Here is a 72,089-nt window from a genome sequence, read left to right as displayed (position 1 = left end):
CATGGACATGTAGGCTTGTCTCCATAAAGTTTGTATACAAAATTATTGACAAGTTATAAGATGCTTTACAGCTTCTTTTTCTTTCACAGTCAAACTTTTGAATTTCAAGAAGCATTTCTAAGGAATACAGGGTAGGTTTTCTTTACAGTTTACAGAATTTGTCAGGCTCTATTTCCAAAAACATACAACAAGCAGAAAGATTGACACCAGATAAATTAAGTTTTTTTGGAAATTCAGATGTATAATTCAAGATTCAGTCCAACAGACAGTAAATGTTGCATGTAAGCCAATAAATCATCTCAAAGCACAACATCCACTTGTGTTTCTAAACTCACAGGTCCACATGGACACTCAAATTTTGTGTAACACAAAACACATCCTGACACGTTAGAATTACAAGAATTCTACAATTTGTTGTTTGTCTTTTTTTTTCCCTCCAGGTTGTAAAAAGTTTGTCCTGTGTTTGTTTGTCTGTTTGTTGTTGTTGTTGTTGTTTTAGTACAGCTACACTGTATTTCTCATGACACATGAAAGGGACAGTAGCTATAAAGGAAAAGGTTTATTCACTCATCTCTACAAGACATACAGTACAGTGACACATAATCTTTTTCACTGGGATATTTTGGGAGTCATTAAAATTAAATGCACTGGCTTTTTCTTGACAAAAGCAAACGTACCCAGGAGAATGGTTTCTTTGATCTTTTTAAAAGATAGAATACCCAGGCTGTGCCGTCCAGCTTTTACCATTCAAGGTTAGAATAAACGGACCCACGCATACAAAATGAGAAAAGACGGGAGGAAGGAGGAAAGGATTGAAAAACAACAACAATAAGCAGTTCCCTGTTTACCGCAAGGGCTAAGGGAACACTGAAGTACATTAATATGTACAAATGCCATATATATTTTAGGTCTATTCCCTCGATTAAAGAGCCGTTTTTGGTGAGGGGGGGGGGGGGTATTACACAGATGCAAATTGGCAACAAGATGTCACGGATGCCATGAAACAAACACTTCACCAAATTCAGCAAGGGACACATAAATCCCAACTAGTCTTAATCAGATATTCCAGACTGGTTACTTGACCATTCTCAGCCCTTTTGCTGTTCTTGTCATTGGGCGTACTTATTTGTTCCTTTTCACTTTTTTTGTTTTGTTTTGTGTTTTTGTTTTGTTTCTGTTTTTGTTTTTGTTTTTGGAGAAATGCATAATCTCTCCTGGCTATTCTGGAGGAGAAGACTTAAAAGGAATTGAATTCACGGCTGACATTTTGCCCCTGTTGACATGACGTCTGGCGGTGATTTAGCGGAAATGGATTTCTAATGGTTCAAAGGGGTCGTGCAAATATGGGGATAACTTGCCATCAGGGGTGCGCTGATAGTCTGCTCCAAAGGTTTACCAGGAGGAGAACAAAATCAGTTCTCCCAGTATAAAAAGAGAATAAAAATGAAAACAAAAATAAAAATAACATGACAACAACAAAATAATGAATTTAAAAAAAATCCCCCCAAACCTGCACTCACTTGATAGCAGCCATACATTGGGATAATGGATGTGATTGATCATCAAATTTTCATTTTATTATTTTTGTTTGATTGGGGGTTTTCATTTTTAAAGGGAGTTGAGTTCACATAGTACATTTTTGCTACACACTGGCAAAAGGAAGTAAGTGGGTATATCATGCAAATGTGAGATATCAATGTTTTCCTTGGGACACAGCATATTCTTCAGGGATTCTAAGTTCAAGGAGGAAACACATTTCTTTTTTATATAAACGAGAGCAAGATATCACAAGAATGAACTGGCCAAGTGTAGGTGGCAACTTGTCAATTACAACCTAGCTCTTACAGGAAAGATAGAGGGTCAAAGATCACGTGGACGGCAGTTTGTAACACACTGTAAAAGCTCTTATTTTTACGAGTATTTAATATTCATGAATTTTGCAAATTATCGTTGGACCACAAATTTATTGACACACAAGAATATTGCCACTTGATCTTGATTAATTTTTAAAGTATTCTTCTGTCTGTAAGTCACAAATATAGAGAAACCAATTCAGAATGTGCATCAGTTTGAAATATGAAGACATTAATTGATTGCAAGGATCATGTTGATCAAAATTGGATGAATTAGCTGATCACTGAGAAATTCCTTCAAAAGTTTTTACTTTGTGACTGATCAGTGTAAAGAAAAATACACAAAATGTTTCTATACGTTCTTTGCACTATGGGAGCATAAACATAAGTATGGTACGGGTATATGGGACTAATGCCTTGGTTGGTTTTATGCGAATGTCTCCTATGCTATATTATAATATTTGTATGACATGTTTTCTCTCAAACAGCTGAGACAGAAAAGCATATTTTTGTGATTCTTTATTTGACTGACTCTACAAGTCATGCTCAGAAAAAAAATATACACAATATACCTACACATTTGTATTTTTGATTTTGTTGTTGTTGGTGGGGGGGGGGGGGGAGGCAACAAGTGTATGAATACAGGGACAATGAAGTTTTGAGTCAGAGACCAGCTCTAATGACAAAAGACAAAGTCTTCACCCCTACCCCATCTCTCTCAACCAAGACCATTTATGGCACCAACAAATCGGAATTAGATTTTCTTCGTTACCCTCCTATTTCCTCCACTTACTCGTGCATTACTCCCACTCAGGCGGGGTGGAGAGGAGGGGATGCACCCATATTCCGGCTCCTCTATACCCGAGATGACCCTCTATACACTCGTCAGCTCGCTCTCAATGCATCCCCCTTTCATCGTCCACTATCGTGCCAACGAAGAAACACGGGGTTGGGGAGGGAGGGAGGGTAGGGTGGAAAAAAAGAAAAGACGCCCGGGGAATGCGAGTGGGGGCTAATTGCCGACGCCTAACCAGAACAGAGCGGGTGGAGAATCACCCGTGGCAAGACAAATGAGACACTTTTGTAGTGTTTACGCTGGGAATTTATGGTGGATGGAGCGGTATCGCTTCATTACATGGCAGACCCTTTGACATCTCCAACGGTTACCTTCCTCATCTACCTCCATCTACCTCCAACTCACTCTCTCGTCTCTGTCCCTCTCTCATCGTCTCTCAAGTTTTGAATGATGTGAATGAATAGACGAACACTCATGGATGTCACAAATCTTTGTTTCAAGAAGGGTCTTTGAGTACACACATGCACATGGTTACACATATACACTATTTTCTAAACCAGGAAAATTGCAGACTATACTGCTTGAAGACTATTCAAACGATCCCATCAAACTCAAACTCCACATCATACATCTAATTACTAAAGCTTAATGTCCTAAACAGTGCTGAAGTAATAAGAATTTACCATACGAAAAATGCTAGCAAATTGGATATTTATATGGAGTGTCCTCCAAAACAAATACAGTTAGAACAGTATCACCAAAAACTATCATATCCAAGTTAAAATGCTACAGGCATATCATAAACAATGCATGTCTCCACATAGTAGTAGGCTGTTAAGTTCCATTTCTCTCTTATTCTTGCTTACTCTCTCCCTTTATCTCTCTCTCTGTTTGTCTTTTTGTCTCTTTCTTTATTCTTATATGTATGTATTTTGTTATGTATTTCTGTCTGTCTGTCTCTACCTCTCTCCCTCTCACTTCTTCCTGAACCCATAACTCCTTGAGGAGGAGGAAGAAGAGGAGGAAAAAGAGGAGGAAGATGGAGGAGGAAGAAGAAGAGGAGGAAGATGAAGATGGAGGATAAGGAACAGGAGGAGGAAGAAGAAGAAGAAAAGAAGAGGAAAAGGAGAAAGAGAAGGAGGAGGATGATGATGAAAAGGAACAGGGCAGGAGGAGGTGGAAGGAGGGGAAGGACGATGAGGAGGAGGAAGATGAGGAAGAAGAAGAATATGGAGAAGCAGGAAGAGGAATAGGAAGAGATGGAGGAGGATGTGGAGGAGGAGGATGTGTAGAAAGAAGAATATGGAAGAGAACCAAGAGGAATAGGAAGAGAAGGAAGAGGAGGAGGTGGAGGAAGAGGAGGAGGAAGAATATTAAGGAGCAGGAAGAGGAATAGGAAGGGAAGGAAGAGGAGGAAGTGGTGGAGGGGTGGAAGAGGAGGAGGTGGAGGGGTGGAGGAGGAGGTGGAGGGGTGGAGGAGGAGGTGGAGGGGTGGAGGAGGAGATGGAGGAGGAGGAGGAGGAGATGGAGGAGGAAGAGATGGAGGAGGAGGAGGAGATAGAGGAGGAGGAGGAGGGGGTGGAGGAGGAAGAGATGGAGGAGGAGGAGGAGATGGAGGAGGAGGGGGGGAGATGGAGGAGGAAGAGATGGAGGAGGAGGAGGAGGAAGAGGAGGGGGTGCAGGAAACCGCACAGGACGGCGATGGCTCTCATTCATAAATGACACATCCATGCACGTGATTGCATCATTACTTCCTGCCGCTGCAGCAAACTTGTCTTCAAGTGAAAAGAAATCAATGGTGGAGGGATGTTAGCTTTCTTTGTGGTGTCTTGATGGCCAGAATGATGATTATGAGGTCACTGTACTGCAAGGCAAGTTGGCCACGGAAAGTGCAGTTGAAACATTTCTCTCTTTGTTTTGTCAACAATGGTTACAATCTCAGTGATTCATTTGTTAGTGATGTTAGGATTTCTTCTTTAAAGAGAGCCTTTTTCAGTCACAACATTCAGAGAATTATTCTTTTGTTTTCAAATTTATATCCTCATATGGCCAGATCCATTTCAGTAGTTTGTGCTTTAGGACTGTTTTTATTTTCCTTGTCTTCTCTCTCATTTTTCTCCAGACTTGAGTATCCAAAATTGTGATAACCATTGATGGAATTTCATTGAACCAGCCAGCCAAAACAACTTTCAAGCAATTTTTGCAAATTAAGACACAAATTTTGAGTTTCAATATCCATAATGCTACGTAAAAAGTCAGACTTCCTCAAGATATGACACATTCACACATGCAAACATACATTTAGCAGTTTCCTCGAAGATTGAGAAATGATAACAGCAAAAACTGAGGTATTACAGTGTATTATTTCATATAAAAAGAAGAAAGGGTTTATATGCTGAATTACAGTAATGCATGTCATTTGAATGGGTCTTTTTTAAATTACCCCAAGAAAAACAAATAAAAGAAACAAACAAATAAGTTTCCAAGAATTCAGAAATGTTGCTCGGGGGAAGTCAGAATTCTTTCTGCAAATCTGGCTTGAAATTCTTTCCGACAGCTCTTCACTACCGACAGCACTCTGAAGACAGCATGCATCCTCATTCCTCTAGCATTTCCATGCCAGACTCTTATAGTGAGCACATTTACACTTGGTAAACTGTCGCCGTCACTGTCGTGTGAAATGTTCCGTTTTGCATCCAATCAGCCCACTGGAGCAAATAACCGCTCAAAATGCCAACATATGCCTCGCAGTGACGTCACTACAATGTCTGGAAGCAGAATTAAAGGCACCGTGCATAATACCCGAAGGAAATGCAAAATATGGACTATCGGTTGAAGACAACAGGGAGAAGTGATATATAATTTCTTGCTTAGAGCTTCCAGCTCCTCTGCATGGATCTCATTCACTATGCTGAAAAAAGACAGTGAAAACATAGTTCTGGTAAGGGTTTGAGAACCCGCCTTGCACTATTTCATATTTGCTTGCAATAAATCGAAAGATTCTACCAAGAAATTTACCTGGCTGATGCAATTTGCCGGGATGATGAGTCGTTTCCGAGTATTTTGAGATCAAAAATAAAAGTAAGTATACCGACTTTTATTCCAGAAGGATCCAGGTTAACTCGGTCTCAGGGACATCTCAGCCCTATCTCAGACAATTTATACGCAGTTCGTGATCGCCATATTCTACACATAGGCGCACGTTCATTTTGTTGGTGCGCCAAAGAGGTTCTTTGATGCACGCATTGTATCAACTCGGCCCGTAACTGCGACCAGCGAGAACGCAAAGCGCTCCCATAGTACAACACTGTACAATCCAGAGGGACAACTCGGCCCCGCCATCAAGTGAGGCCGAGATGTCCCCGAGTCCGAGTTAGCCTGACCCCAATCGCGTAAGTTCTGAGTTGCGAACATTTTTGGTTAATATTTTGTATTTTCGTCGTTACCCAACGAATATCTTGTTATTACAGTGTTTTTTCACACATTTCTTAGGCATACATATACATTTTGGAGCGAAATTTGACAATTTTGCAGGCGTACCAGAAATATGTTTTGTCTTTAACTATGTTCATCAGATCCATAGTTTTCCTGTTCTTTGCATGGTACTCTGCAACAATACCAACATTTACACTACCAATACTTCTCTTTCCATAACCTTACTGCAGCTGGTTTCCACCAATCTGAGAGGCCCCAGTGTGAAATATACTGACTGGGGAATTATCTTTAACAATACAAATTTTTATTCCATCATCATCATTCATTGCTTTGTTATCCTTTTATCATTAACAATTGATCATGAAGTCCTCCCCCATCACTCTGTTTGATGTATTTCATTCCAGAATATTCTGAAATATCACAATGGTACATTGATTACAGTCTAGTGAAATTAGAATTGTTACATAAATGATGTGCTTCCTTGACCCCTGATGACCTTGTGCTTGCAACAATTTACCATTTAACCCAATGAGGACAGGCTGATTTTGCTACAACATGCATTTCCCATAGACACTTGGCCGAGTATGCTCGGGATTCATCCTCAACAAGTTAAAAAGTCAGTCTTTCATTCTTCTTCTGGGCTGTTCCGAATCCTACCAGCACACTTTAAAGACACGGTTGTACGGGGGGAAAATGGGTGGTCCGATTGAATCTATCGTAATTCGCTGCCCATCATGATACATTTGAAAACCATGAATGCGGCCTGTCAGCCACGTGTCTGCGACTACGTGCATCCAAGCATACGCTCATCAGTACCTGTCTACTCCAGCTGAGGTTCTTGGGTAACGTGTGTACTCACACACAGATTAGTGATAAAGCTGTACACAATTTTGTTGCAAGGATTATCAAACATATCCGAGCTGGGCCAGCCTTCCCATTCCATGGTATCTTCACACTACCAGGTCTTTAATATAGTCTATAAATGCATAATGTTGTCATGAGTTGAGGGCATATACCACACAAAGGATTGTCATCGGGAGTTTGCTCCCATGAATGCCTTGAGATCAACTTTAAAGAGAGACTGCAGACATCCATCCACAGCCTCATCTACTGTCAAAATTTCTTCTCTAATAGCACATTATGTCTCCTATCTTTTTTCTGTCAATTGCTGAATAATGAATGCATTCCTTGAATAGACCGGAGTGAACAGATTTGCGATATTCCATGACACACTCCTTTCCTGTAAAAAAAATGAAGCCTGCCTTTAGACCGACGAGACGGCACCCCCATCACAGGAATGCTCTCCTTCTCTATTTCCTCCCACTTTAAGGCTGCATCTCTGCCAGGGTAGCAGACAAGACATTGACGCGACACGTTCCACCAAGCCATCATTGGCTTACAGTGAAATAAATATTGGGAAGGGGGGGGGGAGAGGGGGTCATGTGTGACTCACTGCATGAGACATGCCGACGAAAAATTGGCTTTTGATTGCGATGGACTGCCCTACGCATCCAGCCAGATCTTGTGGAAACTGGGGAATCCACCGCCCATTAACTCGCTCGCCGGAGTTGTGCAATCCGCATACAAACATTCGGAGAATGCAATCATTCAGCGGCTGGAGAAACTTCCTCTCATAGGACCCTTGTAAGCTATTATCTGCCTGTATGACTACACTTCATCCAAACCTAAGCCCCTCCCCTCTTCCTATCTATCTACATGTATCTCTCTCTCTCTCCATCTACACTGTACCTCAATCTGACATCACGTTTCTGACCCCCTCCTGGACCGCATCCTTTCTCTCTCCCCTTATTCCATCTCCACCTCCTTCTCTCTCCCTCTCTCTCTCTCTTCCCTTCTCATCTTTTTTCCTCTTTCAAATCTTTTACTGTTCTTCATCATCATCATCATCATCATCATCAAACTTTTCAACTCAATCCAATAGAAATTACATTTTAAGATATAGTTCGAAACACAGTCCTTAATTTGTGGTGAGTATGGGAGATAGCTTCCCTGTCCCTTGTCTGCCAAAGTGTGTTTATCATGATGGAAGAAGTTCATGAAGAAGTATTATGATCCCAGGACCATGAATACTTGAATATCATACTATGTTCTTGCTATTGTTTCAAATACAGTTGTTTCCTGCTAGTACTACAACCATCGTCTCTGAGGCTGCTGTTAGTTAGGATGGTAGTAAGTCGCAAAAACAGGAGCAATTAGTTGTAGAAGTTGTAGCAGCAGTTGTGGTGTTAGTAGTAGCCACAGAAGTAATATTAGAAGTGGTCATTGTAAAAATAGTAGTAATTGTAGTAATACTTGCAGCATTAGTAGTTGTAGCAGTTGTTCTTACTGTATCCACAGTAAAAGTGATAGTGGTAGTAACAGCTGTAAGTAACAGTTGTCACAGTAACAATAGTAACTGCAGTAGTAGAAGAAGCAAAAGTAGAAGTAGTAGCAGTCATGGCAGGTGCATCAAATATTGTATACAGATGCTAAAAGCATATCGCTCACCCTGCAGAAAATGTCACACCAACCCGAAGGAAATTTGACTGCGTGGGCAAGTCATACCATCTCAGATTTCCCTGCCACACTCTCTGTAAAATCTTTCCCCCGTTATTTGCCCCGAAAATGTCACCCCCGGAATAAAAAAAAAGAGAGAAAGAAATAAAGAAATGTGCAAATACATGGCTGTAGGGTGACATACTGCACTCCAGTGCCCCCAAACATGTCGGTGCCATGTTCTTCGGGAATAGCCCGACGCTATGGTCAATATTGGCGAGTGGTCACTAGAGGCATTTTTCCTATGCTCTCCTTAGACACTGCCTTGCATGTAGGGGAACTGCTTGGTAAAAAGGCAGTGGAGAACTCAAACAATGTTGCATACCTAGTACATCTTCCGAACATAATATTTTGTGAGTTGGGATTTGTAAAGATAATTTCACAAGTCTTTAGCTTCATTGCTGAGATTCAGAGTGATGGCATATGAGATTTGTATTATCTCTTTACCTATATCCCACTGTGGAAACGATATACATTGCATTTGTGTCACCAGAGGCAATATTTTGGTGTGTTTTTCATTTTGTGAATGTCTGGCGATGCACAAATTTCACATAAATAAAACCACCACAAAACATGCAACACAAATCAACTTAATTAACTTGTAAAAAATTTAATGAAAATAACTTGCATTGAATAGATTAACACCCTTGCAAAGCAGTGCATCTGTTTCGAAAACTTACGTTGGTCAATGTCAAACATTGTACCAAGCCAAAGTAACAACTATCTAATCTCTCACACACAGTGACTTGTTGGAGAACATTAAAAGTATGTTTTTTCCAAAAGCACAGGGATGAAGATGTCAAGGAGTGAGTCAAGTAAGAGTGAGTGGTCAGGAGAGAAGAAGATATATTGGGAGACAGGACTCAACTTTGACAGAATCACACGAACGGAAACAGAAAGACAGTCAGGAAAAAAAATGGTGGGGTAGGAAGATCGAGTGGCCGGGCTTCAACAGGTTTCCTTCCAGACGCCTGGCAGAAAGACGCAAAAATCGATGAAACATTCAACAATTTGCATCATGGCCCAGAGGACGGAGAGACAGCAGGAAGAGGCGGAGAGGGGGGGGGGCATGAAATTAGTCCCCCTTGAAGGCCCAGAAGGGAGCTTCTCACCCTGACAAAGTCCTTCTGCAGCTGGCCAACCACTCATGTGCAATCTTTGGGCAACTTTGTAGCTCTTAAATCCAAAAGACCTGTGTTTGTGAGGGAGTAGGGCCTACATCTCATGTCAACCTCCCTTAGCCCGTTGAGGACGGACTGATTTTGCTACAACACGCAGTTTCCATAGACACCTGCCCGAGTAAACTCGGGACTCATTCTCAACGGGTTAAACACATGGGGCAGACATCCTGAAGCTAACTGCCAATGAAAAAGGAGAACACAAAATTTTCCTAATTTCTACTGATTCCAACCCAGTTCATCCTTGATATTAGTATTAACTCCTCTGAGTTGGACAATGTTAAGTCATGCATGGTCAAGTTAGTGCAAATTTATCTGACTGCTAAAACATAAAGGGTTACTTCATCTGCAATGGACTTTGTAGGTTGCCTCCCAACTGGCTTCCAGAACCCACATCCTTACTTTGAAAATGTTCAAAGTCAAAACATAATTTATGGATGCTCTGAATGGTACACATTGGTGTACATCACCATCACTCTTAAAGCTAGGTAATGATGCTTGCAATACTTCCTCCCGGTCCCTAGAAAGAGGAGTGAAATGATTGAATGTAAGCATGTGTGACTCAGGTTAGAACAGATGCCATCAAATAGTATTGCCTCATGTTTGAACAGTCCCCCCCCCCCCCCTTGACAAAAAAAAAGAATTAAAGCACATTAATTCACATGCACACAAACACATTAATTCATATGCACACACACACACACCTGCTCTACTGAGATCGGAGGTAATATATTCCACAAAGTAGCCAACTGGTTCTCATTCATGCAAAGTGTTACTTTTATATCACAGGGCAGCCGTTCCAATCATGCTTACAATCATTGATTGGCAGAACAGAATTCAATATTTCTCTCACTTTCTCCTCGTTCTTGCCCATATACCTCTCTCCCTTCTCTTTCTCCCTCTCTTCCTCTCTCTCAGTGTCTATCTCCCTCCTGACCCTCCTGAAATTGGTCGCCTAGCGATGGCTGGCTGGCTGGCTGGCTGGCTGGCTGGCACTGGGGCTTTTCATCAGGGGAATGATGTCATTGACCTTAGCCACTCACCAGATGACAGTTACAAGAGCCTCCAGCCCCGGGGAGCCTGTCTTATCGACATTGGGAGTTGGGGGCGAGTTCGCCAACGACACATTTTTTCTCCCGCGACACACAAAACTTGGAAGCCAGGAAGAAGCTGCTGCCACCAGAGAGTGCGAGCAATGGACAGATGCTATACTCACTCACTCACTCCCTGCAGCCTATTGTGGCGATTTCTGGTGGCGTTTCTCACGTCCATGGGAAGTTAGTCTACCTTGGCAAACACAGAGTGGGTAATTCATTTTAAATGTTTGTCAACAATAGTGATTGCCAGGGCTGGACAGCAGTCTACTGACTCACATGTGGACTGATGTAATGATGAGGACAGTGGTATCCAACTTCATTTTTAATCTTCCATTACATAAAAGGAACACAATGTCCATACTGATGAATCTGCTACTACCACACATGTGCTGAGCTAAAACATCAATAACAGACTTCACACAGAGACAACACACTTATTTCTACACATGAGCTTCGTGTGATGGCACAATTTGGGTAGCAACTGTCCAGTCAATTCAATAAGGGTACAAACACCATGTATCTGACAGGCCCAAAATTTTCTGAAGCTAATATTGACAATATGCTCATACTTTTAAGGGCTTTTTACACTTGTAAATTTTTGCTTAGCCCCGGACTATCGGTGGGGCTAAGGGGGGGCCTTAGCCCCACCGTTGGTACGGGACTATCCTTAGCCCACTTTCTGTTTACACTCGTTTTTGCCAAAGTGGGCTAGCCCCACCGATAGTACGGTACTATCTGGCCCTGCAAAATAGCAGGGGTTAGCACCGCAATTGCGGTGCCAAGCAAGTGAGTGTAAACAGAACGAAAAAATAATCCTGGGCTAAGCGACGGAGACGAAGTGCGACCCTCACTGACCAATCAGAAACGAGGTAATCAAGTGCTGCCGGTGCGTCCGTGTACGTGTACAGTACACAGCGTAATTATGAATATTCATGTGGTTTGGAAAGTCCGGGGCTAAGAAATACGAGTGTAAAAAGGTCAGTTTTCTCCTTAGCCCCGGACAAGAGATAGTACGGGACTAATTGGCGAGTGTAAAAAGCTGAAAAAATTGGTACGGGACTAACGATAGTCCTGGGTCAGAGAAAGTCCGGGGTTAAGAAACACAAGTGTAAAAAGCCCTTTACAGTGTGTCTTCACACTTAAAATATATAGTCCTACATCATTCTAATCATGTGTCTGTGCCACCTCATGGTACCTACAGCCTCAGTTAGAAATCTTCGAATAAGCATGAGATCAATCGATCAAATATTAGAATTGTGGCATTAGCTGAGGCTACTAAGTTGCATGTTTATCCTTTTTCCAAAGATTAGATCTTCTTAAAGGTGCACTGTAGTCACCACAGTAGGCCTATACTGTAAAGCAAGACATTTTTGCTTCATGAAATTTTGGCGAATTGGAGCAGACAGCCTTTTTCACAGCATGATATTTTCGCAAACTGCCACTGGTATTCAATCCACATAAACTGTAAAACATGATATATTCACGGCATAAATTTTCGCAAACTACAACTGGTATTCAATGCATATAGTGTAAACAAGAACTTTTGCATGCACCTTGATTTGGTGAATCTTGGCGATCGCAAAATTCGTGAAATTAAAATGCACGCCAACATTCCTCTTTTTACAGTAGCGTAGATGAGAACTTTTGTGTGCATTTTGATTTTGCGAATTTTGGCTCTTGCAAGATTTGCAGCAATAAAATGCCTGCAAAAATTTTGGGTTTTACAATTAGAAATAAATATTGGCCACAAGGTCTTGTTGAAAGGCTACTCCAGGGCTATCATGTCCATGGTTAGCCATTTTATCTGCTTATCTCTGGTGTGAACAGGGCCCTGCTCATTAGCTCCCAGGGTCAATCCAGGGATCTGCAGCCTGACCTTGTAATGAAATTAGTTTTGGTCTGGCGATCACAACCATAACACTGACCCCCTAGGGCCGCTGAGGACACTGAAACTGACCAGTACACTAAATGTCACCTCTGGCCTCAAAGTGGGTAGTCTCTGCATACATGTAGGCCTAGTATACTTAAATCAAGCACATGAGATAGTGATACTAGTAGCCAGATTGAGTTCAATATCCAAGCTAAATGAGATATTTTGATGATTTCTGAGGCAGAAAATCAGCTAGGTTTTAAAGCCAATGGTATAGCAAACTTTTGGACTCATTACCCAATGATACTAGATATCTTTTCAAAGAATCTAGAATAAACCACTAAAGGGCTTTTTACACTTGTAAATTTTTGCTTAGCCCCGGACTATCGGTGGGGCTAAGGGGGGGGCCTTAGCCCCACCGTTGGTACGGGACTATCCTTAGCCCACTTTCTGTTTACACTCGTTTTTGCCAAAGTGGGCTAGCCCCACCGATAGTACGGTACTATCTGGCCCTGCAAAATAGCAGGGGTTAGCACCGCAATTGCGGTGCTAGCACCGCAATTGCGGTGCCAAGCAAGTGAGTGTAAACAGAACGAAAAAATAATCCTGGGCTAAGCGACGGAGACGAAGTCCGACCTTCACTGACCAATCAGAAACGAGGCAATCAAGTGCTGCCGGTGCGTGCGTGTACGTGTACAGTACACAGCGTAATTATGAATATTCATGTGGTTTGGAAAGTCCGGGGCTAAGAAATACGAGTGTAAAAAGGTCAGTTTTCTCCTTAGCCCCGGACAAGAGATAGTACGGGACTAATTGGCGAGTGTAAAAAGCTGAAAAAATTGGTACGGGACTAACGATAGTCCTGGGTCAGAGAAAGTCCGGGGTTAAGAAACACAAGTGTAAAAAGCCCTTAAGTGTAAAAGAGAATGTTAAGTATGACATAGGTACAATAAACATGCATTTGCATTACATAGTTCTTCAAGAAGAAATTTCCAGCTGAGATAAAACTGCATTGATTCCAACTCTATGAGGCCTATTTAGGGTCTGGACATCCAGAGACTAGGAGAAAGATTGTCATCCAGGAGATGGGACACACAATCAATGTTCTCAAGCCAAGATGACCATTGCAAGAGGCTGACCACTCAGCCATTGGCCCATTCCTTCTGTCTACCTTCCATCTAGCCATCTCCCTGAAGCTAAGCCCACTCACCATTTAAACACCAACAGCCTAGAATCAGTACATTGGATTGTAAGTTCTGGCCTATTGTGTTATCAACATTTGATTATGACATGTTTTGAATGTATGTACTTGAAGCACTTTTAAAGGGAAATACATTGTTGCTTTTCTTCTTAACGAAACTTAACTGCTCAAAACAAACCAAAATGAAAGACAAAAAAAACCCCAAATACTCAAAATGGATACAAATGTACATCCAGACAGGGGGTTTTCCATGAACTCTCTCGCAACTAATAGCAAGTTAACTCGCTGGGCTCCATGCCACATTCCAGCCCAACGGCGGTGTTAACTCCCTGATATACACGCCTGTCTGTGATCGTGAGTAAAAACTCTGTATGCCCTGTATCTCTCTGTATCTCTCTGCCCTTACGCGGTCAACTAAATAATAATGATCACGACAATCATCATTGTCGTTGATGTCATCATCATCATCATCATCACAATCGTCATCCTCATCATCATCACGATCGTGATCGTCATCACTTGCATCACTTATCGTCAACACCGAATTCTGCAGCCTGTAATTTGGCAGATGAGATGACAACATGTAATCCACCGAGTTTACCCTAATGCCCTTGGCACAACAAAGTAGGTCAGAAAATATTTGCTAATATATCTCTCGTTTGCTGAAGAAATTCCTTGCGGCACTAGTCTCTCCTTCACATTTAACCAACATACAGTGCCATTACCTGAAATATAAAATTGACCTTCCCTCCTTCCATCTCTCTCTCTCTCTTTCTGCTTCTTTCTCTGCGACAAGAAAGAAACAAGGATGCACTCCATCAGGAAAATATCCATATTTGGCACCCCGGAGCAGTGCTGATTGGGAGCCGTAGATTGGAAAGGTGTGAGGAAAATATCCCCTGCCCTCAAAGCTATCACCAACTACTTGAACTTCAAATTGGCAACAGTTCAAGGAGGAAGAGATCGACTTCAGAGGGGAAAAAAAAATTCCCTCCTTTACATGTATGCAAAATTTGCAATATAGATGTACATTGGGCCCTTAACAGGAGAGGCCATATGCGGACATGACAAGTTCCAAGTGCAGAAGAGTGCTAGGAGAGGTTTCAGACTTGTATAAATTTTTTGTTTGTAAACCCATTTCTGAAACATGTTTTAGTTGTATACAGTGTTCAGACTGAAGGAGTCTCCATGGCAGCCCTAAATTATTGAAGATATTCCTGTTACAACAGCTCTTTCACTAACCCCATGACTCATCAAGCAAACACAAAAATCTTCATAATATTGTTAAAAACAAGAAAGAATGTATTTAATCACCACTGTGGAAGAGAATACAAGATCAAGCTAGGCTCTATTTTCTCAATCACCTTTCAATGGTCAAACTATTCAGACTTCAAAACACATCCAGAAATCATAAAACCTGATTAGGAAACACAGCCAGACCAGTTGACCAAACATGATTGCATGAAACCTGGTGAAAGCTTGCTTTCAGATTTTTGAAAAAAAAAATAACTTCATTAGCATGAAACTTGTTTCTGAACATGTTTCCAAACGAGTTCTTTAATCAGTGTGAAACCCCCTGTAAATTTTCAAGTGCAAGGCCATGTAGTCTGACTCTTTTGTAAAGCACACCCAAGGAGCTCTCAAACACATTCAGATACACTGTAATATAGCAGGGTAATCATTCAGTTGAAAGTATCATTACACTTCAGTCATGCTATTGGATGATATCTTTTTTCAGAGATATTAACTACTTTCATCCAAGTACACCTGACATGTGCATGAAACACTTGAAGGTACAAGTATGCTGAAAATCGGGGGTCATTTTTCATTCTGTGAACTGTGTACTGTAGCTGTGAAATATATACTATCCAGCATTTCACAGTGGAGCAAAATATCTCACACTCGCAAATTCTAGTGGTGGAAATTGCACACAGAATAGCCCACACATGGAAAATCCGTCTCTTGCCCGAACTTCACACAAGGACATTATGGCTTCAATTGAGCATACACTACAAATATGTCACATTGCAAAACAATGGCTAAAAGGACACTGGTATTGAGTGGCACGGAAGTGACGTGTTAGACTGTGTAGTATTAAAGTTAGGGTGGAAGTTGTCAACTTCCCACAATGACCGATTCACCATACAGAATCCTCACACAAACTCTGGCAAAGTATCATTTTTTTTTTCCATCTTTGATATTACTAAAGTCTCACAGGCTATAATGTGGATGAATCCCAGCTATGGAATGCGAAAGCAATGTCAACTTCAAGTGCGAGCCATCCAAGGTTTTGACTCTTTTGAGTTGAAGGCTAAGGTCGAAGATAACATAAACTCAAGGAGATCACAGGTGTATCTTTTTTTTAAAAAGCTCTCTTCTATCTCTTCTGGTGTTTCTCTCAATGCCGTCTCACTCTTTCTCCTCCCACCCATCCCCCATCACTCTCTCTCCACTCCTTTTCCTTACTTGTTTCTCTTTATCTCATTCTTCTCCACTCTGTCTCTGTCTTTCTTCATATATCTCTCTTTCTTCATATATCTCTCTTTCTTCATATATTCCTCTTTCTTTATATATCTCTCTTTCTTTATATATCTCTCTTTCTTCATATATCTCTCTTTCTACAAGTCTTTCTCTATCTGTTTCTCTCCCTCTCCTCATCTCCCACTTTATTTCATATGTTTCTCTCCCTTTCTCTTCCCCTTTTCTTTTAATCTATCTCAAGCCATCTACCTCTCTCTCTCTCTTTTTCTTTCAGGTGGATGACATTTGATATATACACAGTCCCACATTCCAGAAATAATATCTGACTGAAGAGACACCATTTTACAAGAGGCACAACTAATACCTCCTGACAGATGTCACGCAGAGGAAGAAACGAGTCTACCCTCCACTTGGATGCCATGGTTAAGTCCACTGCATGCTGACTCTAACGGGATGCATGTTCTACCAACCATGATTGTTTACAAACAAGCCAAGAGAGATTTTCCAATAAAATAATCGCAGACAATCATAACTGCTGCTGCATCAATTTCAGACCTCAGACACTACGACTGCTGTATCGCAACCTGACATCGGAAAAGAATGATGATTTTGCCGGGCAGTCACAGCAGACCAAAGCTACGAAACGTTTCTTCCGGATAAAGAAAGACAATCTCTTCCATCAAACCCCTGTATGAATAAAGACAGGAAGTCTTGTATGTGTTTGTTACAATCATAGTACACAAAAGATAAGACCCCAAGGATTTTGATTGTGCTATAACAATATAATTCTAAATCTGTACTGCTTCCTATTTCCCTATAATATGAACCACTGCTGTCCCAGGAAGTCTGATCCTGTGCCACCACCGTCAAGATTTGCCGTGAAAATGTGGTTGAATCGGAGCCTGGGAACGTCCACCGCGTGGAATGTCAAAGCTCTCCATCTTCCACGAACCGTCGTCGTCAACAAACAAACTGCACCCTTCGGTCAAACCGCATCGGCTTGATTTATCCCATACAAACCCATGATGACATATTAGCTGCCACATTTATCCACTATTACCACCCCACCCACCCCCCCCCCCAAAAAAAAAAAAGATGGTAACAACAACAACAAAACATTGCACTCAAAATGAGAAGTAGGCTGACTGGACTGCTAAGAAATTGCAAAGGATATTCTTTTTCAGTTTATTTTGATATTTCTCAGGAAAATTGTATACAGAAAATACAATCATACAATCATACTAGATACAAAAATTGCAAAATACAAATAATGTAAAACCTTCACATGAATATAATATTGTTTTGATATAAGAATAAAGAGAATGGTCTGTTTAAAGTAGTATTTGACCATAATTTTACAAAGTAGATGAAATATGATGGGTCCAACATAAAAGCAAGCTTTTTTTGGTCACAGGTCCCAAAATAAAGTCAGGTTTAGGGAAATATGGAGCATGGATATCTACTTAAGACCATATAATCGAGGAAAAGAAATGACCCCCCCCCCCCCCCCAAAAAAAAAAAAAAAGAATGATGTTACTAGATAAGACCCAGAGAAGCCACATTACGCGACAATATCAGTAAGGCATTACTGGCTAGCAAAGACATTGAAAGAAAAGACGATATGCGAGACTTTCTTCGAAGACGATTCCTACCCCTCTGCGTCAGCAGGTCTTTTCATCCTCACTCTTCCCTTTGTTTGTCCATTTATGCAGGCACACTCTGTAGATATAAAAAGCTGTTGTGGTCTAGTGGTTGAAACTATAAACTCACAATCGTGAAGTCCTAGGTTCAAGTCTACTGGCAGCAGTGTTTGTGCCCTCAGGCACGGCACTTTATCTATCTACTCTGTCTAGTTTTTCATATGGGACTTACTGTACGAGCTGAAATTTTCGCGTACAGATATTTTCGCGAATTGCTACATGGAGGACATTTTCGCGTGTTGTTAATTTCGCGTTTGCGAGGGTCTAACTGAACTTAGCTATTCGCGCGTTGTCATTTTCACATGTTGTTATTTTCGCGGTTCAAAGGCAATTCGCGAAATTAGCGAAAATAAAACTACCACGAAAATTTCAGCTCGTACAGTATTGACATCGGCCATTCATTAGCCTATAAATGCACCCTTGGTTGCCCCAATCATAAATCAAAAGATCATCAGCTTTATATGAGTATTGTATAATTCAATTCAATTCATACTTTTCTTTCATATTTCATTCATCAGAATATACAAAGTAATGGAAGGTCTTTGCTTTAATTGACTGACCTTGTTTTTCTCACAGTGTACTCATATTCACTGTAATACTGTATTGTATTTCTCATGGATCTGGGCTTTGACATAACCACTTTCTGGAAAGTTTTACTTTTGGGTAAGAAAGCATGGGGAGACATCAACATATTGGGGAATGAGCAACAGCATATGATCCACAGTGATTTGATAGAATGCTGCCTTTAAAACTCATCTTTGAACACCAAAGAATGGATTCCTGAGCCTATGGGCATTCAATGAGCCATTGAAGGAGTGACAGGTAAAAACTTCACTAAAGGTTTAAAGGCCCGGAAGCATGGGAAAACATGGGTGGTCAGATTCGAATCTATTTTAATTCACTGCCCACCAGGGTTCATTTGAAAACATTATCAACGAATGTTTGAATTGAAGCATATACTCATCAGCAACGGTCAACTGGTGTCAAGATTCTTAGGCTGTGTGTGGATTTACATAGAGATTAAAGCTGTACACAATTCGTTAAATGCGGATTCTCGAATATATCCGAGGCGGGTAAGCCTTTCCATTGCATGGCATCTCCACTCTACCAGGACTTTATATCCTGTTTCTCAGAAGAACTTTGCGGATCGGCCACAATGAAAGTGATCCTCCAGCCTAGGCTGGACGAACTGGACATAGGGAGGAGAAAGGGGATCGTGATGGATGGGGCACGGGTCTGCGCCTGTCAGGCAAAGCAAATGTCATGTCGCATCTATTTACACAGGTAAGAGGTCGTCATCTCGATCCAACAAGGTGACAAATCTTCTTTCCTGGGAAGCGGGTAGGGAGAAGCAGAGAGCAGGAGGAGAAGGGACAAGCTGCGGGGATGTTATCAACCTCCATTGCCATGGAGACTAAAGGGAGCCAGGGGAGCCCCCGAAGATGAAACCGAAAAAAGAAGATGCTGGCTGGAGGGGAAAAGAAGAAAGGGTTGATAAGGGTGTGTGATGAATCCAGGGCACATGGGAATGAGCAAGTGAAGCTCAACACATGAAGAAACAACCTGCTACCCTCTCTAGTTGTTTCATTTGGTTGTGGTGGCAGTGGTGGTGGTGGTAGCAGTGATTGTGTCATTGTTATTGTTGTTGAGGTTTGATGGCAAGAGTCTTCCTCTTGCTTCATTTATGACCACAAGTGACAGCACTCTCATCCTGGAGACGGGGACTCCAGATGGAGGATTCCTAAGTTTCACAGAATACTCAAAGCAGGGACTCAAGACATCCACTCTTCTTGGAGCTGAGAATAATCGCCGCCTTGCTTTTTAAACTGTCATCATAAACGTTCAGACAAATCATCGTAAATGAGCATCATCTCTCATTAAGGAGTAAACAGCCCTTAAAAACATCTTTGCACAAAGACAAAGTGTACAAGAAACCAGTAAAAAAAATAGCAGTAGCTTTCATAGAAGACAGTTTTCTAGCACTCACCTTCCAGTGTAGTTTTTAAGGAGTAGGCTGTTACAGGTTGGATAAGTTTCATAAGCCATGGTAAATGCAATGTAGTGGGTTTTGTGAAAAAAAAAGTCTACAAGACATGACAGAATCCGGTAAGGAAGGGATCATAGTGCAACGGTATGAAGATGATTGTTTTTTTCTTCCCCCCCCCCCTCCCGCTTCTGTCTTTCTCTTTCCCTAATTCTTACAGCCAATGAGTTAACTTCGTGTTGAGAATTACACCCTTTATACAACTGAACATCTAACAATAACCCGCTTCCTATGAAATACGGTATTTCCAAGAAAGATCACACTCTACATACCTGTCATTAATGTGCCAAGTGTAAAATTGATGGAGCTTCAACCGGCATCATCCACTCATTCTGCGCAAAAACAGAATGCTACTAGAAAATCTGCATAGGCATATTTCCTTGGAAGAAAGTCTTAACAAAATCCAATGAGTTGTCAACATTTCAACTCTCTTGGACTCAAAAGCTAAACACAAAGTCCATGAGAGGATTTTAAACTTAATCCCTGCGAATATGGTCAATGCAGTTTTGCACATTCAATGAAGGGGATTAATTGACGCAAATCTTGTTCCATGAACTTGGGCATTGAGTCAAAGTGCTTCAGATGTTAGATGAATTAGTAGATTGTCAAATGAATTGTAGATGTCAACTTGCAGAGTCACCTTTGGAGACTTTCAAATGTCTGTCCTGGAAATTTTGAGACTTTCAAATGTCCATTATCAACTTCCCAAGAGGACATGGACACATCTTTTGCGTAAATAGAATATTACATGGGGTGTAGAAACTGAAGGAACACAAATAATGTGTTGATTCAAGTTCATACATGTAGTCTGTATTCATCCTAATAAAAGTATGTATGTCTGAGTGAGAGTGCATGTCTGTGTGTTTGTGGAGGTAAGTAAATGTGTGCATCTAGATATATGGATACATTATTGGTCAGTTTTGGACCAGTTCTATCAATCTTGCAATTCTGCGCAAAAGCGGGTAGGGGCTTCATTTTTTGTGTGTGTTTCTTTCACTACACACAAGTTTTGCCTAGGGCAGAATTGATCTAAAGTGCTATTATATGGTGATGGAGCATGTATGGTGAAAATATTGTGATTTGAGGAAAAGTGCAACAGCACCAGCTCATAATCGATGACATCTGTAATTGTTGTCCCCCATGATGAATGGAAATGTCTGCTCCGAAGCAGAATGATGAAATGTTTTGTATGGTTGCACGGAGGATGTTCGCAAAGGTAGAAAGCCGGAAATGCTCCTAGCCTTATGAGGGTGATCAATAATGAATACAAGGTAATAGACGAGATATTGTGTGTGTGTCAGCGAGCCAAACTGCTGTTAAAGTACCACTTTACTCACATCATGCTCTTAATGGGTGTCATATGAAAATTCATTATTTGGAAAAAACATGCACACCTACACATACACAAGGACAAGCTAACATACAACCCCAGAGCTTTGCACCTGCTAAATAGGTAAGGCATAATACAGTTTTTCTTGCCACACCCTCATGTTTCAATCATTTTCTTTCCGAACTGCCTTCAAGACACAAAGTAAACTTCTAGTCCCTTCCACACCTTCTCTCTCTTTCCGTTTCAGAATTTTCCCTCCCTGCTGCTGACATTTATTCCCTCTTGCTGTCTATCACTCTTACAAATGTTTCTCTCAGCACTTTACAATTCTCTGCCGTCAACCTCCGAGATCACCAAGCTCCCTTATCCCAATATTGACCCCTGAATTTCTGATCGCAGTCGATTACGCGACGGCAGAGATTTTTTTTTTGTTTCAAGCAAAGTGAGTTGTCAAAGTCAGCCATGCAAAAGTTTGTTTAGAAACCAGCATGGAAATGATGAAAGTTCTGTCTCACTTCTCAAAAATGTGGGAAATATGCCACAATGTGTGGATAAGCATATAAGATATAATGAACAAAAAATGAAAGGTCTAAAAAATAAGTAGAAAAACTACTCATATCAAGGCCTACATTGCCCCATGTATTCATATCGAAGGGTGCTAGATGCAGGGGTAAGTGATCCTAGTCATTAGTAAGTTTTGTTTTTGTTTGTTTTTGGTGTTTTTGTTTGCATATTAGTTAATGTTATTACTGGTTCATATAAACTGACATGCACTAAGATATGGCACTCTAATCATTGCAAAGACAATTCAGATTTTTTAAATTTAATCCTTGAATTGACTTTCCACAGCTCAAGAAATGCAGCCATCTCTTGTTATAAAGTTGTCATTTCCTAAGTTCAGCTTTGCTATATATGAGGAACAGATTGTAAATATAAGCATAAGGCAAAAAGCTTACAAATATACACACACAATAAATACAGCGTTGCAACCAATTGAGAATTATGTAAGGCAGCACATGCTGCCACTTTGTCAACATTGACATTTACACATCTGTTTTCGCACTTTGTGTTACATGATTATGTATTTTGCTGGTGTGTTATTTTTTCATTTTCCCCCTTATAGAGAGAAACTCAGTGTCCCCCTGATGCATATATGAAATTCATGTCGTGAAATGAAACCCTAAAAATTCCAAATTTTCACGTCCACACACAAAGACATACAAAACGTAACGGTAACGGAGATATTCGAAAGTGCCACGATGCACTGTGAGCATTATTTCAAGGTCATAGTTCACAAAGACAGCTAAAGCAGAGAGACATCCCGCCCTTCAGAGCATAGGGTCAGTCAAGGCACTGCGAGGCTGCGCATAATCTCCGGAAAGCTGCAGCTGTTCCAAAATTGCCGATCACTTCCTTAAGCATCATCAAAGTACATTTCCTCGCTGTCCATCACACGGAGAGATAACGGAGGAGAGGGGTAGGGTGGGGTGCGTACTGCACCCATCCACAAGGCCTGCGCAGGTGCATGCGCCCACATTCGCTTCATCACGCGGACTCGTAAACCTGTTGATGGAAGACGAGATTGCCGGCGACACAGCGTTACACTGACGCTATATGCGCAGGGAAAATTTCCTTGCTTGCGTTTCAAATCTATTCCCCTCCACGCCCACCATTGTGCTCTCGCTCACTTTCCAATATGTTCGCCGAAATGAAGCGTTATTGAGTTTTGATTATACATCTGTAGCCGATGAAAACACAACAGAGTGAGAGACTGCATATATGTTTGTGAATATATGTCTCGATAGAAATACAGAGCTTTGACACTGGCAGGAAGAGATCCCCTATCCACCTTTTTGATCTATCTCTCTCTCCCTCTATTTCTCTCTTCAACTCTACCATTCACTTCCTCTCTTTTTTTCTTTCTCTCTACTCAATCTCCTCCTTCTCAATAAATGTTTGTCCTGTCATAGCGCCGACGACGTGGGGGGGGGGGGTGGAGTGACAAGACCTGTCCTCGAACTTTCATCAATCTCACATCACTTCTCTCCGTCTGCCTCTGAGGGGTAACACTGTCTACACTTCCATTGCTGTACATTTTTGACAGAAGAGCTTATATACACACTGCAAACAGCAAGCAGTTTAGTTAAAAAAAACACCAACAAACAACAAAAAGAAATCAAAACAAGCTGACACACGTTAAATCGAGTGTGAAAAATGCCTGTATAAACGTATATGTGGGGGGGGGGGGAATCATCATGGAATAACACAACACTCATCACTCATGCAAACTTGGCATTAAAGACAGAATATTTCATTGAGCCCATCCACACTATCCACATGAAAGAGTCCCACAAATTTCTCAAGGCATGTTTACCCAATCTCGGCTTTTCAGAACTTCCGCCTGCAAAACCGAACCCGTCTAGCATGCTATCTATACCTTCCCTTCCTGACAAGTTTACCTCACAAGCTCCACCAACACAGATCGGAACATGTTCATAACAGCAACAAGTTCTATAGTTTTTCTTTTCCAAAAAAAAAAATAAATAAATAAATCAGTATTTGCAGAAAAAAAAAATCATAGCCAGAGACTTTGACAACTGATGGAAGAAAATTTGAAATCAGGCACAAACCTATGATCATTCCAGCATTTCATATCAAAATGGTGTTTGATAATGCATACACCTGCATACTTAATTCTCTAGCCACCATAGTACAATGACTGTGCAGCAGTTGTGACAGTACTTGGAATATTGTTTTTGTTGTTGTGTCACTGTTGTTTTTGTTTTGGTTTTGATGTTGCGTCAATACTGTTTTCTTTTTCTTTTCCAAAGGCTACATTAGCCAGATTAGAGCTATACATTGTGATTAGCAGACACAAAGATTTCACTCCTTCCCATACATCACTGCTACTTCTAAAGTTTGCTGTGAAGTTTTCTAATAGCTTGTTTGATTTAATTTTCGTCAAAAATTTTTTAACTTGATTTCTGGATTCTGATCTTAAACACATACAAGCTCGGGACAATTTCAGCTCTGTTTAGTTGTTTTTGTTTTAACATTGAATTGTTTCATCACAAAGGAAATAGCCAATGGTTGTTTAAGTTCAACATGGGTGAATTCACAGTTACCTCAGCGACTAATATTCAAACTTATACAGTATGCTATACTAAGACACTGATTATATGATACCAATGTTTAAATGTAATCAAATTTCCTAATGTGGTTGTCAAGTAACAATGACTTATAATGTCAGAATTTGGCTTTTAGTCTTGACCTCAGACTCATATGATATCAATCTACAAGGAATATAAAGTGTCTGGAGGTATGCTTCTAATTTAGCGAGTCCAAGGACTGCTTCCCATAATGCATCTGCCCTTTGCATGATTTGTAGATGTGAGGTAATCGTCGATGATCACCAGCCTTCGGTTTTCAAATTGTGTCGAAGTCCATGAATCCATAAACAAACGTTCCCCCGACCGTTTCTCCTGCAGACGCTGAGAGCGATTGGGTGCCCTCGGTTTCTCCGAGCCGCTCTCACTGGCACGAATGCCGCTCGACCTCGTCGGCGATATCATCTCGCCCTCATCCCAGCCGTGGCCGGAAAGCCGCCTCCCCAGATGATAATCATCTAAAGAGGGCTTAGGAAAAATGGCCACTTAGTACGTGTTTGTGGAAAATAAGAGCTTAAGGTGTATACAAAAGTGCAGAGAGTGAGCCCCAGCCTGGGACAGGAAGCCAAGTGATAGAGCAAGAAAGAAAATGAAAACAAAATCATATAAGGAAGTCATGGAATAAAAGAGACAAAAGAAAAAGAAAAGAAAAAGAGGAGGAAGAAGATAAAGCCAAGGAAGAAGAGGTGGAGGAATAATAGTGTCTTTTAGAGAAGAAAGTTGGTCCAAATCCTCAGAAGTGAATTTCAAGATTTTTTTGAAAGTCTGAAAAAATTTAAAATTCCGTAAATTATTTGTTTTTTTCATTTCAAATTCCAATGTTCCATTCTGTTCATTTGATTTTAGTACTCAAGTTTGTAAAGTCAACCAGAATGTAGAATTGCAATTAACTCATTTTGGACATGCCACTTTTGCTTTAACACACACTTTCTAATAGGCACCTGAATGAGTGTACTCGGGACTAGTCTTCAACAGGTTAAAGAGAGTACTGTAAAATGAGGAATGTTCGCGTGCATTTTAATTTCGCGAATTTCGCGAGCAGCAATATTCGCCAAATTAAAAGGCACGCAAAAGTTCTTGCTTACACAATATGCATTGGATGCCAGTGGCAAGTCGCGAAAATTTCATGCTGCGAGAAAGGCTGTCGGTTCCAATTCGCGAAATTTTCATGCCGCGAATATATCGTGTTTTTACAGTACTGCATAAAAAGTAAAGTCTCTGAATAGTCTACCCCTGCTGGTTTACCATGAACTTCCTTCAGGAAGCAAAACCAGCACTTCTCACTCTTCTTTGTAACCACCAAATCCATCTTTATGTGTGTTTTTTAATGCCCAACCATAAGATTTATGAATTTCTTTGCATGTCTCGCAGACAGCTGGGCAATAAGTCATGGCCAGTATATTCCTCGACCTTGGCAGAAATTTAGTGGTAGTCAACTGACTGATACTGGCATTACTGCATGATGAGTTTATCCGTAGAGGACGAGTCCCGAGTATACTCGGGCAAGTGTCTACGGGGAAATGTGTGTTGTAGCCAAAGCAAACCGTCCTCAACAGGTTAAGGATGAAAATTTGCATGTTTTTTTTTCAGTGCTTTTACACGTACTGAGCATGCTTAATTTGAATTGTGAATTACAAACATGATTGCCATTACAATTCAAATCATCGTTCGTTCACACGACTGAGGAAGGCCTCACAGATTCTGCTGTTTGAATTTCAGAGCAAGGAGGGGAGGTGTGGCTTCTTTCCAAGTTCCCATCAGTCAATCTTTAGCCATCTTTCTGTGGGAGCCATTGCAAGGTCACCATAATCTCCACCCCAAAAACACAATTGAAGTTCAATTACATTCATACTATGATTTTGTTGCTTAATTCTGGTGAAATATGACTGGAAAACACCTCTCGACCATCATTAGAAACACGACTAAAATTACAATTAAAAATCACCCTCTGCGATTCTAGTTTGCATTCACACGGCAAGAATGCTTAATTTGAAACAAAATTCTAGTGATGCGTCATTACAAATATGTTTCAAATTAAAGCACTCTTGGTACGTGTGAAAGCTAGGTTTATGACACCATCAGTGAACTGAAAGCACCATTTGAGCCTCTGACAGATGCTTCGTCCCCAAGAAAACAAAGCATTCATGAACACAAACATTCTACCATTTACATTCGTGGTTATTTACTACCGACCAGGTGTAACATGCACACTGTACATGAATGTCACTTTATGATCTACAAGGGAAGTACCTTGGAAAGTCTTGTAACTTGATTGTACCCCAATTTCCAAATGACCTCATCATATCAATCTTGCTCACAAATTCTATTTGCACCACGATGTTTCCTGTTTGGTTTCTGTTCTATAATTCCCGTCTCACTTTCAGTTGATGAAATTCTCCATGCAGAACAAATGCCAGATATCCAGCCTGTTCATCAGGCAATGCAGTTTGAAATTCCACAGTTCTGATAAATCTGAACTAAAGTGCTAACATTGCTAATGACATAAGTAAGAAACATAGGGAAGAAACATAGATCTCTAGGAAGTCAACGGATATAGTGCACATACTGCTAACAGGTACGCTCTAAGAATGTGACAGAATTTCATAGCAAACATATCAAATTCTAGTTGTTTAAAGGGTCATCCCAGCTATTTTTCCCCTCATGAATATCAGGTACATCCACTGAAGGAAAAAAGTCTTAAATATTAATTTACCATATTCCAAATTCCATTAACAAAATCCATTAACCTTCATATATAATGTCTTCTATTACCAAAGAGAAAAAAATACATATATATAGGCACTGTAGATATAATCATAAAGACACACATTCACTTTGTGAGATATACAAACACAGGCACTTTTCATCTTTTCTAGCCCATACAGTATGTGATATATGAAATTTGCCTAATCAAACATTCAGTCCTAACACATCGATACAAATTGTGGTTTCCAACACTATACCACAACTTTGAATAATTACTGTTGGTTTTCTTTGCCATTTTTGACCCGTAAAACTTTTAGAGCCTCACATCACTGAAAACAAAACAAAAAATAAAAAATAAAATATATTAAAAGCAGGAATCCATTCTCAACTGCAACAAAATGAGATGAGGCGAGAAAAGTACAGAAAAACATCATCGCGTATGAGCGAGCAGGTTGCGGCATGATTATGATCAATATTTCAGAGCTCACTTTACGGCGGGTTGTGGAATATTCTCGTAATCCGAACTGCCCGTGCCGAGGCTAGGCAGGGCACCCACCGTGCCACTCAACTGAAGGTATTGACAATAATACTCCTCTAGAGCAGACAGCTCACTGGCTATGATATAAAAATGATGAATATCAAAGTATTCATCTACTTACTTTGTGTGCTTCAGTTCCCAAGAAAGCTTTCAAAGTCATACACAACTTATCATTCTCCTTTTTCATCTTTATTTTCTTCCATGAAATTTCTGTTTTTGTAAGATCACCTAAAATATAGTTTGAATTATCAAGAATAACAGTGTTATACATATAAGTCAATCATTTACACGTTCCAATTTATTTCCTCTATTCAAATATTACTTTTTTAAAAAAAAACTTTGTTTAATTGTCTTTGTGCTATATTCTTGTATGAAACAGGAATAGGGAAAAAAATTGAATAAAAAAAAGAAAAAATATATCAATATGAGATGAATATTGCCATATAACCATTATAATTGAGTAACACACACATTCATTAGAACACTTCCCAAACAACGCCAACCGACAAGGCCTGTCTACCTGAGAACAGACAATTAATAGCTTCCATCCATTCAAATCATCATTATCATGACATCTCATATCCCACTGCATAGCAAGCCTCACTCAGAAATTTATTCGCAATAACGTAACATGCAGACCATCGGTGAAAGCATGGGGAAGAAGAACAGAACAGAGGTCCATTACATTGCCTTTCCCTCATTACATCTCACATTACATGTACCACCACTGACTGGCTTACTAGACTACTTGGGAATAAACCACACTGGATACAGCATTAAAAAAAATGAGTGTTAATATGGGGAGAAAAGCTACACAAGCACACACACTCACACACAATGTACGTATAATCTTACTGAATACAATTTCGATATGTGAGTACCAGTATGTGTAGAACAGGTAAACACACAAAACTAAAGACCACCTGGATACAATATCAACAGATGTGTATGGTTATAGAAATGACACTTGCACACACAAAAAAAAAAAGAAAGATCACTTATAATCTATTGGGATACAGTTTCAAGGAATGAGTATCACTGTGTGGAGAAAAGACAAATACACACACACAAGCACAAACACAAGCACGCAAGCACACACGAAACTATGGCAAGAATATTTGATTTGGGTAACAGATTAAATGTGAAATATGAAACCAATCTTTACACAGCACACAAAATAAATATTCATAGCAGAGGCATGTTCACACGAAAGCATTTAGGGTGGGATTTCACGGAGCACGCGAACGATTTGCGAAAGACGCGAATGACAAAATCCAGCATTCGGAAAAGTTTTTCTCCGAATGTTTTCCGACAATGAAGCCAAAAACTATTCTTGCGCAATTTGTGCGAAGTTTCCACGACGTATGTGCGAATGTCGTGTGTATCATTGCTTAAGTACAGCATGTTACGTACACGAAGAACACGCGACGGAAATGCGAACAACGAAAAATTTTCAGTAATCATGGGAGAAAATGTACCCAAGGAGAGGTGGAAGCTGTCTTGAGTTGAATTTTTTTCTTTCCTCTATTTCTCCTTTCTTTTTCTCTCATTTTTCTATTGTGTGCCTGCCTACATTTTTTCCTAGGACGTATCTCCACTAGTAAAGCATATGATCTTTTTTTTTTTGCAGTTCCTCCAACACATTTGGAATCTCTGTACTTCAAATGAAATTTTACATACTTTAGATTAATTTTAACTGTATTCCGCGATTTTTTTTTGTATATCAAACATTTCTTTCTCTTTGATAGTCTTTAATTTCTTTTGTTACTATAGTTGTTAATAATTGTTTGATGTTTAGGTGTATGCTACGATTGTTATTTGTAGAAAACGTATAGGTCATACATCCCCAAACGTGCGCTAAACGTTCGCGAGAATGTCTCAAAAGGTACGCAAACAGTTTGCGATTACGTCGTAAAATGATCGGAAAAACTTCGCAGATTTCGCGTAACATACGCGAAACATACGTGAGACATTCTCCAAAGTTTCGGAGTCTGTTTGGGGTTTCACGAACATTTTGCGAACATCGCGCGTGTCTTGCGAAGGTCTTGCGCATTTGACGAGGCTTTAAAGACACTTTCGAGAACAATTCACGAGCAAATCACGACCAAGTGTGCGGAAAAGGTTCGCAGAAAATTTCAAACTTTTTTGAAATCATCGCCGAAGTAAAAACGACATTCGCGAACAATTGACAACGCTTCCGAACCCTCACGTTCGTTTGGCGATCTTTTGCAGACCAAAATGCGAATGCTAGATTTTGCCATTCGCGACCTTCGCAAATCGTTCGCGTGCTCCGTGAAATCCCACCCTAAGCAAACTCCTACTCTACACATCTACCACTTCTATAGATTATAGGTTTCTCCATATCATGTTTACACTTGTACCACTGTTGTTGCTACAATTACAAAAACAATATGTTTGGGTGTTGAAACAGATTGTATCTATCTGTCCCCTTAATACAGAATATCCAGGGGAACAAAAAAAATAAATAAATAAACAAATAAATTAAGAAAACAGACTTTCAGCTCACTTACCAAGCTTGTTGATAGTGCAGCACCATACTGTAAACATACAAAAATAGAATGAAGAATACATTTTGGCATAAAAAGGTTTAAACTCGACAGCTGTGCTAATTACAAATAGAACGATAGTAAAGTAAATACTATAATTCACTACCATCTCTATCAACATTCCAATTGCTGTAATGCTATCATCGTAATTATCATTACTGTCATAATTATGATACTTATTATAATTACCATAATCATTATAATTATCAATACTAAAGTACTACTACTACTTGCCACTACACTACTTCTACTACTACTGCTACTTTTACTACTACTACTACTACTACTGCTACTTCTACTACTACTACTGCTACTACTACTACTACTGCTACTTCTACTACTACTACTGCTACTACTACTACTACTGCTACTTCTACTACTACCACTACTACTACTGCTACTTCTACTACTACTACTGCTACTACTACTACTACTGCTACTTCTACTACTACTACTACTACTACTACTACTACTACTACAGCAGCAGCAGCAACTATAATCTACTGCTGCTCCTCCAATACTTCCATGCCTTGTTAATAATTCAGTAAGAAGTCAGATGGTAAGAATCAGATATCCACAACTCAAGAAGATAATATATATTTACTCTCTAGTGTAACAGGTTCTTGGAAGAAACTGATACCTTAAAGTTCAATGGCACATGTTTAATGAGATTTCAGGGAGAAAAAAAAAAAGAGAAAAAAAAATCAATTCACTTCAATGATCATAGGAAGGCAGCAACAGATAGCCTACCTGCACATTGTTAGTATTTGTTTGAATTGTAAACGTAGATTTGATGTATTACGTTGTGATGGTTGCATATATTATATCGTATATCAATATATTTCAGTTCCAGATGTTGTTTGTATAGTGTAAAACCAGAAACATACGGGGCATGAAACTTTCATGCATTGGAGCAGACGGCCATTTTTTTTTTTTTTTACACGATTCTTGTTATTGCCATGACTCTTGCCATTGAAGCAACAGCAACTTTCTATGAACAGAGCCAGAAATACATGTACACACACCATACCTTCACTACATATGAATAGAGCATCTTGAGTAGATCTCAAAAAAGCTGACTGATGAAAATGTATGCCAGAATCTAGAGCTTGATATCAGCTTGACTTTACTTTGAGGTTTATTAGAATTAACATGAAAAAAAAGGAGATATTATTAAAGAAAGCAAGCTCTTAAAGCCACTGTTTACCATTGGAAGTAATGACTTTTAAAAATGTTCAAATTATCACAACTTGATGTATATGCAGGCCTATAGTTCAGTTGTGATCACAAAACATCCTACGATATAAGAATTTGGCAATAAAAATCAACTGTGATAATCTGAGCATCTTTTTAATCACTGCTCCCGATGTTACATAGTGGCTTTGTAAGGTGGAGAGTGCCGTTTTGTGTAGCACTGCCATTATTATCCAGTGTGCATTTACATCAGTGTTTAATATCATTCACTGCTGGCTAGATGAGAGAGGAGAGACACAGATTTATGAAAAATAAAACTGTTTGTTTGGTAAAGCGAGCATCAATGTGTCGACAAGCCACAAGCAATGATTTCATAATTCTCTCGTGCCTGGCCACAAGCATGCAATGAAAACTGTTCAGCCACTTCAACTCTGCATCATATGCCTTCTGTAACCATAGAAATATGGAAAGATTGTTATCATTGGATATTGAATCATAGCTTGGGGATGAATGAGTATTCAGGCTTAATAACTAATAATGCGATCAGAATTATGCAACCCAGCTCACAGGCCCTCTCTCTCTCTCTCTCTCTTTCTCTCTCTTTCGCTCTCCCTCTCTCCTTATCTCCTTCTTTCTACCTAATCCTCTTTTCGGGGCAATACCTTTCTCATTCGCTGATATATGTTGCACAACTATTCAACATTTTGTCGAAATCCCGCCCGAGGGTTGTATTAGTTTTCCTTTCCAGCCCTAAGTGGGTAGACATGCTATCTGCTGCGACGACACAGAATCGCGCGGCCGCACTTGGGCCCCGCCCGGAGCGGGTAGCACCAAACGCATCGGGCAACCCAATTACGCCTTGCTGGCAAAATCAAACCATGGCTACTCCCGGCTCCTAACTATCGCAGTTTCCATCATCTGCCCTTTCTATTTCTTTTTTTCATTTATAACATACCATCATTACAATTGCTTCTCTTAATGTTCTTTTTTCCTTTAATATTCTCCTTCTCCACCCCTCTTCTTTCCCTATGTTTTAAGTCAAGATGCCGCGGACAAGATTTACACGCAAATCTGGCTCGGTGTGATTCTGCACCTGATTGGAGTGGCAGAATGTGGGCATGCAACCCTGCCGAAAATTAAGCTCCCCCGTCTCGGGGTGTGGGGTTGAATAGGGCCGGGCTCATTGACCCAGTCTGCGAGAGTGAGCATAGCTAGACCCTCAGCCACCTCATCTCACAAAACCTACTTCTTGTCGTTTCACGTCTTGAGAGACCCCTTTACCCGGATAGGTGTGGGAAACGACTATGTTGGCTTCTCGGTGGTTCTCATGCACATTAGTATCCGTATAATTTTCTCTACATGGTCATACTTTTTTCACAAAAAAGCCTGTACAATTTTTAGAAATATGTGACAAGGATTTACATGGGGTAATGACCTCTGAGAAATATTGCCTCTTCTTCATGGGTACTCTGAAATCGTAGTTTCCACAGTTAAAAAGCAATCTTTACAAAATGTTGTCTACGTGACAAACAAGAATGTCCCCTTTAAGAGTTAAAGAGATTTGCTACTTGTGTTTTACATTTGGGTAATGTCGTAAGCAAAAAAAAAGACATTATTGACAGACTTTCATGCAAAGAGTGAGCTGATAAGACTTCTTGGAGAACTCTCGTGACTCTGCCAGAGAATCTATCCTGCCGTGAAAACCCAAGCATGATACGAACCCGAAAATCGACCCACGGGTCCCTTTGCAAACCAGCCCTGACATCGAGTTCCGCCAGTGGTCACAGTCGGCGGCTTTTTTACTCACTAGAGGGGGGCGTGGAAGGTACGAGATTGGCCACAAGGAGTCTGCTGCCAGAGGGGGGGAACACGAAGACCGCCGGGAAGAAAACACAAGGCTGTATATTTTGGGTTCACTCGCTCACCCCCAAGGAACACGCAAGATGGACGTGATAGACGTTGCGTACCCTTGTCCAACAAGTGGCCCATTCGAATTTGGAGGGTTTGGGGATAGGGTTGAATGTTTATCTAGGTGGCATATTCCACTGGGAGAGAAGATACCCTATATATCTCTCTCCTGGGTTTTGCAATCCGTATCTCATTCCTCGTTCTCCTGAACCCAGTCCTTAGCAACTGTTGCTGCCTACACGTGCAAGCCGTTCCTTCGTATCTGTTATTCAAACCTTGTACCTCTGATCGTTCATAGGGGACACTCCACTTGGCAATGAGAGCGATTCCTTAGAGGGGGAAAGGCCCTCGAAACTTGCCGGCCTCGTCGTCAGGCGTCGACTACAATTCCCCGCCAGAACTCTGAAAAGAGCTCAAGACAATTCCTCCTCCTGTTGTTTCAATCTCCGCCAATCCACAGAGATTCACATATTTTGCTCCGTTACCCCCAACTTCCGGCATCAGCTCACAGAGCCCCGTGGGGGCCATTGGAGAGTTCCTGCCCTTTACAATATCAAGTGCTCACTGAACTAGTTCACTTTTTTTCCCCAGCAGCCCCCACAGGATTTGGAATAAAAGGTGAGGTGATGTTCATAGTTGTTGATTTACCTATTTCTATGATAACACTATCCCCTCCCCTACAAACTCCTTCCTTCATACCTTACAGCTTTCTTTCTAGTTCTATCAAAACACGTAGAGGAGTAATCTACTACATCAAACAATAATCTGACACACTTCTCTGTGCCCTTAAGATTTGTGCCACATTTTTAGACAATACTGAAAAATGATTTTAAAATGCAAACAAATAAATGAATGAAAATTCCGTTAGAAGAAAAAAATTCAGGCTCTAACTGCTAGAAATAGAAAGAGTCCTTTGGCAGCAATGATCAGATAGGTGACAGCCACTTGAGATGAAATGTGGTACTACACCAGAGTATCTAAGGCTGCGTTTATCTAACTTAAGAAAGAGAATCACGTTTCAAAACGTTTGAAACGCAATTCTCAGGGATTCCCGTTTATCTAACCATCATACAATCGCGATTCGAGTGGTGTCACTGCGCAGCTGCTTTGCGCCGTTTGACCCGGGAAGTAAAGGTCAACTGCATACCACCAAACATGCCTCATCAGTCACACACAAATAATGGGTAGAGAGCACAACCGGAAACAGCTGGGATTTGACCTTGAGATATAAACGCGTTTCAAAACGGCATTGCGTTTATCTACTTACAAAACGGCGATCGTGGTCTCAAATGTGTTTCAAAACGCCCTTTGAAAGGCATTTCAAAACGGCGTTTCCAAACGCGTTTGAAAACACGGTTGCATTTATCTAACCCCTGAAAATGCCTCAAATGCGTTTACGATCACCATTCTGCCTCAGAAATTTTTTAGATAAACGCAGCCTCAATATCTAACAGGGAGGGGGCGCCCTTTGTGACAAAGACAGACCCCGGCATTACTGTTTAACCCCTTCTGTGCCAGTTACTTAGGATAGTGTGTAAAATGCTATGGGATTTACAATTATTTGACAAATTGCATACATTGACATAAAAAAGATTGGAATTAATCAGTGTTTAGTAGTACTAGCAGCCACGACAAATATCATGGGCATACATAGTCAGGGCAGGATTTGAAACTATGACCTCCTGGTCAACAGACAGGTATCTTATCCACTAGACCACCAAGCTTCCACAACTCTAGGAAAGGTTTTCATTAATTTGAATAAATATAAAGTACACGCTGCATGCTATAGAACTAACAGTGGCTGTCAGGCTAAAGCTCTGTGGTCTAGTGGACCATATTCCATGCTATTGTTTGCTTTAAAAAAAACAAGACTTAAAAACTTCTTGAGATCCTTTCATGTTCTGATATGTGTCCTACAGGGTAAGCATACTTTTAACTGAAAAACAAATTAAATGTCTACACACCCATCCCTGCATTAGGTATTACGTGAGCAGCTGCCCCGAAAAGAGCATATTATACTGTGTGCAATCAATAAAGATATGTTGAAGTGTATCCATACCCTAAAATTTAAATTTGAGAGGTGCTAGAACATGTCCTTAGTACTCTATAAAGAAAGTTCTTGCTCATCATGAAAAGCACCCATAACTGAGAAATATTAATTTTTTTTTTATATCCCTGCAAGACCAAGTGTGCTGCATTACTAGTCAGTTTGCTAAATAGTAGCCATATGTACCCCTTTGGTATGTGCATATTTCCTTTGCTTGCCTCTGTCTGCAAACATCTTTATTGAATACTTTCTATTCGCATCGCCACACTTATTGTACACATTGTGCGTGCATGCGTCTGCAAGTTCAAAAAGCGATACCAAACACTGACGCTATCACACTACCGAATCTAATGCATGCTATAACACCAGACGACTAGTTTTAGATCAAGGCGCACATAATTTGATGTGTTTTGGGGACTTATTTTTGTAATTCAATACCTCTGTATGAGAGCAACATCACACTCTCTGATTTTGCAGGGATATTACCAATACAATAAACTACAATGTCAGAAAATTACATTTTTGTGTTTTAGCATATCTTCATACACATGCTGAACAGCAGTGGGTTCTTCTTACTGCATGACACTAGGAAGGCTGCACTTTTGAAACACCAAGCCCCAATGATGGGCATGATGCCTAAACAACTGTGGTCAGACGAAGTGACAACCACTGTGATAATAGTGGAAGGGGGTTAAAATCAGGGCCATTGATTGGTCTCACGCCCGAGCGTCCGCGTTGGATTTGACACTCGGCACAATTCGCCGCCTGGCCCACTATATGGACGGGCCGAACGCGGCCGGTATTGATCCGCTGCGCGGCGCAAAGTTTCTTTTTCGCGCCGGCAAATACACCTGTCTTTGCTCAGCACTAGAAATATGAGGGTCTGCATTACAGGGATGAATCTGATTTTTACCAGTTGTCCATTCTCTCACTCTCTAATACTCTCTCTCCATCTCCCTACATTTTTTTTCTCTCTTTCCTTCCCTGCCTATATATTTACCCATCTCTTTGTGCATATATGCATATATGCACCTAAAGATAGATTTCTTTCTCTCTCTCTCTCTTTCTAATGATGATAACAATGATACCAATTTTGCACTGCAAAAGCTTCTGATATGCTTGACAGTAATGCACAGTTAAATGAAAAAAAAAATGTGTTTTGCGTCTTGATTCTAATAAAGACTGCTACAGTTGGGGATTTTCTGGTTTACATCTATTATACAAAGAGAGAGAGAGAAAGAGAAAGAAACAGAGATTACTAGATAGCCAGAATGATAGCTAGACAGATAGAACTGTAAAACAAGAACTGTTCATGTGCTTAAAATATTCAAGAATCTCGCAAGGAGCTAAAGATTTGCACAAGCAAGATGCTCAAGAAAAATTTTTGTCTGCGTTCTTGCAGAGGTGAGTTTCTAGCAGCAATTCACAAAAGGTGAAGAGTGAAAGTGTAATGTCTGAAATTTGATCATCGATATTTTGAAAATCTAAGAACAAGTCTTCCATTGTTAAAACCCACCCAGCCTTACACCTGTTGTGCACCATCTTCTCCCACGTAATTTTGGCATGTAGAGGCAAAACTTGGGGAGATATCATACCACAGTTATTACACAAACAATTTTCATAGCTGGTTACGGTTCTGCCAGTTCCAATTACAGCCAGGAGGAATCCAAATTATCTCATCCTGACTTCAGGGGGTGCATACAGGTGTGGGGGTATCGCCCTCCTCTGGAGGGGCAGGGCTACCGATAAGAAGTTGAGATCCAGATCCGCAATTGGGGCACCCCACTGCCCCGCCCTGCTGCTCCGACCTTAACGTGAAACATATAATCTCCAAAATAATCTTGCCCTAAGTGATCTGCAATCCCGCTGTTTGAAATTTCAGAACAAGTGTCCCTTCCATGTAAAAAGCCTATCGCATATATCCATAGTGAAGTTGCGGAGTCTCCTTGGCAATGCAGTAGAAGTTCAAAAAAGGTGATTAACATGCGGGTACCCACAACTTATCACAGAAATATCCTTGCATTTTCCATTTCCTAGACTCTTCATAACAGCATTAAATAGCACTGGGCTATCAAACATATAGCATTCCAGGAAGAAAGCAATAAAGCAAACCTTCACACATATCATAAAACATCTAGCAGTTGTCATCCTGATGAATACAATACGTGAAGCACTGTTTAGTTTGCTCTTTTAAAAGCTTTACAAAATGTCTAACCATGATGCCTTCTGATCATGGGAAAATATGAACTGGAAATATCTCATGGCCATTTGCAATACACTACAAAAAAGTCTAAAGAGCAGTAACACTTACTGATGCCTTTGTAGCTGATACTGCTATTGATTTAAAATCATTTTCATATAATATTTTCAATAACTGGGTTTAGGATTATGAGGACAACTGTAAAAGCAGACAGCATGAATAACACAGATGGAGGGTCCTCAAGATCTCATACATGCGTCAATAACTTATAAGTTAGGAACATTCATGGCATGAAATTTTCACGAATTCCAGCTGACATCCTTTTTCGCAGCATGAAATTTTTGCGAATTGCCACTGGTTTTCAATTCATACAGTGTAGACACAAACTCTCGGGTGCATCTTAATTTTGTGAATTTAATCTTGGCTCTCGCGAAATTATTAGCAAAATTAAAATGCATGCAAAATATCTGGTTTTACAGTAAGCTTTCAAGGTTTTTACCTTTAAATACAACAATAGTTTTACACATTATACATTATAAGAGAGTTTCTTGCTGCATCCATACATGTCATATTTTATAGGAAAAAAACAAAACAAAAAACTTCCACTTAAAGTGCAATTACACATTCTGTTCAAACTGACTCTAACAAAGAGTGGCACTGCCTATTTCTAAAATATGTGTCAAGTTTCATTTGAGTTTAAATCTCTCTCTACTCTGTCTCTCTCTCATAAAAAAAAACCAACAAACTATAAAGGGGCTCTAACATTCTCTTTCAAAGAGGTGCAAAGTATGAGTAGGCAATGAAAGAAATGACGCCCTGTTCCCACGCTAGAATGACTGTGAAAACGGCAGAGAAAGAGGGAGGGGGAAGGGAGGGGGTAGGGAGGGGGTAGAGAAAGAATAAAAACAGAACTGTACGTGTGCATAGAGGCACTGGGCACAATTCCTGAATTTAGCAGAACAAAGGAGTTTGGGAATACTCTTAATGTCTAGGGAACACAAATAATCAGTACTATTAGCCCCAAAGAGGAGAGCGGCAAAGCACTGAATGAGCCAAAAAGGTGGGAAAAATGCAAAAATCTGAGCCAATGGTTTTGGACATCAACTTCTCCAAACACTTTTAGATGTTGGACAATGTTTTGTTTCTTTGCAAATCTCACATAAACATGTGTGTATATAAGTGTATACAGTGCTCTTCAAAACAAGTAACATTGATTAAGATTTTCTCAATAGATATACATTTATGGAAACATCGTGTTCAGGAGGGAAAGTATAGGATTGTGTAACAAAGCGTACCTAACACATTTTCACCTGCAAAGTTGTTCAAAATTTGATTTAGTTCAGCCAATTCTGCCACGTTTCATTCACGTATTCATCAATTTAGAAACATACAATGAAAATCTGGCTTTGCATAATTTTTTTCAAGAGTAAAACTCAGATACATGTGTCTTTTTCAAATATATTCGTCACAGGATAATATCTGAGAAGAGTTTGAGCTAAGAAAAGAACATAAACATGTTTCATGTAAATATATTGCAATACAATAGACACAAGTAAGACGGGCATTTTAATTCTAACCCATACAATACTGTAAAAGCTGTCATTTTTGCAAGTGTTTGATTTTCACAAATTTTGGAAATCACTTTTGGGCTGCAAATAGAACACACCAAAATATCACCACATACTAGGATATCAGTGCACTTACTACAGGAAAATAACATCTCACCAAAATGTCTGTGACTTTCTCATTCGTTAAAACATCTGTATGCAAAAATAGCAGCTTTTACAGTAACGCAAAAGCACACACACATATACACATAATCACAAGGAGTCTCAAGTAAATGAAGAGAGTCAATTATGGTCATGTTAACAGAAATGCACTCCTTTTAAACAAATCTAGAGAAAGAGGCACCATCAACTACCGTCTTGTTTTCTTATAACCCATAATGGGCCTTCTACTTAGACATCTCGTTAGAAGCGAGCTATACGCCAGGATGAGAGCGGCTGCGCTTGCGGTGAGTGGTCGTAAACGAATACCGGAGGTCTGATCCTCCCGCATCCTCCTCCTCCGCTCCTGATTGGGGCTCTTTCGGTCTCAGGCAGTTAAACAGCTTCCAGAGAATCCAATCAGCAACATGTCAACAGCTCTCTGATTCTACAGCTAAGCCCTCTATCCCACATACTCTTTTCCTACTTTCTGGCCCCACCCCTCTCCCCACTCTCTCTCTCTATACATTCTACATCATCTCTGTCTCTACTTCTCTTTCTCTCTCAGCTGCTTTCATTTTGAATTTCGTCCTGTATTTCCTCTTGTCCTTTCTAAAACATTTCCCAATACTTAAGGAATTTTGGTCCTTTTTACTTCAAACAATTTTTTTTTCTTTCAGCACTCATAGGTATTGCAAGGTTTTATGCTTTCTGTTTTCCTACTTGCTCAATATTTCTTTTCTTCACTTGTTTTCCTTTTTGTCTGGTACACATTTTCTTCATTTTCTTACATGCTAGAGTCCTAAAACCCATTTCCTCTTTGCTCTTTCCATAATCTAATGATGTTTTCTTCTACTCCCTACTGATTTCTCCTTCACTTCAGTTACTTTTTATTCAGACTCTCTGAGTCTGATGTCTGTAACCTGACAAATTTTCCTTGGGTACCTCCTCTAAGCAATCCATCTATCCATCCATCCATCCATCCATCCTCCGTCTATCCATCCATCTGTCCATCCATCCATCCATCCATCTATCCTCCATCTATCCATCCATCCATATATCCATCCATCCATCTTCCATCCATCCCTCTACATATCCATTTATCCATCTATCCTCCAGCCATTCATCCATCTATTCTCCAACCATCCATCTACCTATCCTCCATCAATCCATCCATCCATCTATCCATCCATCTATCCATTCATCTATCCATCTATCATCCATTCATCCATCAATCTATCCATCTATCTTTCCCTCCAGCCAGCCATCCATCACCCCATCAAGTCATTTATCCATCCTCTCATATTCCTCTCCCTCTTAAATACACACTTGTATCCTGTAACATTATCTCTTGAATTTCTCTCAGTTCTTCCTCTACCCCCTTCTATCTCTCTCTCTCTCTCTCTCTTTCTCTTCCTTTCTCCCTCCAGCCCTATGCCGATTGGGTGTAATCTCATTCCCAGTTGATAGCAACTTAACTACGGACTGGAGGGAGCAAAGAAGAGAGACAGAAACAAAAAATGACAGCCGTTGCCCGTTGTTGATCCATTTAACGTACCATGCAATATCCCCGACTAATAACATTCCCACGTGCACGCTTTTTCGCGCCGTACACCTTCGCTTAACCCGCGCGGCAATCCAGGGCAAAACAATAGCCGCAGTTCTGCGGCATGCCTTTGAGGTAATTGATGTTTTGCGGCCGGGTGCTGGATTATTTGCTGATGCCGCGTAATGAAATGGCCTGTCGTTTTCATTCTTTGCCAATTTGCCCACCTCATTAACTCATTACGGCCGTCACAGATGAAACAACCTTGGAGGCTTGCTAATGGGGGAGCTGATTTTAACGGATCTCTTCACCGTAACTACAGCCCGGAATAGGCAGGAAAACAGATTTATGTTGTTTGTTTTTCCGCGAGAGGAGCAAACGGTTGCAGCGCCTCAGCTGCATTCACGAACGCTTCATGTCTGTTTTAATGCACACACTGGATGCATCTCAAGTTGACGTAACTTTAGGTCCTCAGCATCATGGCTTACAAAACTTTTATTGTATAATGTCTCGCCCTTCCCAGTTCCTCAAGAGTTAGAACAATGTGCACATACTGTTCAGTGTTCACAAGCTTACATTTCAAATGGTGGCCCATTGAGGTCAAATACATTGTAGTTCATCCTATTCTGATAATACAGCATCTCAAAGATCTTTCTCCTTTCTGCAGCATAGTATTACAATAAGCAGAAGCATCTGCTAGAAATAACTCTAAAGTCATATAAATCCTACCTTAGCATCTAATAGCTACAGGTTCCTTTAACATCACATACAAATGTGTGTACTTGCATGCATGGTGAAATACGGTGGTATTTTGCGCAGTATTCCGTAAAGTGAATGCAAATACACCAAATGCATTTAGAACTACTGTACTGCGGTATACATATAGCGTGGTAATTCAAACTTCACAAGAAGTATGCATGCAAGATTTGAGTGTGAATCATGTCACCAAATGCCATCGATCTTACAGTGGTGTATTGCTCACGTGACCTGACATACTTCCATTTTTTCCCCACAGGAGACACACACAGTGCTTACCAGAAATATCACAGCATTTCATGAATGAGCACCATACAAATTATACCAAGTGAATTACCGAGGTATCTGTTACTTGCAGCGATATATCGCCAATAAGAATGGTGCCAAAATAAAATAGTCATTAATATCAATGTCATCATTAATATCAATGTCATTCAAATGAGAATGCCCTTATTGTCATGGTAGTGGGTTTTACTTCATGTCATGATTTCAGTGTAATGTTTCATGCAATAAGAAACCCTGGCTTGACTTAATGTTCAGATAATTGGAATTTAGCTTTTTGGGCTCATGTTTGGTTGATTTGATGATGTGTGGTTCAAAATATAATTTCTCATGTAATATATGGCCATGGTCTCACATGTAGTCATCACATTATCTAGGTCAGTATATTCATGGTTAAACGGACAGTTTTGTGAGAGGTTGAATTCACCATCAAGAATGATATAAACCATAGAGAATTGTTATCCAGTTTTGTGAGAAAAGTTCATCATTTTCAGTCTTGGAGACAATACAATGCATCTGTGTTAGGAAGGAATATACATGTGAGTTGTTACTTTCATAAATATCTGTCAACTTCCAAACTTTCCCAAAATATAGACACTATGAAATATATCTTGTATGGTGACACAACGTTTGCTCCTGCAACGACTGCTCTGGTCTTGCTTTCTCCAAGGACTTAGTGTTGGAGTTAGAGTTGTGATAGGGTTTTAGGTTTAGTTTGATGCCAGGACTAGGATTAGGGTTATTTGTGGGTAGAATCGATGTTTTGCTAAGCATGAAGGTATTTTATGGGAGCGATTGTTGCAGGAGCAAATGCCATGGAACCATCTCATGTACAGTAGATTGTAGAAGAGAGGACGGCCGGGGGTTCTTTCCCGATTCCCATCATCTGGAAAGCAGAGCGATTCTCAGCTCTGGAACTTATGTGTTAATGAAGTTTCGAAGACCCTTCAACAATGTTGTATCGATCTGTTTCCACTCACTGGAATTGCATATGTATATAATTAACCCGTTGAGGACGGACTGATTTCACTACAACACGCATTTCCCATAGACACCAGCCCGGGTATATTCGGAACTCGTCCTCAACGGGTTAAGCAAACTTTGAACCAATAAAAAAAAAAAAATGCAAGGATTCTTTGTTCCACTCACAGCAGACTATGGTTGTAAGTTTCAGAGTATAGGCGTGCATTCCCTAGACACATGATATCTCAGAAAGTGGGAAAGTAGGGGAGGGGGTAAGAGCATGTGCACAGTCTCAAATTGTGTGATATCTTTTAGAAGAATGTTTTGATTAAAATTTAATGTTTGCTGTTGCAATCATCAGTGCCATTCACTGGGCAATATTCTGGAAAATCTAAGAGCATGGGCAAAGGCTCCTCTAGGTGTAGAACCAGTATTAGATATTTAATTATCTTAAAAATAAAATTCTAAAGAAAGACCAAAAACCAAACAAGAGATAGAAAGTCAAGCTTTCTATTGTCTGCACACAACAAAGCAAACTCTTTTAAACATCCCCAAACACCATAGATCCTTCACTTTTGTTTTGTATTTTCTTTGTAAAAGTGACTTCTCACTCCCACATATCACAAAATGATTACGCTTTTCTGCTTCCAGTGCTGCAAAGGGATAATTGTGCAATCACAGGGGAGACTTCATGACAATTTCCACAGAGATTAGAAGGGGGAAGCAGTGGAATAGACAAAAGGTGAAATCAAATTTTAACATTCACTGAACATTTCTGCAGATATCAGAGGAGAAAGCAGCAGAGAGGACAAAAGGTGAAATCAAATTTCAGCATTCACTGAACATTCATGCATAGGGTAACACTCGAAAGTACATCCTGAGGTATACAGCAATGGGCATTGCACCTTACACACCAGTCCACTGCCCGGACTGTCTTCGTCCTGCCATACAGAACTAACGCTATGAGAGAGCATACCAACATTTTTTAACCAGTCCTTATGAATATTCAAATGAGCAAATTGATGATGCTATGCTCTCACAATTTCCTATTCATTTCATGTACTGAAATGACAAAAATCTCATATTTCACCTGCATGAATATAAAACGTGCCTTAAAGGGATTGTATAGTTTTGGTTGAGACCTGATTTTCAGGTTTCTAACTTTTTGTGTGTGTGTGTGTGTGTGAGATAATGAAAAACCTATTATGAATTGTGAAAGAGCATGTAATTCTATGAGGAATTCAACGTTTATTTGATGAAAATTGGTTTTGAAATGGCTGAGATATCAAAAAAACAGCGATTCTAAGAAAGTGTGGGACCCACACTTTATTACGATCATTTTGTTTTACTTTGTTTTTGGATGTTTCCGTCATTCCAAACCCGATTTTCATCAAATAAACTTTGAATTCCTCTTAAAATGGTATGCTCTGTACTATATCATAAGTGTTTTCTTGGTATCTCGCAAAAAGTTAACAGCCTAATTCTCATCTTCACTAATACTGTACCATCCCTTTAAAACCATCCAAAAAAAGAAAGAACAAATGTTAACTGTGATATATCTTTGTATGAGAACATGCTTTCACTTGGATTAGCTAAAAATCTTTTTTCCCCCAAATTTCATATGTAACATACATCAAAAATTATAAGGGTATGACATTATCAACTTGCTCATTTGAATATTCATAAGGACTGGTCAAGACATGTTTTCTGAAATGTGAAATGTCAAAATGTCATATCTTCCTTATTTCTTATTCAATTTCTGTCATTTTTGCATTGTTCTGCAGGAAATATTTTTCTCTTTCTATTAAAATTTATCTATTTTTGGGTGGATTTCCTACTTACGACAGCAGGACCAGGAAATTGAACTATTGTGTGTGTGTTGTTGTTGATGTTGTTGTTTTTTGGGTTTTTTGCCATCACTACCTATTATTGCCATACATGCATGCTATCTTTGATATGGGTCATTCCATGAAGTTGGGTACACAAAGTGTGACATGAGGCTCAAAATTTCAAAACTAATGCAGAGCTTAGTTATTGTCATCTCAAGAAACATAGATACATGGAGTATATCAAACAAACTATTAGAAGTTTGAATCTTGCAGCGTAGCCACTACACATCATCACACATTCAAGATAACGCCCACTTGTTTCACATGTAACAGGGACACCAACCTTCCAATTTGATCTGAAGAAAATCTGCTTTTTCTCTTAGTTTGCCACAAGATATTTATAAATCAAGAAATATTTGGAAAGTATGTTGTGACTCTTTCCACACCAGCAACAGCAAAAAATACCAATCGAAAGTTAAAAATTTTAAAAATCCTACAACATTTTCTTATTAGAAAGGTCTGCAGACAGTTTTAGGGGTCAATTTTGAAATTCAATCTTAATGTAAATATATCTTTGAAATGCTGCACAACTAATACTGGAAACAGGGTGAAGTATAAGAGGACATGCTAATGCCTAAATAGGATCAGAAAGTGAAAAGGTTAACAAATACAAAAAGACTCTATTTTCCCAAAACCTTGTTTGAGGTTTCACATGTAACGATTACACAAAGATTCCGGTGTCCTGTTACATGTGAAACACTGAAACATAGTCCTTTTTGTTAATATTCTTTGAAATGAAGCATGAATAATTCAGGAAATATGGTGAGCCATAGGGGGACATGCTAATGTTTATAAGATCAGAAAATAAATATGCAAAATGACATACAAAAATGACTACTTTGCCCAAAACTTCATTTACGGTTTCACATGTAACAATTACACAGATTTTCTGGTGTCCTGTTACATGTGAAACACTAAAATAGTGTCCTATTTGTTAATATTCTTTTAAATGTAGCATGAATAATAAAGGAAATAGAGTGAAGCATAAGAGGACAGGTTGATGTTTAAATAAGATCGGAGAGTAAAGATGCGGACATACAGAAAATGACTATTTGCCCAAACTTCATTTTAAGGTTTCACAGGTAACAATTACACAGAGATTATGGTGTCCTGTTACATGTGAAACAATAAATTTGTCTCTCGATTTATAAGACTTTCAACATTTTTAAATTTCAAGTAATGACTGAGAATAATTATATAAAGATATATATAAGAATTTTATTCTTATAATTATAATGTATTTGTCCCAAAGTTTATTTGGTGGTTTCACATGTAACAAAGACACCAAGATACCGGTGTCCCGTTACATGTGAAACACTAAAATAGTGTCCTATTTGTTAATATTCTTTTAAATGTAGCATGAATAATAAAGGAAATAGAGTGAAGCATAAGAGGACAGGTTAATGTTTAAATAAGATCGGAGAGTAAAGATGCGGACACATATACAAAATGACTATTTGCCCAAACTTCATTTTAAGGTTTCACATGTAACAATTACACAAAGATTCTGGTGTCCTGTTACATGTGAAACAATAAATTTGTCTTTCGATTTATCAGACTTTCAACATTTTTAAATTTCAAGTAATGACTGAGAATAATTATATAAAGATATATATAAGAATTTTATTCTTATAATCATAATGTATTTGTCCCAAAGTTTATTTGGTGGTTTCACATGTAACAAAGACACCAAGATACCGGCGTCCTGTTACACGTGAAACATCAAATTGCTAGTTTTACTCAAATAATGCATGTATCTCATTATTTTTGTTTGATTTTCTTCAAGAACAGCTTTTAATTGAACAAAAATAAGCAATCACATGGATAATTTTAATTAATTACAATCGTTTACCCTTCTTTGAAAGATTATCTTTCCTCCTACACAATGTACAGATTACAGAAAACTTGATGCATGTAGTCTGGGTAGGCTCAAATTTAATGTGCATGCCTATCACAATGACATATTGAACGACAGAATTATAATTTTATTCATTAATTCAAAATGAAATTCCCAATATCTTCAGATTTTGTTACAACTCATATTCACATTTTCTTGCATGTTACCTTACTAATATTTTTGGCACTCCAGTTCTTGTATTGGTTTATCAATGCGTTTTCAAGTTACAGTGACTTTTATATTTACATCCATATTCTTGCATGTACATTATATTGATACTATTTTATTACAATACTTTTAATTTTAGTCACATAGTGCCTGCATTTTGCTTTTGTTCAAGTTTTGAAGTTATTACAGGAATTCTAACTTTGAATTTCTTTGCCATCACCGTTGTGATGAACACTACATTTTTTAATACAGGGGAATCTTGTTATAAAGAACAGTAGAACACTGATCTGACGAACTCCACTACTACAATGTAATCTTTCTTGTCCCACTTCTTTGTATTCTTTTGTGTTACTAGTAGAACATATTTACAATATAACACACTAATTTATATGGTCTTAAGGACCTCACTATAATGAAGTTCCCTATACTCATAATACTTATGTATAATAGCCCTGATACTATCAAGGATTCAATACAGCAATCTAACTTTGATGGTCCCAAGAAATTTAAGAATCTTGTTCTCGGTTCCCCTGTATTGTTAACTTGTGTCATTCTATTTAGTATTAAAGTAATGTCACATAAAAACTTGATTTCTGATTAGCATACAAATATCAATTCTATTAAATGAATTAAAAATTAAGTTCCTAAACCATGAATTATAACAATATCTTGTTGATTTAAGATTTTCCTGTTTCTCATGAGTTGTCAACAGTTTTTTATATGAGCATGTGTGTTTGTTTTTCAATCAATGTTTTGATTCAGAATTCAAACTTCATTTTTCACATGAAAAATTCCAAATAACCCATACTTTCATTTGCATTTTGTTCTAGTTGAGGCCACATGCTACTAGCTCCTCAGCTGATGACTGCAGCGCAGTCCTGCACGTCTACACTAGTGCTGTAGTAAAAAGGTTAACAAAGCAGTAACCAAACCGTCTTTGGTCAAAATGGTTTGGGTTTGGATAACTGTTTTGATTCTCATTATGTTCTGAAAATATTATTACAAATAGAATTACGAGTAAAATTATCACTATAAATATTACCTGCAAAATAATGAAGGAATATGTACAACCTGTATAAAAATTTGTACATTATATGACCGAAACACAACCATATTTTTGAAGTAGGTTAACTGGGTTTTAAAATAACCGAATACTACAGCACTAAGACTCTACACTGAATGATGTGCAGGAGATCCTGGCCAGTAGTGCCTCATAACATAAAAGGATCGAAACAGCTTCGGCATTTGCTAATTTTAATATCTTTCATGGGAAGAATGAAAAAAGGCAAACATACAATGGAATGAGATACGGAAGGTGAATTTTCACCATTAAACATTGTATTTTATTCCTTACATATACTCTTCCAATAAAACATTTTAGAAAATTTGAAGAATGCCAAAGCTGTCCTGAGGCTGTTTTAATTCACATATACATGTTCCTGTTCTAAAATGCAGCATCCTGTCCTACTAATCCTATTCTTCAAGATTGATGAATGTGTCGATTCTAGTTGCCAGTGAACGAAAAGTGTTTTCTTCAAATCCAAGATGTCTTGAGGACACAGGAATTGGTGGAGAGGGGAAGATGGCAAAGATCCCAGTTCTCCGAATCCAGTCTTGCTCCGGTTTGTCTGGCCAAGAGTACTTGTTATCACCCTTATTGAGTAAGAAGTTGATATGTGCATCTTCTCCTTTCAGCTCCAGGACTTCTCCGACCCACCACGTCTTACCATATACAACGGCAACAAAATCCCCAGTTTGAAGGTCCTGAGTTTGGCGATAAGCTGTATATATGAATAAAGATAAAATATCTAAAATTATAAAGTAACAATGCTTTTGCAAAATAGAAGAAAACTGTCACCAATAGACAATTCTCAGATAACCAGTACTGCACGTAACATAATCAGTAAAAGGATCTCCAGTGATCTTTAATATGAAAGAAGACATACATCCTCCTGCATTCAGACATAGTTATTCTGAAAGAGAATTTTGATCCACAGAAAAACTCATTTGAACAGAATTGAACTGGTATGTCTCTCCATAAATCTTGTAACAGCCTCCCTAAATATGCATAAAGTGGAGGTGTGATTAACTTGTTGGGAAAAAAATATCCCTTCACATGTACATAATATATTGCATGTGCAATTGGGTATATTAACTTTAAACATAAATAACACAGACATTTTGGGACTAGAATTGGGTGCAGGTGAGCATGTGTCCCACGTGTGTGTTCATGCTGACTCCATGCTGTAAGTGCACGTGGATACATACGCATTGCAGTGGGTGAGGTCACTGAGGTGTTTAAGTGCACATCAGTATTTTGGTGTGGGTGGACTTAAGCGTTAAAAATGGGGACATTTGCAGGTGTGTGTTCATTTGTGAGGTATGTATAAATGTGTGTGTGTGCGCATGTGTTTGGGTTCATGCTGGTGGGGTTCCAATCCATGTGCGCTATGATTGTTAAAACCTAAATTGCCAAGAACATCAATACATGTGCAGGGACCAATTTCAATGATTAGAACAAGTAAAATCTTAAGTACATTTGTTAACATTATACCACTTGCCATTTTTTTCCTTTGTATATCAGAAAATTTGAAATGATTTCTATGCTTCAGTGCATGATAGTAAATTATTTGAATCTTGAATTGAACTTTGAAAGTTGAGATGTAAAAAATAATTTTTACAAACCTGTAACATGAACCCGAGTGCCAGCAGTAGATGGCGAGTGAGAAGTAGGGAGTTCCATGTGAAGCTGTGTGTCACACGTTGACGAGTGAGAGGTTTGGTCTTCAACATGAAGCTCAGTACCAGTAGACAGCAAGTTAGAAGTTGGGACTTCAACGGGAAGCTGTCTGTCAGACGTAGAAGGCGGGTGGGAAGTTGGAACACCTATGACCACGTTATCTGTGAAAGTTGAAGATTATACATAAAAAAGACCTTAATGGTAGACAATGACTTTTGCATGAAATTTGTCAGAATTAGTGGGAACACTACAGTATTCAAGCAGACAATATTGTGAAACCTCTGTGCAACTTTATTTATGGAGTTAAGTTGAAAACTATGATTCAAATTATTTTGGTATATTTATTATAAGGCCTTACATTTATTCTAGACTTAGTCTACCTTTTACAGACCTGTTTGATCGATTGATCATGTTCATGGTATATTTTATCACTAAAAATACAGCAAAAAGAAATAAGTGAATTCTTTACTATGACATTCGTATACCTACTGACATTATTATTTGGATTTTAAGTATTATATTACAGTCCCCGAACGATAAATGCACTGTTGTTGCTTGAATGCCGACTACACTACAACTGTTATCTTTTGAATTCTACACAACTTTTGATTTCGAAATTTCACAGATATTGCCCAAATACTAATATCTTTGGTTTCAAACAATGATTGGGGCATTTTGTGGGCTCTGCAAAAGGCATTGGCTACCTTAAATGTTTCATCCGAGGGACAAATAAACTGTTTTTCATATCGCCAAAATTAACTCCCTAATATAAAAAAGGGTTGAAGAAAACATAAACAGCGATATTACTGATTTGTACAAACCGGTAACATGCAGTTGTTTCACAGGTGAAGAGGAAGGGGAGGATTCGCTTTCCCAGTAATCATCTGCATCAGTCATGGAAGACGGGCCGTCAGCATCCAAGTCATCATCTGCAACAGTCATGGAAGACGGGTCTTCAGTATCACCTGTATCTGTAAAGAACACCTCACACTTACACAATTTTGCTGTTGTACCACTCTGTAACGAACAAAAACATTGGTCTATCCAAAGAAAAATATGTACAGATAGTGCGCACATATTTAACTCTGTAGTATAGAACAACATTTGGTCATCGTGGCAGCGTATGGCAAGACAATGGTGTAATGTGCAGCAGCAATTCATGAGTTATAAGTTTAAGAACATCTTTCAAAAACCCTGGACTTACAGAAATATATGTTAAAGGCATTGGTTAACAATGAATCCAGTTGAAAAAAATCTGAGCTACATGGTCCCACGTGCTACTAGTAAATCTGATATAGTGTAGAAATGAAGCCCTGCAAAAATTGCTGTGAAAATGATAATTTAAATACTACTGCAAAAATGTAAATTTGCAATGACTGTTTTACGATGCTCAAATTTCCCCATTGGCTATAGTGTTGAATAAACTGTTACTGAAATGGTTCATTCTTTATTCATAGAAATCTGGATAGTGAAGGCAGGATTTTCAAAACTTTTATATTCTTGGCCGTTTATTCATCCACTTGAACATTGTTACACTGCTTAGACATCGCAGTTGTACAATTTTTTAAATCGACCCACAATATTAACCACTGACTTTAAAACAACCAATGAATAAGATGGGTCTGTTTGAAAACTTTCTGCTTGGATCACAAATAACTAGCATTAGTCAATAATACTAAATGAATATATATATTGGCAACCTTCTAGGTAAATATTAAGGTTAATTTAGTTCTTACCATGAGATGTCTCAATCGTAGCAGCAAACAGCTTTTCACTTTTCCAGTCATCTACAGTCCCTCTGCTGTCACACTGCTGATTCCCGAGAACACAGCCTTTACAGAAACAAGACAGGTTCCTTGTCCACAGCCGTCCACTGCTTTCACCCTTTACACAGTGCAGTTGCCTGGTGCCCTTGATGGTCTGGACGTCCTTGTGATCTCTGTTGTGATTCATTTCCTCTACGAAGAACACTTTCCGTTGAAAGTGGAGACATTCGGCTTGGCTTGGTTGTATTGTCAATTCATCTTGGCAGAACTCATATACATCTTTTGCATTGTTCATTACTTTACGCCCAGAACTAATAGCTAATGAAGCTTGTCGTTTCACAACAGCCGTTTCCCCATCGCTCGGACCTTTCCCATGTCTGGCACCAAAATAGTGATGCTCTACTGGAACTTGGTAATGTTGCTGTGCAAGAGCAATGTCCTTGAATGGTCCTCTACTTTTGTATTGGGCTGCACATTGATCTGTAAATCTGATGATCTTGTCAATTTCCATGTTTTGCCGGAGATGCTGTACTGCCTGTGACATGAACTGGTGCACTGCATGATATGTATGTCGATTATCGCCTGTTATGAAGACGAGTGACTCCTGCATTGTCTCATCACATGTTGGACATCTGTGATAGCAAACAATAGGGTGGATTGTGACGTTTGTGTGATACCAATGTGCGCTTTGTATTTCGTCTTGGTACTTGCATACAAAGTTCTCTGCAAAGTCCAAGACCATGACGACCCAGTTGTTTGGCATGTCCTTGGTAAGTGTAGCAAACTGCTGAGATTGCCAAGACGCACTATGCAGATGCTTACTGATAGTGACCGTCTCCCCTTCAAGTTCCTCCAGACATTGAGATACTGTCCCGTCGTTGGTGACAATCTGTTGCTTGGTGATCGTCTTCCCATTCTCGTCCACTCTGACCCGAATCCATTTCTTCCATGTCATATGCTTAGGGCCGTGTTTTTCCACCAGCGGTCTCAGGTAAGATCTCAACAATTTGGGACCACATTCTTTGCATTTCCTCTCGGAGCAATGTCGCATGTACGTCTTCGCTCCTTCAGACTTGGGACACATTGTGACGCGATTCACTGAGTGAACGCCATCAAAGAAGGACTTCATTCCGTAACTGTGTGCTAAATTATTAATTGCTGTTGCCTTCAACTCAATATTTGTGCAGTATTCGCACAAACATGCCCTGAATTTGATTGATCCTTGGAGCTTTACATGATGTGGCCGGAGGCTGTAGAATGTTTTTGCACCTACTTTCATGTCTGGATTCTGTGATTTGAACTTCAAGAACAAAGCCGCCACTGACTGTTGAAGATATCGAATATTTTTCATGGTCTTCATGGATACCATTTTCTTATCAGGCAGGTCGATGGCTGATTCTTCGTAGAACGAGATGACTGCGCTTGCTACCTCTGGGGACAGCTTTCTCTTGTCGTGCATTTGCTTCTTCTTGCTTGCCGAGGAGATGATCTTGCGGCCCATCTGCAAGAGAGCCGATCCTTTTTTCTGAAGTCGGTACTTGCTCAAGATCTTTAGTGATGCAGCAATATTCCTTCTTTTTTCTAGGTCTTTCTTCTTCTTGCTCCTCTTTAGTCTGCCCATTTCCTCACTAATGCTTGATGTCAGGAGATTTTGGACTTCATGATGGGCATCCTCAAGGCCAGTGTGCATTCCTCTCTTCTTCAGTGCTGCACGCTTTTTTGGAGAGGACTTCTGAAATAGATCTATCATCGTAGAAACACACTTTTCTCGGTCTTGTGGCATAACTGCCCTTACTCTCTCCAAACTTTTTCTTCTAGCCGAAGAACTTCTCACGTCACATCCTGCAGATGAGAGTTTCTTGCGAGTGACTTCCAACTCCGCATGTTTCTGATCGAATGCCTCTGCAATTTCTTTCAAACGTTCCTCTTCTTTCTTTAGCTCTGCTTCTCGAGCCTTGAGCTTCTGCGATTCAATCCACATAAGCTTTTCTTTTTCTTTTTTCTGCTTGTATTTCTCTCGTCGCATTGCGTTGTATTGCTCATGTTCTTCTTTTGACATTGCTGCTCGTCTCTCTCGCTTCTTTCTTGCCTGTGCTTGTAATTTTTCTTTTTGCCTTTTGTCTTGAGCTCTGGTGCTAGGTGTTTGTTTCATTTTGTTTGATTGAAGCCGTAGTTGCTCCTCCTTTTTCTTTGCTCTCATTTTCCTCATTCGCAGAGCTGCAGTCGCATTACACCGCTTCTTTTGTTCTAGGAACTTTTCAGACTTTTCCTTCTCTTCAGTGGAGATATTTCTCTTCTTTAAGGTGGACTCCGCTAGGGACATTTCGATCCTCTGTAACTTGTTATATTCCGCAGCTTTTTTCAACAATTTTGTGTATTCTTGTGGGTTGTTGGCCTTCAACTTATGTCGCCACTTTGTTGTTCGGGAAGCAGCTTCATTACTGTTTACTAACTTTACTGTTGACTGTTTTTTTGAGGGCTTCCGGGCCTCCGAATCAATACTACATCGCAACCGAAGATGGAAAGGCTTTTTCTTAGCCATGTCTATCGGTGTTTAACCAGCCTGAACTTGAAGTAATCATAAGTTGGAAGGAGGGGGGGGGGGGGGGGCTGTAGGGGGGAAAAGACAACATTAAAATTAAAATAAAATTAAAACTGAAATGTAGTTCAAATATGATTTGCAGATTACAATATATATTCTGGCAACCTTCTAGGTAAATATGAACACTACATTTTTTAATACAGGGGAATCTTGTTATAAAGAACAGTAGAACACTGATCTTTATATCGAGTTTCCACTGTACCTCAAATTTATATTGGGTTGTATATTAATGGCATTATTTGAATTGTATTTTGAAGGGTGCCCTCTGCGATTAAATGGTCATTTTTAAACTTAGAAACACTAGCGAAGTAAACTTCATGTGCAAATTTTGCCGTTTGTAAGATAGACAGAGACTAGTGTCATATTAGTAGTAACTTGTATGGTTGAGGGCCCCTAGTTTCGGTAAACTAGCGATTGTCAGCCTCCTTAGTGAAATATTTTATTTTCTAAATGACCTAAAATTTAGCTCAGAATGTGCTATAAATCCTGCATATTGACATCGTGTTGTCACACTCTCGATGAGGTCATCCCATACGGAAATATCGTCGAGAATAGCGTGCGACGTTCTTCTGCATGCGCCTGTCCTTGTGGAACCTTGTTCTCAGCAAACTATCTCACCAATAAATTACGTTTGGTTTATGTGGTGATAACTCAATAAGGAAGTCTTATACTACAGCAAGAGGTCATACCAAGCCCCAAGGAGGTACTAGGCAAGCGTAGTACCTCCTTGGTCATACTAGTCTAGACTCGATACTACTAAAGGGCGCTGATGTCGTCGTTTACCACCAGACTTCCATGTGTAATCAACTACATGTATTTACTTACATAAAAAGACACGAGTGGGACTAAAGATGCAATATCATTACGAATTACTTTACTCGCGCCGATTGTGGTTTTTTTTTTAATGAAATATTCTTCGAGGCTCTGCCCACACAATTTCGTTAACTGTGGGTATAATCTACGAAATATCGATCATAAAGTGTAATATAAGTACGATACGATCATGTCAGAACATGAGAAAGATAGCTAGCCTACCTTGTCAAAAGCGACACGTCGTTTCCATCGTAACAGCTGCCCACGAAACACAAAAGCGGCTTGAGCTGTTCTAACCGGTCGTCTGCAAGCCGATCGCACTCGTCACATTCAAGTCGCATCATCCGGAAACCCGGGCAATGTGTCGTCAACTCGTGAGCGTACGTCATTTGCCGAATGGATCGTGGAGAATTGTTCCCATCGTAACTTTTTCCACGGACACGAAGAAAATATACAAGCACCTTATTCCTCCGTATTTTCCAAAAGCAGTCAAACGCGATTGTTTCTTTTCACAGTTTTAAAGATCCATTGACAACAAACATATATAAGACATTTCTTGCCATGTTTCTCTCGTATTTCTGCAGTTTTCCACTCGCAAATATTTAATCCTCATTACCATTTCGCGGACACGAAATGTTACGATAGTAACATGATCTCATAAGAGGTAATTTTCCAAGAAAAACCTCTTCATTGGGGAATTGTCTATTAGTGCCGACTATGAGAGTTAATAATGTGAATAAATACACAACTCATTTTTCTTTACTGTAAATTGTATTTATTTAATATTCAAACAACACAAACAATGTTTTGATGTCACAAAAGAAACACAAAAATTACAAAAAAATAACATTTTTAATCATCAAAAAACGGGATTTTCATAAAGTCTCAACTATGCCCTTTTGATAATATATTCTATCACTCCTCATTAATCAGACAATGTGGATATTAGATTAAAATAACTTTTGTTGGGACCTCTGAAAACAGATACATAACATGATGAACAGTACTGCCCATTGTGTACCCAACTTCATGGAATGACCCATATCTAACCCATCCAGTAACGTTCCTGCCTCTGTGAGTATAGAACTGCAATACAACTTTATGGGCATGCATCCACAGTCTCTCTATGAGTAATGACTAATAAGAATCATTACAATAACAAGGAAATTTTTAAAGAGATGACATATCTAGAATTCTGAATATTAACATGATCCGGCTCCAATCCAACATCTCCATACAAACATGATTTCACTGTGCTACAGCGGAAACAGGCAATTGTACATGGCGTGTTCTCAATGAGCATAACCTATTCAACTGCTAGTGGTGCCCGAGTAACTGTGGTACACATTGTAGATCATGCAGGTTCCCCACGTTCCGCCCTCCCTACAATCCCATTAGTCACTGTGATGTGGTTTACTGTGGTGAGGAATGAGTGTGTGGCCACCAATTACCTGCTATTTTGCCACAAGTGTCAGTCTTTCCCATTAAATATTCTACCTTTTTTGGTCATTACTTTTTTTCATATAGTTGTTTGTTGAGTTTGGTTGTGTTTGGTTGTGTTCAGCTGTGTGTGTGTTGTTGTTTTTAATTCAATGGCTATTGATTTATGGTTACTGTTTATGGTTGTTTTTGTTTTTGGAAAGTTGGGATTGGGGTTGGGTTGAGGGTTTAATGGATGATGATTATGTCTGTTTTAGTAATTGCAAAGAGACTTTTCCCCATGTCTATAATTACAATTAGTATGGGTCACATATTCCTTTTTGTTCCTGACAGGGATTCAGAGAAAGTAAGATAGCAGCTAGAGAATAACATGGCACAAAATTCTCATCACCGATTAAAAGCAGCATCTCATCTTAACATGTGATTAACTGAACAAATTCTAGGAATCTTTTGACCACTGACCCAAATGAAGATGGAGCCAATCAATGTCAGAAGTAAAAGCTTATACACAAATATCTTAAAGACATAAGTTTCTGCCACATCTAAGTATAGTTGTGCATATGCATTTATCTTTTTATCAAGCATTATGTATATATATATTCATTAATGCTGAAAAAAAGCTTGTCCTGAATTAGGACACACAATTTCAAGAACAAATTCAAATGTCCATTCCCTATGTTGTATCATCTGGCAATCAGTGTTGAAAACAACACAATTTCATGAACAAATTCAAATGTTCGTTCCCTATGCCGTGTTGTCTGGCAGTCTGTGCGGAAACCTGAGCAACACTTGGTGCCTTTCACTACCTTTAAACATGACCACACTTTGCATGTTGCGCCCTGGATCCTTCCAATAAACTAAGTGAGTGATGTACAGCAATCAGCACTCGACCCTGTTTAAATATGACAGGGTGAAATAGACACGCTCCCGGAGTGAGAAGGGAGAGAGAGAGGGAAGAGAACCGGCTTGGCTTGGCTCCGCTGTATAGGGACGAGTTCGGAGAGGTCATTTACCCATCTGGCTCGGGTTTCCAATAAGCAACCAATCGCAACCAGATGAATTGCATAAGAGAAAGGGACACTTCATGCAAAACAACTAGACCTTGAGAACATGTCAAGTCACAATTTTTTTCCTTCTTCATCTTTTCCTCTTCTTCTTTTTTTAAAATTCTTTTATCTCCTCTTTCAGCCGACCCCCTCCCCCTTACTTCTTTTTTTTTTTCTCTCTTTCTTTTCCGCACGTGAGCCAAATGCAATTATTGATAGGGAATCCACTGTTTACACACCATCCGTCATCTTATTGGATTGAACTTTACATGGTAGTCGTGGCAGGGCCGTTGCCGTGACGTCACATCCACCCTACATAAACAATCCTCACTGCCATCATCTGGGATTAAAATTTGCCCGTGTCTATTTCTCGCTGCAAGAGGCGGGGAGTTGTGGGAGAATAGAAAGAGATGGAGGGAGAGACAGAAAGTGAGAGAGAAATATATATGAAAAGAAAGAAAGACCGACTGATAGGGAAGAGAGGAATGAAGGAACAATGGAGAATAGGATCAGCAGGTGAGGAAGATGTATGAAGAGAGAGAGAGAGGAGAGAAAGATCATGAAAAGAAGAGACAGAGGGGAGACAGAGACAAAGAAGAGATAGAGAGAAGAGAGAAAGGGGAGATAAAGAAATAATAAAGAAATGAACAAAAGAAATGAAAAACATATTGGGGCATAGAAAAATACTGGGAATAAAGACAAAGAAGAGATAGAGAGAACAGAGTAAGGGGGAGATAAAGAAATAATAAAGAAATGAAAAACATACTGGGGCACAGAAAGATACTGGGAGTATCAAAGAGGAATATGAAGATAAAAAGGTACAGAAATAGAACAGAAAAAAGAGATGGAGAGAGAAGGAAGGAGATACAGAGACAGATATAGGAACAGAGGCAAGTAAAAGACATAGAGACAGACGAGAGAAAAAAGAACTGAGGCAAGAGAAAAAATAGAGGAGTGAGTGGGAGAGTGTGAAAGAGAAAAGTACAGGGATTCATCTTTGAGCATAAACGCATTTTTGGGGGGTTTCAAAGGACATCTAATTTTGATTCCACTATCCATAATCAATTACCAGTTGAACATTCAGTCTTTGTTTGCTATATGCACGACATTTGAAACACGGTATAAGTTAGCATCCACAAAACGAATTATGGGACTGTCATTGTGTCAAGTTTCTAATGATTACACAAAGCAAAAATATGATGACTTAAGATAAAGATAAAAATTGGAAGAGATGGAAAGGCTGGTCTGATTTTGCTTTGCAATCTGAAAATTATGCAACAGTTAATGTTGCTTGCTATAGGCCCTATATGAATACTCATACAATCCTGTAGATTTGTATACATGCTGCAATTAATATGCAGATCTACAATGTATGTGTGTATAGTGTATGTTTTTGCAAAATCTTTAAATTATCATTAGTGATGATGGCTCACTATTTTAGTTTTGTATATATAGGTCATAGCAGAGCACTGAATGTCACAGTGAGAGTAGAGATAAAACCACATCTTTCAGTAGTCATTACTGGTATGCGAGCAGTAAAGCATGTTGTTCTTTATAGTGTTTTTTTTTTCCAATTACAGTGTCATTTTTGCAAATTTACATTACAGGCATTTGTGTAATTGAACACACCAGTCAGTGATGGACCATCAGATGGGTTAGGAAGGAGCAGGTGCAAGCAATCTGGGCTCTATGGATGGGAGGATTGATGGCCTTGACCTTACGTCCAAACACTGACCTGTCATTATTTAGAATTAACAAGAATGAATGATTCGTGGAAGCAACAGGGGTACAGTGGCTGCCGCTTAATGGCTCATTCCCACTGTCTCACTTAAAACTCAGTCTACCATCAGTCTTGCACCACATCATGTTGCCCCATCTAATTTACATGTATATACTGTATAAGCTGTTATTTTCACGTACAGATATTTTCGCGAATGAGGTCACAGACATTTTCGCAAGATGACACAAGGCTATCATAAATGCAAGCGCATGGCTACATTTTAGTGTGTTGTTGAATTCGCGATCCAACTGTGATTCGCGAAATTCACGAAAATCAAATCCTCGCAAAAATAATAGCTTATACAGTAATCTATCATTCCAAAATCATGCAGACTTCCACCTTGTGCTCAAACTTAAATTCAACACGATTTTCACTGTTAAATTTACACTCTGGAGTAATACAGTATTTTTACTATCAAGACTGAAGTAGCATTTAGGAACTTTGATTAAGCTTGATACTAGCCAACAAGCTTGAATGTTTACACTATGAAATTCAGATGGAAGACATTCCATTTTTATAGCTATGTAATTCAGTCATCAGTACATGGCAGACTTGCTATTAAAGACACCTGCATATTATGCTCAAACAATGTATGCTACTTAAATTCCTCATCAATATGAAGAAGAATCTCTATAGAGATGACAAATATTTGGCAGTAAAGACATACTTCACTTGATTATTATCTACAAGTTTTTGTTCAGTTTTAGATTACTTATATATGAATGTTATGTTGATAATACAGGACAAGAAGACAATTTATCATATTTCGATATCACTACAATCAAGAGGTCATGAAATGAGTCAGTATGCAGTCACCATGATAGAAAATATTCCTAACCAATATTCAAATTCATTTTCCTCTTTGTGTCTGGCACAATGTTTGCCATATTCAAGCAGAACAAACAAGTCACTTGAGGTATGCAGTGATAGACACACAACACGTTTTATAGAGATAGCAGATAAGCGGCATTAGCCCATTTTGCCATCCAGTGCGGGGTTTTTTTGTCTCCTGGATGGTTGCATGGCAACCAGCCTTTGTTTAACCACGGTAAACAAACATTCCAGCTCAGGTGATGGTGATGGTAATTTACCTTGGCTCCTATCACACAGAAAAAAATAAAATAAAATGGACATTGCAAGATTGCCTTATATACCTTCAAAGATTGACAGATCATGAGAAATATTACAGTGTCTGAGTACCTTTTTATCGTCTTCACTGCGGCAATCATATCCTCTCAACAAATCAATTTCCACACTAGCTTAATCCTCTTGGAACTACTTCCCAATGTGATCAATGTCAAGCTAAGTTGCATAGGGGCTTGTAGCAGATACAAATTTGAAGTGATACAGAAATCATCCTTATTTACAGTCATGCTACCATTATCAAACATATTGTGCAACATCTTTCTTGCACTGTATAAACCGGTTCATTTTTGGTGCTGTTTTTTTATTTTGGTGTTTATTTTACCATAACAGGGGTACCTTCAGTATGCCTAATGATAGTTGATTTATGCACTGACATAGTGTAGAAACGCACCTAACTCATTGCATATCCCATTAAATCACCTTTTCTTCATATTTTGGTAGCTCTTCAGTTATGGCTGCAGTGTTCTAAAACCAAATAGGTCTGTGCAGATCTACCAATATGCTGCATAGATTCAAATGCCAACCTAGTCCTTATACAGGCTGTTACAGCAAACAGAGATGAACAAGTAACAATACGGAATTAATTCATTAGTTTTCACTTTGAAATCTAGTCACTGGGGGCATGTTTAGATTTTTCCTATTGTTTAGTTTGCTGCCAAAAGGTGTACTCAAACAGTACATTCAACAGGCTCAAAGGTGATAAGGGCTGGACGAGGACAAATGCACCCCTTATTACTAGGTTACTGAATTACTACTAGGCTGCGTGTCCGCCTGCCTTTTGCCACAACAACTATTTGTCGATGACCAGCAAATAATAAAACAGGATCTTGTAAACTGTGAATCCCTATCAGCGATAGGCTGTCTTTGGGTGGTTAGCTACTAAAGCCTTACTCTATGTTGATATAAAAAGACAAACATGCCACTGTATCATCCTGAAAAAAAAGGGAAAAACCTTGATATGTATATGTTTCCATGTAACATGTAGTTACTTTGTTTGCTGTTGATAAGAAGCTATTAAACATTCCCACTGCACGGCCACTGCCTTCAACTGACTACAACGGTCTTGTGCACATGTCGCCGTCGTCGTCAGTGGGGGGATGATAGCACTAATCGGTGTAATGGGGTCTGAGCAAGCAAGACAGATAAACAGTAGAGGGAAACATCAAAGACACAGAGATAGCAGTGTAAATACAGCAGTCCAGTGAAGGATGAGACGAGTCCGGCTCCACCGCTGCGAGGAAATCCCATATCATTCTCACAGCCATATCTGCACTGTATATATGCATAGATGCCAATTGATTTTTTACCTCTATATTCATTGCTACTAATCTTTGTACAACATAGGTAATCTCTTGCACAATTCTGATGGCACTCAATCATTGCAGTCATAAAAAGTTAAAGTAAAGTTTTTCATTAGTCAGAAATATCAGTATGACGAAATCTCTTCCCGGTACAATCCAAATCAAAGCAATCGATTGTCATGAAAGTATGTCTAAGTCCATCTATATTTGAGAGTACCATAATATATTTCAGTAGGTTTTCAGAGCTTGAATTTTAATCCTGCTAAATTTCAGTACTGGACATCACCTACCATTATCCCTTCTATATTTCTACCTAGCATGTCAGATCATACCACATTTCAGTGTGCACAATTTCCCATAATCATTATATCAGATATTGTCTGTATTTTAGGCACACATATAATACCCATTCTGCCAAATATGCAAATTGACTGATTGCCATAACATGACTGTATTGAGAGATTGAATACAGTGGTGATATGTCTTTTTGTACAGCACTGTAGTAACTGATCGAAAACAACACTTTTCCTGAAAATGAAAAATGCTATATTGACTCTGGCATGGATTCCAATCAATTCAAATTAAATGTAAATTTGACTTCAATGTATGAGACCATAAAGCAAACTGTTTGAACAGCTTAATCCCAGGGGTTGTATTATATGCAAGGAACACAATAGCCTTGAACAACATGAAAAGTCCCGTGGTATGTCAAGTGCCGCGCATGAGACCAACTCCTTTATTAGGCAATCAAGCTGATGAAACTGAATCGTTTGCACCGAGGCATGTCACATGCCCCGGCCGCTCCCTGCAATGAAAGAAACGCTTTGTAATCAATCTATTAGATTTGAATCGCTCGTGGGAAATGTTGCATCTGTCTGCGTGGCGTAATAGTGATCGTGGCATGAAAAATGGAGGACTCTCTGCACACCAATGCTGACTGACACCCACATCAGTCATCTGGGTTTTAGCAAATACCCGCGATAAATCTTGGGGAATTAAACGCCGATGCCTCTCCCATTCAATGAAGTTTGATTCGGGATGTGGCGACACAGATACGAGGCAGCAAAATTCGAATGGAAACGTCCGCAAGCCCGAGGTCAAAGGGGGGCAAAGCAAGTGTTAATTGCATTGATGGATCGGCTGAAATGATTACTGCTTTATGTCGCAGGATGATACCAGTTCTCTATTAAACAAAGCACCGATGATAACAACTTATTATTCTCTTCCAAACAACTTTTGTAAACTTGCTCTTAGAGTTCACCATAAAGCAGTCCTCTAATGTAAATTTATCTGGATCCACTAAATCACTTTTTTTTTGACAAAGCAAACATCTTTTTGCTTTCTTTGGCAATAAGTATATATTTATTTGTTTTCTTATCACATTGCTTCCTTGTCACGACTGCAACAGCAAATTCTTGAACTAAGCTTTAATATACACTGACACACCCAGTATGCAAACATGGTGCAAACCTGCATATATACAATGTAAATAATACATATATACATGTACATACCCACATACTAAACTTGGGACTATCCACACATATCCTGATATGTTATGATACAAACATTTATACCCACACATTTTATCAAACATAAAGTGCTGAAGGAATTTAAAGATCCTTATCAATCAAGCAACGCACACTATTCAAAGATGACAGTCAACCAAGTGACATCACACACTGCCAAAAGGGATGCTGTTTCTTCTGACTTGAAAGTGTGTATCACAAACTTTTTTTCCACTCATGCAATCTTTTGCTTTGTTTCTTCTTTTGGTAATGAGCATGGTTACCTGTCACATCTGAAAACAATAACTCATACTGCAACAACCTGTAATCTAGTGTGCTATATTAAAGGAATTTTCCTTATTCATGGTGCAATCAACAAAGTGCAAACTCACTCAAACATTCTATGTTGATATTGAAGAGGAGGTGCCTACATTTTGTTGCTGATATTGAAGAGAAGGTGCCTAGTAGCTTCATAATCAATAATAATTTAATTCATATTTAATAAAGATTTGCCCTAAATATGGATAAAATACTGACATGCCATCAGTAAGTAGTGAGACACCCTTCCCAAGGAGCAGTGACCAATACACAATTCCATTGGTGCCTTTATCTAAGACTAGCCTCCATGCGGGACAAGAGTTGGAAAAAGTGCATTCACCCTCTCCGGACCTCTTCCCTAAATTCCTGCAGCCATCATTAATGGCAGAATTGCCACTGAGAACATGAGATTTAACAATGTCCCAGTATCAGATGCACTGGTCCACTGAGTACAAATTTTTGCCCTTAGTTACATACCTCTGTGATCTTCGCTAGTATTAAACCCACTGAGGATGGACTGATTTTGCTATAATACACATTTCCCATAGATGCCTGCCCAAGTATTCTCGAGACTTGTCTCCAGTGGGTTAATAGATTGATAAATCCGCCATCTTGCTTTTGTCAATGTGTTCCAACAAAGACATAGAAGGGAAAAGGTATGAAAATCAAGCAAACGGGATTACATGTTGAAGCATCACACACTCACAAATCACGGGGGAAGTAAGCTGGAGATGAGAAACAGAGTGAATTGAGAAAACTCCATTCTGGGTATTACACAGCTTCAAGTGACACCACATCAGTGAAATAATAACAATCTCAATCCATGCAGAAGAGTGGTGAGAGATCCTGTCTTTTTCTTTTTGCATGTTTTGTCAGAGTTTTTGTCTCCTTGAGATTGGGTAATCAACAGACTAAAGGAAGTCATTTTCTTACCTGGAGGCCCGTCCAAGTATGCTGCTTTAACTGTGGAGTAAAATGAGACAGAGAGCAAAATTCTGTTATAGATCATGTGCTAAAGCCATGATACTGAATACAATATGAACAAAAATAGGCTAGTGAGTAATCTTCGCAGCACAAAACAGGGTTGATTAACTGCTAAATATTTCCATATTTCAAAGAAAATATCATCAACCTACGAACAGCAAACTTTCACATAAATGATAGTGATGTATGTCCTTATCATATAGTTACAGGCACATAGAGGGAAAAAGTGACTTTCCTGACCTAACATGTTTTGAAATATGAAACCAGCAACACAGTTCCATATGTCACTGCCTTTCTTGCACTGAATGTGAGGCTGCTATCACTCACAATGTATACTTCACCTCAAAGACGCCAATACATCAGAAGTACTCCTTGTTAAAAGCCCATTTGCTGTGGCATCCATACAGTGTAGAATGTAGAAAACAGAACTAGAAGCATTATGACCCTTGTTACTGCAATATTTGCCATATAAAGTCCCCATAGAGTCTACTGATCAGAAATGTCAATGTACAATAATCATTGGGAATACCTATAGCAAAAGGGGCAAACATCTGCTATCCCCTGCCCCCTCCCCCAGAAAAAAAAAAAGAAAAGTGAATTAACTTTCCTTCTGCAAAACGCAATGAAGTGAATATTTCCAGTACAATACAGCAGCTACTGTCAAGCGTTCTGAAATTCATGGATTTTTTTTTTCTCCCCATAAAGAAATCATCTTCCTATATTGCAACTTCCAGTGAAATTACTTATTCACAAAGAGCAGGCAATTTCATTTCCCTCTTCGGCGCCAATCATTGCAATGCAAAACCACAACAGAGAAATTCATACGCTCCATGTCAGATACTGCAGTTTCCTCCTTTCCTATTCAAAACTTTCAACCATGCAATTTAGAATTTTGAGCCCCATTGATAATAGATGAGCAATGTCCACATTCCGTAGAAAAGGTCATAGGTTATGATGCCTAAACTTCTTCAATTTCAGTGAAGCCACATCTATGTACACATTTATTATCCATGTAATATAGACTACCTAATGAGAATATGAGCCTGCCAGCTTGAAACTGAACAGTGAATAGATATACAGCCATAATTTCCATCAGTAAATTTCACTCCAGTGCAACAGGAACCTAATGGGTTCCAGCTTATGACTTCTCATAGCAAAACAAAACAAAAAAAAAAATTACAGGCATACTAATATAATTTTTTATGAATTTACAGACATGATCAATATTACAATTGTGGATATATTACATGCATTACTTCTTCAAAAATAAACACACAAACAAAAAAGCCAACCAGTATATTCTCTGGCTGTACAACAGCTTTAATATTTCAGTAGAGTATTATTCCTATGAAATATTTATTTGTCGTACCACAGTTTTCCTCGAAACAGCAGTTGAAAATACTGTAATTGAAGTCTTGGACTAAATGGGGTGTAACATTGTCCTGATATATTACACTATCATTATGATGATTAATTCCAGGTATAACACAAACTCGTGCTTGTTGCAATCACAATTTAATGGCACTTCTCCATCTCTGGTTTACATTACAGAGCTAGGCCTTTAATAGATCATCATATCATTGGTTTGAATTTATACTGATAATCCCAGTATCCTTTAAAGATGGACTACAGAAAAAACAAACAAAAAACTACCAAATGTTATCACTACAAGAAGAGGGATCAGTTTATTTTCATATGTATCATTACCAACAAGCACTTTGGGCCATACAAAAGAGAGACGTCATATTAAGTTGTTACGTGTTGCCAAGATGAAATGTCTTCACAATGGATATGTCTTGGGAGTTTTAAGCATTCTGTCAGGCAAGCTTGTAACTTTTCTTCTAGATGATATTGAGTGGTGTTGGTTTTGTTGTTATTTTTTTCCCCTATTTCTATGTCACACTCTCTTTTCTCCATCTTCCCCCTCTTTATTTCCTCTCGCTGGGGACGGATGGATGGAAGCACGACACATCTATTTGAATAATTGAGCACCACCATCCACTCGGAGTCGTTGCTATGGCGGGGAGGAGAGTGTTACATTATGAATGATAATGCATTTACACTCAATGGGCTATGCTCCGGCTAATTGCATTACTCCTGCCCTATCTACAACTCTTTCTTCCTCATCCAGTCCCACCGCACCGTCCCCCCCCCCTTCCTGTTCTTCTTTTCTATATATTGTCCTATCTCGCTTGAGATGGCTCTATGCCATGCGATCCAATAGATCTTAAGTCAATCTAAGGACTTATATCCTCCTTTTTTCCCCCATCCTCTTTTTTTCTCTCTTCTTTCCTACAAAACTGGCCATACCCTGCCAGATTTGAAATCTCTTTCAACTCCTCTCCATCTCTCACTCTCTCTCTCTCTCTCACACACACACACACACACACACACACACACACACACACAACCACCATCTAACTAGTCTGCTTCCATTCCCTTCTTTCTAAAAATAAAAAAAAACAAAAACAAAAACAAAAACAAAACAAACCAAAACATAAGGTTTCTTAGTGGGTTCCCCCCCCCCCCCCGGCACTTCCATGATATAATTCTTGACATAGGAAACATTGGACAAAATGAGAGAATCTACAATTAACAGAAGTCTCAATGGCACGTCTGCTTTACACTGGAGCACACCGAGGGCCATGCCTTTAAATCAAATTAGGCCTTAAGGCCCTTCTTCTCAATCTCCCCTATTTTTCACCCTCTCTCTCTCTCTCTCTCTCGTTCTATCTATCCATCTGTCTGTATCTCAATATATCATCTATGTATCTTTCTCCTTCTCTTTCTCTCTTGCCAATCAGTCCACCCCTCTTTCCTGCTCTTTTAAGTTTCTGCCCTCGGATCGCCACCACATTCCCAGCTCCCACATCAATATTTAATCAGTACACATTGCGACGCATGAAAAAGGTGGTCTATACACATGCCATCACACACAAACACAAACTCAGTGAAACCTACAACTCGAACATACATGCGTTCCTCTGTGTGTGTCTGATATGTGTGTGTATGTACAGAAATAAAACACACCATAATTAAAGCATACAATGACTTTGTGAGTTTTTTGTTTGTGCATACATGCATGCATACAAACATACACTGTCTTGCTTATGAATATTATCAATTGTGAAAAAGTGTTCTGAATATGTGCTCTGTGACAATGGTAATCCATTCTTTTCTCTTCATTTATATCCAGACTGCTGTTTCTGGGCCCTGTTTAATGAAAGAGTTAAAATTGATAATAAAGTTGATTTCTATCATAAGTCTACGGCAGCCAGTGTGTTAAGGAAATTTAAAATCAATTATATCTCTTGATAAAACAGGGCCCTGGTCACTTTCACTAACACGTTAACAATGCTAAATTCAACATTTTGACAATTTTTCAATTTTCTCGCCATCATTTTCCATACAAAGGAATCTAAATTGAATGAAATTGCCCCATTAAAGTCTACCAATAGCTTGCATATATATGACCACTGCTGAGGAGAAAAATCTCTGAGAAAATTATATCAACCTTTAAAAGTAGCTCTTTTTAATAGAATTAGATTGTGAATAGGAATTTTATAAAACGAAATGCAATCTATATGACAGAACACAAATTTTAGAGAATTATTTCAATATGTATTTGCACTGGAAGGATGAATACTGCTGGAGCTTAGGTGGTGCAATTTTGTTGTTTCCCCACTAAGATCAAGCTCTTTATTTGAGAAGATTTGTCAAAGAAAAACAAGATCAATTGTCTGATTATCATACACTTGCTTTCTCTAATATGGTTCATTTTCACAAAGTAATGAAAGGAACGTGATCAAACTGTACCCTTAACAATTCAACATGTATATCACAGGTGGCAATGTTACCAGCTAGCCTGTTTCACAGTGGCCAGTATAGATGCTTCACATACCATATGTGACCCGCTACAACAAAAGGATCCTAAAGTCGCTGACGGCTGAGCTGAGAAAATTGAGTTTAAAGTCACATCATCAAAATTGGTCAAAACAATCGGATTTCTTTGTTTGGCATAATTCTGTACTTTAATGTTTTGTCTATCATCTGCCGAAATTTTGAAGCTAAATGAACAAAGGAAAGGCAAGAAATCAGCGTTTTTCTGGGCCATGATTTTCCGACTTTCAACGTAACAGAAACGTGTCCGAAGATTTGGATTTAGCGCCGCAGCTCGGCTCCGCCCCTGGCAACGAGGGAGTGATGTTATTGGTCAGTGCGTGACATCCTGATTACTGATTGGCCGTGCGTAGACCGCTGGCGCTAAGCTTGAATGAACATTGCCGAGGTTGCTAGGAGCCTACCTTCTATTGTTAGGTGGTGAAAACTGTCTCGCTTCCCTTGATCATGATAGCGTCGGAAGGATACTTAGAAGGCGTTTTTCTCGAAACACTGATTTCCTCAACCACTTGACATGTGCTTTAATATAAAATCATTGATATCTCTGTAACCGAGTACTTTCATGAGTTGTGCTATATATGAAATTAAAGGGATCGTATAGTTTTGGTTGAGACCTAATTTCAGATTTCTAACATTTTTTGGTGAGATAATGAGAAACCTCTTATGAAATATGAAAGAGCATGTAATTCTATGAGGAATTCAACATTTATTTGATGAATGGTTTTGAAATGGCCGAGATATCCGAAAAAGAGTAATTCTAATAAAGTGTGGGACCCACACTTTATTACGATCGCTTTGTTTTACTTTGTTTTTGGATGTTTCAGTCATTCCAAACCCGATTTTCATCAAATAAACTTTGAATTCCTCTTAAAATGGTATGCTCTGTACTATATCATAAATGTTTTCTTGGTATCTTGCAAAAATTTAAAAGCCCAAATTTCATCTCCACCAATACTGTACTGTCCCTTTAAAGTAGAAGAGTAAGGGAATAGATTCATGCAATTTTCAGAAAATTGTCCTCCCCCGACTTTTGAATCCTTTTGTTGTAGCTGGTCACTTATTTCTAGATTGTCCACCTTATAACTCTCAAAACCACAGCCTCAAAAACTGCTGCTGACACTGAATAAAAACTTTCACTGATACCAGCAAAGGAGCGAACAGAAATGTGATTCACACATCAGCAAGCAATGAGGAAACATAAGATTTCTGGTAACACATATCAAAATGCAAATGAATAAAATATTTTCTTTTTTGAATAAAATGTACAAAGAAAATTTGATGCTGTAAAACATGATATATTTGCGGCATGAAAATTTCACGAAATGGAGCCGACGGCCTTTCTTGCAGCATTAAATTTTCGCAAATTGCCACTAGCATCCAATGCATATTGTGTAGGCAAGAACTTTCGCGTGCATTTCAATTTTGCAAATTTTGGCGCTCACAAAATTTGTGAAATTAAAATGGACGCAAACATTCCTCGTTTTACAGTCTGTGATCACGTGACAAAATTATGTGTTTTATATCAGAGGTTTCACTTATTGTCACATCGTGTTTTGTTTTGTGTTGTCTGTTGCTGAAGTGACAGTGCAACTTTGAATGTGTTGCTGGATGAGAAATTAATGTCTTGTTCACACAGTGACAAATGCTATGCATGAAGGCCCAATGAATTATAAAATCTACATTGGGAAAAATTTGTGCAATTAATTTGTTAAATCCTTAATGAGCTGTAATAACTCAGTGAATTACAAGACCACAGACTGTCAATCATTAGGTCCCTGGTTCAAGCCCCCTGGTTTCAGCAGTTGTACCCCTAGGCAAGGCACTTTTTCCTCATTACTGGTCCTTTGGAGGGGGACTTCTAGTCATTGGGCTCATGGTTGCTTGTTAACAAGCAATCATTACTTCTTAGCAGTCATGTAAAGCAAATCAATTTGATTCCATCGATTTAAAAGGGATGATGTATAGTTTTGGTTTGAGATGGGGATTCAGGTTTAATTTTTGTGTGTGAGATAATTAGAAACCGCAAATATGAAATATCAAATAGCATTCAATTCCAAGAGAAACTAAAAGTTTATTTGATGAAAATCAGTTTTGAAATGGTTGCAAAATTCAAATACAAAGTGGTCCTAATAAAAGGTGGGACCAACTTTTTATTAGGACCACTTTGTTTTGCTGAGCTTTAGGATATCTCAGCAGTTTCAAAACCGATTTTCATCAAATAAACTTTTAATATCTCTTAGAATTGAATGCTCTTTAATATTTCATATAAGTGGTATCTAATTATCTCACAAAAAGTTAAAACCTGAATTCTCATCTCAACAAAAATATAGCATCCTTTTAATATTTCACATCAGACTGAGAATGATTCTGCATATGTTTTATATCCAAAAACATATCTTGGTGTAATTGTCTAATAAAAACATATCTTGGTGTAATTATCTAATAAAAGCATATTTTGGTATGATTATCTCATAAAAATATATCTTTGTGTGATTATCTCAAGAAAATATATCTTTGTGTGATTATCTCATAAAAACATATCTTTGTGTGATTATCTCATAAAAACACATCTTTGTGTGATTATCTCATAGAAACATATCTTGGTGTGATTGTCTCATAAAAAACATATCTTGGAGTGATTATCCTTGCACTAGTCATTTGGACCACAAAATTCACGAAAATTTCAATACACACTTACTGTAGGAGTGGATGATTTTTACGAAAACAATATATTATATACATGTATATATATATATATATATATAAATATATATATATATATATATTTTTTTTTTTTTTTTTTTTTTTTTTTTGCGCTTGGCTTGGAAAGGTGAATTTTACATATTTCTAATCCTGCATAATTAAAACATTAAATGGTGTTAAGTTTAACGCGCAAAAATATTTGTGTGCTGCTAATCTATTCTAGTGTCTGGTAGTATGAAATGCGCAAACCCCCCCCCCCCCCCCCAAAAAAAAAAAATCATCTACTTTTACAGTATTCCAAGTTAACGGTAGTTGTGTACCAAGTTCTATTTAGCTCATTTTATAGTGTTGCATAGTGCTTGTCTTGTTTCTAAAAAGAAAGAAAAGAAATAGAAGCAGTCTTTATCTCTATCACTAGCACAGGCAACTCCTAAAGCAATGAATGTCAATGGAGTTGTGTAGTCCTGAGGGGATAAAAATAAATAATGAAAACTGCAGGGGTTCATCTCCTAACCAATGCCAATTAGGTGAAGCCTTTACATAATTTTGTTTTTCAAAAACCCTTGAGATAGACTGTGCAATATTATAAATATGTCTGCCTTCAGGGATCACACACACAAATACATGTATAATGTTATATTCACACACAAGGCACTGCGTACTTTGTGCAAGTTACACAAGCAAATTTATTACAAAACCTCAATATAAATATATAACGATATACACATACACACAAATGACATACAGGCTTTAGATTACTATACAACTCCTACTGCCAAAGGACTCAGGTATACGTAACAGGCAAAAAGACGGGCTAATTAGTGAGAGTGGCCACATAATCATTCGGTTCTCAGTGAGATCTTGTTATTTGTAATGCATGGACTGGGCAATGCTTTAAAGGAGTGCAAATACAACATCTTGACAGCATAAATTAAGGCTAAAGAGAGAGCTAAAAAAAAAAGTCCCA

At 38.9% G+C, this 72,089-nt stretch overlaps 1 protein-coding gene across 1 annotated transcript; it reads right to left on the bottom strand.

The window, feature by feature from the left end:
- Nucleotides 1–45,071: 45,071 nt before the first annotated feature.
- Nucleotides 45,072–54,163, bottom strand: LOC139730222 (uncharacterized). Its single transcript, XM_071641118.1, has 4 exons — nt 51,552–54,163; nt 50,637–50,786; nt 49,761–49,976; nt 45,072–48,856 (listed from the first exon to the last, which is right to left on the bottom strand). Exons 1-4 carry the CDS (start codon nt 54,121–54,123, stop codon nt 48,549–48,551), a joined length of 3,246 nt encoding a protein of 1,081 aa, XP_071497219.1. The 5' UTR covers nt 54,124–54,163; the 3' UTR covers nt 45,072–48,548.
- Between the last annotated feature and the right edge of the window lie 17,926 nt (nt 54,164–72,089).

The sequence above is a fragment of the Diadema antillarum genome, unplaced genomic scaffold, assembly GCF_040938485.1.
Source record: "Diadema antillarum isolate AM-2024a unplaced genomic scaffold, OU_Dant_1.0 seq00000298_RagTag, whole genome shotgun sequence".
Lineage (NCBI taxonomy): Eukaryota > Metazoa > Echinodermata > Echinoidea > Diadematoida > Diadematidae > Diadema > Diadema antillarum.
The sequence above is the reverse complement of the archived record's forward strand: the minus strand, read 5'-3'. Positions and strand labels throughout refer to the sequence as shown.

What these genes read in the sequence shown, in the direction of transcription:
- LOC139730222 (XM_071641118.1), bottom strand. Translation starts at nt 54,123, where the DNA reads ATGGCTAAGAAAAAGCCTTTCCATCTTCGGTTGCGATGTAGTATTGAT. An exon ending in TACGATTGAGACATCTCATG is followed by an intron (nt 50,787 to 51,551) that starts GTAAGAACTAAA and finishes TGTTCTTTACAG; the next exon opens with ATACAGGTGATACTGAAGAC. An exon ending in GAAACAACTGCATGTTACCG is followed by an intron (nt 49,977 to 50,636) that starts GTTTGTACAAAT and finishes CAACTTTCACAG; the next exon opens with ATAACGTGGTCATAGGTGTT.